Source organism: Arachis ipaensis, chromosome B6 (assembly GCF_059453495.1).
Source record: "Arachis ipaensis isolate K30076 ecotype BB chromosome B6, ASM5945349v1, whole genome shotgun sequence".
NCBI lineage: Eukaryota > Viridiplantae > Streptophyta > Magnoliopsida > Fabales > Fabaceae > Arachis > Arachis ipaensis.
Genome location: NC_142441.1, coordinates 14,308,538 through 14,367,159, shown reverse-complemented (window position 1 = coordinate 14,367,159; position 58,622 = coordinate 14,308,538). Strand labels below are relative to the sequence as shown.

At 35.9% G+C, this 58,622-nt stretch overlaps 3 protein-coding genes across 3 annotated transcripts; 2 read left to right on the top strand and 1 right to left on the bottom strand.

The window, feature by feature from the left end:
• Positions 1 to 9,886: 9,886 nt before the first annotated feature.
• Positions 9,887 to 12,769, top strand: LOC107645893 (protein FAR1-RELATED SEQUENCE 5-like). Its single transcript, XM_021104043.2, has 3 exons — positions 9,887 to 12,178; positions 12,445 to 12,627; positions 12,710 to 12,769. Exons 1-3 carry the CDS (start codon positions 9,887 to 9,889, stop codon positions 12,767 to 12,769), a joined length of 2,535 nt encoding a protein of 844 aa, XP_020959702.2.
• Positions 12,770 to 14,027: 1,258 nt separating this feature from the next.
• LOC148554678 (uncharacterized) lies at positions 14,028 to 19,627 on the bottom strand. Its single transcript, XM_088490434.1, has 15 exons — positions 19,552 to 19,627; positions 19,356 to 19,429; positions 19,076 to 19,268; positions 18,004 to 18,026; positions 17,624 to 17,791; positions 17,106 to 17,369; positions 16,857 to 16,991; positions 16,409 to 16,506; positions 16,138 to 16,297; positions 15,969 to 16,058; positions 15,731 to 15,865; positions 15,522 to 15,643; positions 14,783 to 14,852; positions 14,605 to 14,691; positions 14,028 to 14,075 (listed from the first exon to the last, which is right to left on the bottom strand). Exons 1-15 carry the CDS (start codon positions 19,625 to 19,627, stop codon positions 14,028 to 14,030), a joined length of 1,743 nt encoding a protein of 580 aa, XP_088346560.1.
• Positions 19,628 to 29,030: 9,403 nt separating this feature from the next.
• AXR4 (alpha/beta-Hydrolases superfamily protein) lies at positions 29,031 to 33,273 on the top strand. Its single transcript, XM_016350031.3, has 3 exons — positions 29,031 to 29,932; positions 30,552 to 30,959; positions 32,697 to 33,273. Exons 1-3 carry the CDS (start codon positions 29,141 to 29,143, stop codon positions 32,952 to 32,954), a joined length of 1,458 nt encoding a protein of 485 aa, XP_016205517.1. The 5' UTR covers positions 29,031 to 29,140; the 3' UTR covers positions 32,955 to 33,273.
• Positions 33,274 to 58,622: the final 25,349 nt, after the last annotated feature.

Below are 58,622 nucleotides of genomic sequence, written 5' to 3'. Positions count from 1 at the left end.
AACCTCTCATTTCTAGAAATATATGGGTGGGTATGATATTTACCCCCGATCCAGTATCCACCAAAGTCCTTCTGACCTTCATGACTTCTACCACTGCTTCCACGTATAATGGTTTATTATGGTAGAACTCCCCATTGAATGAGTCAGGGTCCCGAAACACCAGGGCGTTTGCATGGGCCTTTGCTAATCTTGTGAGCGGAGCGTTGACGCCCCCAAAACTTTTTTCATGCTTCTGAATGACTCCTATTAGAGCTCTAGCCACCTCTTTCTGAATGTGGGGTTCCAAGCCAAGTTAGTTGAACATGATTCTACAACCTCGAGACTTCAAAAGACCTCTTGTCAACGTGTCTTCATCCAAGGACTCCTCCATGGTGACCATCTCTTCTGCTTCATCTATGATCTCTGTCAGCATTACCGCTCCTTCAACGCCTATCATTCCAACATCATGTTGAGGAAAAGGAGTGCTTTTTACACCTTCTTGGTTTTGTTCTCCATTTAGGAGTATCTTCTCTTCCTTCACTTGCCTATGAAACATCGTCCTCACCAAATAACAATCAGTCAACCCATGGCTCTTATTTCGGTGCACCATGCAATATCTTGGATCTCTCAAGTCTTCAGGTGTTGGTGGCTCTCTATCTGTTCTGGGATTTAATGTTCCATCCTCAAACCATCCATTTACGACAACCATGGCCTGAGCTCTGGAGAGAGGTAGCGGGGGTGGAGGACTGTTTCTCTTAGCACCCCTAGAATATAGGAACTCCTTCTTCCCCTGCCATCAGTGGCACACAACTCCAGAGGGGAAACTTCTTTAGATCTCCTTCTATTGTGCTTCATCGCCTCGACTATGTCAGATGCTCTCTTTAAGAGCTCAGAGAAAGTGTTTATGTTGCTCATAGTAAGATAAATTTGGGATCCATCTTCCACATTTCTAATACACCCGTACACCAATTGTGGCTCTGGGAGAGTGTCTATACAAAGTAAAGCTTGATCTCTGTATCTCTTGATGAATGCTACCAATCGTTCTCCTTGTCTCTATTTCACTTTCCCCAGGTCCATGATGTGCATAGAGGGTTCCTCTTCTAGTAACTTGTTGCAGAACTCTGTCACTAATTGCTCCCAGGTGTTGATGCTATTGGCTTTCAACTTGCAATACCACGTGAACGACCTTCCTGTCAGTGATTTTGAGAACTCCTTGATCTTGAGCTCCTGGTGGTTCCTGAACACTCCAAGGTCATCCAGGAATGACAGGATGTGTTCTTTGGCACTTTCGGCACCATCAAATTTATGAAAGGTTGGCTTGGGTACCCCTTAGGATAGGGTTTTGCCAAAATATGATGCCCGAATGGTGGACTTATCTCCCAAGTGGGTTCACTTGCTTCTCCCTTGCCTTTTAGAATATGCGCCAACTCCCTACGAGTGATCAGGGTGTTCTCGTCTTCCTCCATAATCTCCTGATTCGCGAATGGAGGCGGTGAGGGGGTTCTATACCTGGTTTGATCCCAAGCCATCATTTCTGTGATCAAAGCTTGCATCTTTATTTGGTTGTCTATCATATATATAGTTGTACACATGAGCAGGGATGGTTACATGAGTGTGCATGTCAGCGGTACCTCCAGCATGGGGTGTGAAGAAATTCGCGTAGGCATGAGCTCCTCCTCCTCCTCCTCCTGCACCCAGATTCTGCTGCTCCATGTGTTCTTCTTCTTGGTTGTACCCGTCCTCATCTTGAGGTGATCCCAAGCTGAGGTTGAGGTTCCGAGGGGTTATTGAACGTCGCTTAGGTGGTTGATTCTGCCCAGGATGAGTATTGCTAGATTCACCCATCACATCGAAGTGTTCCTCCCCAGTGGAGTCGCCAAGTGATTCGAGTGAGTTTTGTGAAAAATAGATTAAGTGAAAAATAATGGTTAAGATGAGAGATTCAGGGTGATTCGGGTGGTTTCGTGAAAAATAGATTAAGTGAAAAATAATAGTTAAGATGAGAGATTAGGGGTAAGTAAACTTGTGAGAAAGACACTTCTATTAATGGCAAATAAGCAATACAAGAACTAATAGTGAGGAAGAGAGGTGGAGAACAAGTGTTGAGACCTCTACTAATGTCACAAGAGGATGAATGAACTTTGTTTAAAGTGGACAGGAATGGTTTACAGAGAAGAGAAGCTCTCAGAAGAGGATGAAGGTGAAGGTGAAAAAGTGAAAGTGAAGGTGAAGGTGAAAGTAAAGGGTGAAAAGGGTTTCAAGGTCTGTGAAGAAGATGATCAAGGTGAAAGTGAAAAGTGAGAGTGAAGGATGAAGGTGAAGGTGAAAAGTGAAGTCTGGTTGAAGGTGAGGGTGAAAGTTGAAGTCTGGTTGAAGGTGAGGGTGAAAGTTGAAGTGCTTTACAGAGGTGGCTTGAGGTCCTTTTTATAGTGTAAAACCATGATGAAGAGGACACCCTTTGGCCAATGGTTTTAGTCTGACATTTGGTTCACTGCTCTTTCCAAAATATCTTTAGGTACCCTGTCACCTCAAGTCTTGTCAACTGAAAAGGTAGGAAGTTGATTCCCACACGTTAAACTAAAGCTCCTGACATGTGACATTAGTGAAGGGACATCTAGTTTGGTTTTCTTTCAACTAGATGACACCTTTACACTCCAAATCCAACCAATCCACTTCCACCAATATAGTTCCCACTGAAGAGAAATTCAACTCCTCAAGGTGTTCTTTTGGGTTCCATCCTTTTAGCCCAATACCTTTAGGAGGAACTTAACTCTTTTTTGACCATGTTTGTAGGTCATTATAAAAATAATTATGTACAAAAAAGGTTTATATTTTTAGTACACAATCACAGGGTAAGTATACTTGTGAGGAAAACACTTCTATTAATGACGAATAAGCAATACAGGAACTAATAATGAGGAATAGAGGTGGAGAACAAGTGCTGAGACCTCCATTAATGTCACAAGAGGATGAATGAGCTTTATTTAAAGTGGATAGGAGTTGGTTAATGGTTGTTGAGTGTTCTGGTGGAACAGCCAAATGCTAGTTTTTACTCGTGAGGGTGATAAATGGAAATGATGAACAATGAGAGAAAATTTGGGGAGAGAAAAAGATGAGTTTTTTAGCTTCTCAGCTTCAGAAGTGAAAAAGAAGGTCAATGTGCTTTAAAGAGGTGGCTTAAGGTCCTTTTATAGTGTAAAACCATTTTGAAAAGGAAATCTATTGTCCAATGGTTTTAGTATGATATTTGGTTTACTCCTTTTATCCTAAATATCTTTAGGTATTCCTGTCACCTCAAGTCTTTTCAACTGGAAAGGTAAGAAGTTGATTTCCACAAGTTAAACTAAAGCTCATGACATGTGACATTAGTGAAGGGACATCTAGTTTAGTTTTCTTTTAACTAGATGACACCTTTACCCTCCAAATCCAACCAATCCACTTCCACCAATATAGTTCCCACTGAAGAGAAATTCAACTCCTCAAGGTGCTCTTTTGGATTCCATCCTTTTACCCAATACCTTTAGGAGGAACTTGACTCCTTTTTGACCATGTTTTTAGGTCATTATAAAAATTATTTATGTACAAAAAAGGTTTATATTTTTAGTATACAATCAATAAGAAAAGAAAAGATGAAGAAATTTTATTGATTATTGATTAATTGAATTGAATTATGAAGGTAAAACTAAATATATATAGAACATTGCTTACGAAAGATAAAAGTAAAGATAAGATAAGATAAGATAAGATAATAAAGACTAAAATTGTAACCGAATTTATGTATTCTGTTAGGCTGAATTTGTGGGCCACAAGACTTCTTTATTGTTGTCATGGGCTAAGGTGAAAGAGTAGTTTAATACGCCCCAAGCTGGTGGATGGAAGATGTCAATAATCCACAGCTTGGATAAGTTCCGATGAAATTGTTGAGGAAGACGCGTCTGATGTGGTGACGTAGAGGGAGATGCGTGCGGCGGAGCTAGAGCTGCCAATGGCAAAAATATAAAGGGAGATGTTATGCTTGAAGGAGAGAGAGCAAGCAGCGATCTTCAAAAAAAAAAGAAAAGAAAAGCGCGTAGAGCGCGATAAGATTGATCTTCAGAGGGCATGTATGGCGCAATAAGAGTGGTATTCTGTTGAGTTAAGAAATTAACTAATTTTAATTTATGATGACAAACATTATTTTATTGGGTTAATCACCCAATTAGTTTTGATCAATTTTGATTAAGTGATGTAGGCCAAAATCAAAAGAAACAGCAGCCCAAATGCAAGGAAACAAAAACATTGTTGGTGGGTTTTCTAATCAATGAAGTCCATAGAAAATAATGCAAAAAGAATATTTGGGTTGGGTGAATCATATCCAACTCAAGTCCAAGAAGCCTCCACCAAGCTGAAGCTTTCCAAAGCTGTTGTTCACATGCTTGTTTCGAACAAAATAAAAAAGAACGTGAAAGAGAGCTTCGTTCTTCTTGTTCTTTCATCAGAAAAGAAAGAGAGAGAAAGGTAAATCACAAAAAGCTAATGTCTAATCACCCTAATCAAAGCAAGCTAAGCTAAGTCAGAGATAAAAGTGATTTATTTCCATTTGCATGCAATTTACTTTCTTTACTTCTTCCCCAAATCTCTGCAATTCTAATTTGGGATAAATAGAGAAAGTATTCTCTGTTAATCACTGCTGTAAATCAAAGGCTAAAATTATTTCTTGGGGACAAACACTCGCTCAAGGGTTTAGATTTGGGTTTACCATTGAAATATTTCTCTCTGCTGATCTGAGGTCTTCGGTCAAGCAATATGACCTGTGTTGAAATCCCTAATTTGGGGGTTAATTGAAAAAAGTGAAATGACAAGTTTAGGAAGCACACAACTCAAGGAGTTGATTCAGAAGAAATCAAAACAGCAATTTTGAAGGAGGTACAAATAAGAAAATTTTCATTTTTCTTAAGTAAGGAGAGAGAACCAGATTTTTAGTTTGTTCTGAAGAGTTTCTCTATGAAGAGTTCATCAACTTTGGACAGTGTTTTCTAGTAAAAGAAATATTCCGCCAAGATGAAGAACTTAATCAGAGTCAACTGAATCCGGTTCAACTTATAGCAATAGAGGTTGTTAATGCATCAATCTCCTTCATGTTTTACAGTTTGTAGTTCATTTTCAATGTATATCTTTCTGTGATTTCTTGAGAGGTAAAAGGCTAAATGTGAGAATCCAAGAAAAAGCCTATGAGTGATAAAAGGTTGAATGACACACTTGAGAGAAAAACCTAGAGTGATTTCAGATTTCTTTAGGTTGTTTAATATGTCTTGTATCTTGTACTTGTGAGGTGCCTCTTTCTAAGTTGGATTAGTACTTAGAGTGAAGAGTTAGGTATTAGCATAACCAAGTCAAGTTAGTTGAGAACTTGAGAGAAAAGGACTGGGTGAATCCTATGAATTGGTGTGTGTGATATTTTAACTATATTGAAAATTCCACCACAACATGTAGGTTGCATTGCACAAGGCAACTGAACCAGGATACATGCTTGTGTCATTCTTCTTCTCTTACTCTAAGTTCTGTTTTCTGTTATTTATGAGACAAAACAAAATTATCTCATAAAGTTTCTGCTGCACAGTTCAAACAGATTCTAAGTAAAAGTTTGTAATTAAAGGCTAAGGTCATTAAAGTAAAAGAAGGTCATAGATTCAATCCCCATTCTCTACGCCTTCTATAACCTTCATCTTTAGAGGGCGCGTAGAGCGCGATAAAAAAAAGAGAGCGTGTGGAGCTTAATAAGAGTGCAGATGGAACTGCTAAAACAGAATACAGACATGACTACTGCAGACGGAACTACCGGAAGAAAGCGTAGATGAACTGCTGGAAGAAGGCGCAGACAGGCCATAGTGACTATTCCATGAATGATAGTTGTTTCTTGTTAGAACAGGGGTAACCAAGACTGATGTTGGATTTTTTTTATTTTTTATTTTTACTTGGATGGATGTAATAGAGATTGGTTGGATCCTGAGCTAAATTAGAAGATTGATTATTCATTGTGGGAGGAGGTTAGAAAAGAAGCAGGGTGATTTCTCATCTAAAAGATGATAGCTGATGTATCCTCTTCAAAGAGGATACCAAGGCTCTGATACTATGATAAAATTATGAAAGAATAAGAAAAAAAAAGATGAAGAACTTTTATTGATTATTGATTGATTGAATTGAATTGAATTATGAAGGTAAAACTAAATATATATAGAGCATTGCCTACGAAAGATAAAAGTAAAGATAAGATAAGAAGATAACATAAAGATAAGATAAGATAAAATAATAAAGACTAAAATTGAAACTGAATTTATGTATTATGTTTGACTGAATTTATGAATCACGAGACTTCTTTATTATTGTCATGACTAAATTAAAATAATAATTTAATAGAAAGTATTTAACAAGGAAGGATCCTTCAATAGTAGATCTCACAGCGATCTTATATAACACAACTACAATAAAAAAAAGGGTCATCCTATGGTGCTGAAAACAAGTTTTTTCTGCTGGTGCTGAAATTGAGTGGCATGGTGAAGGAGGGACGCGTGGTACTGCTGCCTCTAAAGTACCGACAATTTCTGCGCTAAGGTTGATAGTGATGTGTGATGAAAATTGGGATTAAAGGATAATAATCTCCTGTTAATGATATTAGTTATGTTATTGGGCCTATTTTTGAAGACCCAGTTTATATTTGATCCAATTGTTTTTGTTATGGTAATGGGACAAAAATGATGTAAACGCTGCCGTTTTTCACTCACAACACCTGCATTCTCTGATGTTACTCAATTGTGCAAGCCCTAGGTTCTCATCGATCTCTTCTCCGTGTCTCACACAAACAGTTCAGGGAGGAGGGCTGCATCTCAAGTCTCAATGTCATCGAGCTCGATCTGAAGCCATTGCCTGGTGCCCCCGCCGTCGCTGTTCCTCCCGACAGCCACCGCGTCATGGTCGCTCACTTCGCCTTCATCGCGTAGCAGTCGTCGCAGCATTCGAAGCATTCGTTGCGCAACCCACGAAGCCTCCATTGCGTAGCAGGCTCGCAACCTTCGAAGCCACCTTCTGTGGAAGTCAGTCACCATCGGAAGTTCGTGGAGGCAGCTTGGAGATTTGAGCAGCCCCTTCCATCGCGAACTCATTCGTGGAAATTGCAGCCACCGCCACCAGTGCTTGCTGTCGCGCTTTGTGTTCCCGTCGGCGCCAGCCCTGATCGAGCCTTCCACTGCAGCCGCTGGCTCTATCGCTGCCAGGTCTGCATTCTTCCCTGTCTTCCACTAATCGTAAGTATAAATGTAATTTGTTGTAATAATAATTGTTGAAGCATGAGTAATTGTTAGTGTTAAACGTTGCCATTGGTTGTTTGAAGCTGATTGCGTGAAGCATTGGCGTAGTTCTTATAGTTTACTGTTGGAACCTTGATAGTTGATTAGTTGTTGGGAGCTAATAGTTGTTGTTGAGGCACTTAGTAGTTGTTGGATTGTATTTTAATTGGATTTTGCTTAAGAGTCATGCTTAGCATTCTTAGTTCGAAACACTTTTAGGCTCGCGTGTGAAACACTTTTAGTTAAATTGATGTATAATGGTTGATGATTCAGGTGCAAATGAACAACCATTTTCATTCTGATTTACTAGTTTTTATTAACATTTCAATCAATGTTGAATTTATTTGTTTTGATTCATTTACTTTTCCAATTCAGTGTTGAATTCATTTAGAGCTTTGACTTTCTATCAGATGGTTCGCAAGTACTTTTGATTCCCTTCTTAACTTGGACATTGATATCCAAAGCAGTTGTAGCCTTGCCTAATTCTAATATACCTTTATATCCATCTTCGATTTCCTGTTTCAAAAATCTGTTCACACTTAATATCTATTGTTATTTAGTTTTATAATAAGGGCCTTCCAACTATTTGAAGACTGTCTTCACAATTTATGATTTAAACTTTAAGGTGTTTGCTTTACAAGATTTTGGCATTTGCACTCATGGTTGGCCTTTTCCGTGTCCTTTCAGAGCATCCGAATTTAATTACTTGCTGGTTTTTTAGTCTTCATTTCTAAGAGGTTCAAATTTTACACTCTTTTAACCAATTAAAAAATAAATAAAACTCCTTTTCTCGAAATTAAAAAAGTGAAAAAAAATTTTCAATTTCCCAAAGATTTTACCCTCTCTTTCAGTAAGTCTTACATTTTTCCCATGCTCTCCCTAAATACAATGTTGTGGAAAATTTCTCCCAAAAAATTATCATTTTTCCTTTTGGACCGAGAAATAAAATTAAAATTTGGTGGATAATAATAATAATAACAACTTGTTGCTTAATGGCAGAGGAAACAAAGAGGGATAAAAGGAAGCTAGAAGCAACGACACGTGCTGGGAGCTGGTGGTTTTCTGTATAGCCAAAGATATGGGGGCAGTCCAAGGTTGATGGTTCCGGCGAGAATGTGAGAAGCTGCAAGGGAGGTCGCACCCTAGGAAGCATATTAGGCAGTAATCGGTAAGTATATAGGACAGAAAACGATAGTTTGGTATGCATCTTTAAATTATTTTAATTTTCTGGGGTAACATGGTGATATTTACTCTATTTTGGGGTGGTGAAAATTCACTAGAAGGTTAAAGGGTGAAGTTTGTTTCGAATTTGATACATGTATAAATGAAGTTGTTAGCAGAGCTGAATCAGAGCTTATGAAACAGTATATTCTGCTGGATCTATTGAGCTGTGTCGTTCATATTTGTGCAAGATAGTTTAAAAATAAATCATGGAAGTATAAAATTGTTAAACGTAGTTGTTTCTGCCGTTGTTTTTGATATAGTGATCGTGCTGATTTTAGTAATAATTACGAATGCATGACTTAGATGGTTTGTTGTTCGTTGCGGAATGTTGTATAGTAGGCAGTTAGTTTGGGTACATGAGTCTAGTTAGTAGGATTGAAATTACGGAAATTTAAATTCTGCAAAGCAGTTTTTATAGGAGTTGGAAACGGAGAATATATTGTGTTTGTTTTTCTGCTTTAATTTTTTTTAAATTTCTGTAATTTCTAGTCATTGGAAACTTCACTATTCCTCTCTCTCACAATGGAGAGGTCAAGCTTCCATCACTCTCTAGCATGTTCACCTAGCTTGTTTAATTTAATCTAATCATGTAATCATGTATAAATGTTAATGTAATCCCGTAAAAAAATTATGTTGCTACACATGTGAATGCATAGCGTGTGCATATTTTTATACATGCTTCTATGCTATCCTCTTAAGTAGTGGTGATAGTTTGTCACATACATATATGTACCTATGATTGCACGCATATATAGTACATGCTTATGAATTTTACAAGGGTTTTTGTTATTATAGTATTCTCATCTTAGTTTTCACGCATGTTGATCTATTTGGATGGAAGAGCATAGTGATTTTCAGGGTTGTGTTGATGTGTACAAGTTATAAGCGGAGGATGCGTTGAAATTGAAATTTTAGTTGAATTGAATAATGAAAATACCAGTATGTGTAAATTTGTATCCATCGACACAGACTTAGAAAAATTAAAAAAAAATAAGATTCATAGAATTAAAGTAAGCCTCAATTAATTAAGGAAGAACTTGATCTAAGTTTATGAGGAACTTGCTTCCAATATATTCTATTTTATGAGCCGCCTTAAGTTTAAATCATTTGAATTCTGTTTGTTTGTTTCCTTCTGTTTGTTTACTTTTTATCTAGTTAATAAATTCTGCAGAATATATTTTCGGTTTTGTTATTGCAACAGTAAAAAACTAGAGAACCATGTTAGTTGGTGCAGTTAGTGTGTTTTATTTGATGTTGTAAAAAACGATGTGTAGTTGATGTTAATGGATTTTGAGTATGTTGACTTTGGCATTTCAATTGAACAAATAAAGTTGATTTGTGCCAATGGTGTTGTTGTGCGGATGGAGCCTAAAGTAGATGATGGAGTTAACCAAGGTGGTGGAATTCAAGAGGATCGTAGCGGCGGAACACAGTACGAAACAAACGAGACACCGATTGGAGACGGTAGAAGTGATAGTTGTGATGAATGGGTAGAGGGAGAAGCCACTGAATATCGAGACGTGCTAATGCTGACTGAAGCCGATATGATTAGGAAGGTGTTCTACACGGACGAAGCCGCGTATGAGTTTTACAAGAGATACGGCAAATGCCACGGGTTCGGTATTCGCAAGGGTGATTCGGGAAAGGATGATAATGGCAAGGTGATTAGGAGGAGGTTTTTTTGCAACAAAGCAGGGCTGAGGCAGCGCAAACATTACGAGAGGCTTGACAGGAAGAAGGACCATAGATCGGAGATGCGCACAAACTGTGACGCAAAGCTTTCAATCTTATGGGATGATGTCAGCGAAATTTGGAGGGTTAGAAAAGTTATACTAGATCACAACCATGATTTAACTCCTATGAGGATGGTTCATATGATCAACAGCTTTAGAGACATGGATTGTTCAGCTAAGGCACAGATTAATGGCATGCAGGGACATGGTATTTCCACGTCGAAGATCCTAGGTTATATGGCAGGGCAAGCCGGGGGGTATTCTCTGCTGGGTTTCACAAAAAAGGATGCCTATAACTACATCGAGAAGACCAAGCGGGAGAAGATTGTTGATGGAGACGCTAGCGCCGCAATAATTTATTTAGAGGGAAAAGCAGTGTCGGATCCGATGTGCATGGCTAGGTACAATTTGACGGACAACAATATGTTAGCGAACTTGTTTTGGGCTGATGGTGGGAGCCGGGTTGATTACCAACACTTTGGTGATGTGCTTTCCTTTGATTCGACTTACAAGAAAAACAAATACAGGAGACCTTTGGTTATCTTTTCTGGCTCGAACAATCATAAGAAAACAAGCATATTTGGGTTTGGTTTAGTGTTGGATGAAAGCATTGGGTCATACACGTGGTTGCTTGAAAATTTCTTGGAGGTAATGTGCAACAAAAAGCCATCGGTGATTGTGACAGACGGTTGTGACTCAATGAGGGCAGCAATCAGGGAAGTGTTTCCGGAGGCCACACATAGGCTGTGTGCTTGGCATGTGGAGAAGAACGTGACTTCGAATGTGAAGGATGAAGGCTTAAGACAACTTTTCACTAGGTGGCTGTACTCAAATATGAAGATAGAAGAGTTTGAGGCAGAGTGGGACGCAGCTGTGGTTGAATACCGACTTCACGATAGTTACTGGGATAAGGAAACCTATGATAAGTGGAAAATGTGGGCAAATGCGTACCTGAAAGACAAATTCTACGCCGGGTTCCGCACTACTTCTCAATGTGAAGGGATTAATGCGAATATCAAAAAGTTTCTTAATTCAAGGCACAGTCTTCTTGAGTTGGTGCAGAATGTTGAGTTGATGGTACGAGAGTATCGGAATAACGAGTTAGAAGCCCACTTCAAGTCCATTAATGGCAAGCCAGTGATCACGACTTGCTTGGACCCGCTCGAGCGGTTTGCTGCCGATGTTTACACACGAGAGTTATTCTTGGACGTGAGGAGGGAAATTGTAGGTGTCGGTGCGGTTAACTTCGTCGCAAAGGTTCGCCGATCCACGACTATGGTGTACACAGTTGAAGACTATGGCATTCCGGGTAGGCCATTAACGTTACTCTATGATAGGGTTGTGAATAGGCTACAATGTCCTTGCCAATTTTGGTTGCGAAGCGGTTACCCGTGTCGACACATGTTTTTCGTTTTGAAGCATGAGCATACGAGGGAAATTCCATCAAGGTTGGTGCTGACTAGGTGGCGTAAGGACGCTAAATCATTGGAGAACTATGGTGAAGGAAGAGCTAATGAGTGCAGTGAACGGGGGTTTCTATTACGTCAGGGTGCACTGCACTCAACATCGCAGTGGTTTTCATTCGTAGCTGCACGTAGCCCGGGTTTGTTTAACACAGCGATGAGTGGCATACGAGCTTTATGCAAACAAATCGAGGCTGCATGCGATCAGAAGGGTCCGTCGGCAAAGGGAAGAGATACTCCCACTGTGAAGGATCCCGTGGTGGTAAAGACCAAAGGGGCTCTCCGGATTAAGAAAATGAGTGGTAGGAAGAGGCGTTGTAGCATGTGTCGGAAAGCAGGACACGCGAAGCGACACTGCACCGGCAAGCGGGGATTGAATGTGGAGGCAGACCCACAGGAGGATGGGAAGACAGCAGACTTGGGATCGGAAGGTTCCTCACCAACAGAAAATGCAAAGGTTTCTTTATCACAGTTACTAGGAATCCTAAGTAGTATATGTTAGTGCTAATAGGGTTTAGGGTGTTCCTTTTACGTTTTTCCGTGGATGTTATAACAACCGTGTTAGGTGACGTTTGAATATCACGTAATGTAACGGTTAGCAAGGGGCATCCTTGAAGTATTTGTGTCAAAATTTATTTTATAATTGTATATATTTGCTGAAGTCACTGCTGCCATGGTTTTAGGTTTATTTGGATTCACCAATGACATGTTTCTTTATGTTAGGGTCGATGTGACACATTGAAAGTGCTCTCACCTAAAGCGGGAGAAGCCTTTGCCGAGTCGGATGTGGAAGAATCTGGGTTCCGGCCAAAAGAGGGGGGTCAGAGTGGGCATATCCGTACCGAAGGTTGGGATTCTGTCCTCCCATTGTGCTATAACGACGACAACTGTGTGAAGATTGAAGAGGTATGATTGGCCACTTTGGAATAGTTAAATTTGTTTTGTTAGCTATGTGCAAGTAACTGACATGTACATGTCGCCAATGCAGCTGATGCATGACATAATCAGGGTTACCGAGAGGCTATCAAGTAATCGGAGACAAGTTTGAGACTAACCAAGCAATGAATGGATGGTTAGGTATCGGGCAACATGTAATGTTATGTTACATTTTGTTCAATTTGCTTGTATTAGACAACGAAGCTACGCCAGTTGGATTTAATCGTCCGTGGTTATATTTGGTATACAGTGGATGAATGATGATAACTTGTATCCTCCATGTGGAGTGACTATCTTGTTGGTACCTAAAAAGGCCTCGAACCCATCGGGAACAAGCCTTTATTTTCCCCTTCAAAATATTGCAGTGAATGACCTATTTCAGTTATGTGACACGGTACTTGATGCTGAAAATGTTCTCCGTCTCTTGAATTATTTGTATCTTATTTAGTTGCATTGGCCAAGTCTTCATGTGGTGCCAAATTTGTGTCTGTTCTCCTATATTCAGTGTCTACAATTTAAGTTTAATTTCCTTGTTCTATTCATTCTAATCCCATGAAAGTTGTTGCAGCAGACACAGAGAAAGAGAATGATAGCGCTGTTTGTTGTGCTGTGCAATGTTCATCTATAGGTTGAGATTTGTTAACTGGTTCGAAAATTCTTTTTAAGTTTTTACTATATAAAATTAGAGAACAAAAGAATTTACTTTGGAGGCAGGACTTAGAAAATCTTTTGACATGCATGTAATTTGTTTTCCCATACACCATACAAGTGATAACAGCATCTGAGAGGAGTAACTCGATCAGGAAAACTAGCCACGCAACGGCCCCGAAAAAAATTGGACGTGGGGAAAAGAATCTCCATAAGCGTTAATGTGCCACATGAAAAATAAGCTATTCAACATGGATTATTGCCATTCTAGTGAGCCCTAGTGATATAATGCATGAAAACAAGTGGAACATGTAGTTAATATAAGCATGATATTAGTGACTTTCAAGAAGCTACTTGACATACGTAATCCAACCAATATGCCAGAACAAGAGAAGATAATCAGGTTTTTGTATGTAATCAGAAAAAGTAATCCAACCAATATGCCAGAATAAGAGAAGATAATCATTTTGTATGTGCACTCTTGAGAAGCCTCCACGTTTTACTATTTTCCTTTTAGTAGAACCACAATAATCAAACACATAAACAACTAGAACATGGTTTTCATGGTTTAGTGCAGCTCAATATAGGAAAATAAACCAATAGAAGCAAACTCAGAAATTTAAGACAGTTTGGATGAGCAAATGGAAACGGACCAAGAAAATGCAAATAAATTTGGAAGAAGCTTAGTCAAGCAAGTTCCCGTCAAAAACGGGGAAAAACATTCAAAAGAAAATGTAGTAGAGAGGGTCAAAAGACATAATATTCTCAGCCTGAATACGATAATAAAGTTAGGCATGAATATTAACACAGGTGACAAGGTTAAGTGTTTGTAAATGAGTCTCCCTTGTTTGTTGCATTCATCATCATCTGTTTGAAGACTAAATACATGAATGTCCCCAAACAAAGAAAGAGGGAATCAAATTTCAGGGGTACAATTAACTCCTTCAGCCGCCATCCAAATCTGGGTAACACATACCGTTGTTGACCCCTAACAAGTGTTCCTAAGTAGTACTAATGTAAGGTAAACTATTACATGCAAGAAATTCCTAAAGGAGTTGAGTAAGGCGAAATGCGTCCGGTAGAGTAAGGCAACCCAAAAAGCAATCAAAAGAAGGTCAATGGCAGCTACAACTATATTCCAAAAAAAATTACCAATACCACCACAGGAGGTGACGGTGGCAACTACTCAAGCCCTCAGATTGAGGGGCTCAAGGGACCCGTAGGGGAGTTGGCCTTCTTCCCTTGTCTCTTTCCCTTCTTGTAAGATGCCCTGTTTGACCTATCCCAATACCCCCTTACCTTTTCTGCCACTTCCTCAGCAATAGGGTTGTGACTGCCCATGACAAGGTCTATGGCCAATGCCATGCGGGTGCTGTCGTTAACCTCCTAAAGCAATAATTACCGCATAAAATTAGGCAACGAAGGACAACAACAGGATCAATCAACAAGAACATACAACCCATGACATAACCCTTACCTCCAACTCATAGGATGCCCACAGATGGGTGAGGATCATCCATTGAGATACCCAAACTCCACAGTCCATCCTATTTCAGATATAGTAAATTTTGTCACCAAACTAGAGTTACTGTTGTTTTAAATCATGTTTCAGCATGAGAAAGTGGTATGCTATGTTAATCACTAAACTAAACCTGTCTGTACACGATGAATTCCAGAATCTGAAGTAAATAGATCAGTGCATCTATCAAATGACTACCACAAATTAAATTAGTTACTACTTAAATGGTTCAGGTCGTACATGAAGTGTTAAAACAAAATCTAAAAAATGAGCATTATTCTTGGTTATAAAACCAATTTAATGTACAAACTTTCATTACTAAATAATAATTTTCATAATGTAGATCTATACAATATATAATTGGCTGTTGCATTTTATTTGAATGCTAGAATTTTTAATTAAAATATAAAATATTTATTAAAAATTTGACTAATTTTATATTTATTAATATTAATTATTAAACAAACAAAACTTAGTAGTGCCTATTAATCCACTAATTAATATAAATTCTTTAGCAAACTGGATGGGGAAACAACATGCACCAGGCTGCTACCAAGTTGAGAATAATTTTGGGGTTGTTTATAGAATTTAATTCCTGTTTCACCCCCAAATGGATACGGCATAAAAACAGAATTCTAACTAAAATCATATCACCAAAATTCTATATAGTCGTGCCTTAACATGATTTGCAACTTACGAGTCCTCAGCTTGCTGGGAGATCAATGGCTCAAAGACCTTAAAGCTGGACACCTTCTTAGAGGTGATATTTTGCTTTTCGTAGCAACTCTTGTCATCAAGCATGTGCTCAATAAACCTATCCTACATGTGGTAATCTGTAACTGTTAATGTACCATAAATGAAGTCGAAAATGGTGCAGAAAGCACATAAGTTGCGGATATGACTCACCACGGCCAGCATTTGGTTGATCCTTCCTTCTCGTTCTGAGGTACGCTTAAGGGAGTCAAGGTACACCAGTTTCTCCTCCCACATGTCGACTATCATCAAGTACCAATGACAGCCACTATGAAGGGGAACATATATCTAGTATTTAAAAGTTAATGAAACAACGAGATGTACAGTCAAGGAACAACCTCGCAAGCGAATTCAGCAACACAGAAAAAATTTATTCGTCGAAAGGGGGTACCTTTAGGAGGTTGTCCGCCAGCCCCATATATTTGGCTTTTATGTAATCCAGCGTAGATTTGCAATGAAAAGTTGGGTTCAACGCAATTTGCTGTCACCAATAGGAACGAGGCATTGAGTACATGTTTTCCGTTAGGGATTAATGTTTCAGGAAATGAATGAGAACTTACCGAAAAGGTTGTCGGAAGCCACCATCGATGACGGTCCTTCCCCGCTGTTAACATCCCAACTACGAGGTTGATTACATCATCCACCACCTCTTCTCCGGGTCTCAGTGTCCACAATGCCTCTCTGTTGCCGACACAATGGTCGTTTTGGACAAGCAGCTCGCTACAAATGAGGGAAACATGTTAAGCATATAGTAGAATAGTTTCAGTTAAAAAGGATGAAAAGAGTTGAGCAACAAATTTTGCAACTGTTCATAGAGGTTGCTGGCTGCACCTTTGTTCTAAGTCTTGAGCAAACACATATGCAGCCACAGCAAGCTCATGGCAAAAAAATTGCATCCCCGGAGGGGGCCAGAAACAGATATTCATGCACTGCACGGCCAGTAAAAAAAATCATTCGTTCCTAGTTCATTCCAACTTTGTCATCGTAATATCAGTCTACGCAGTTAAGCATAGAATATCGCACACACGGAATATATCAAATTCTTTTTTTAGGGCTATCACACCCTACTCGGCACAACATAATCACATTCAAGCAACAACAAAGATAGTTGTTTATCATGAAAAGAAACACTTCGATGCAAATCGTTGTCGGTAAAATAGTAATAATGTTTTCATGACGAGGAGCAGTCAATGCTGGAAAGCTGTGCCGGTTTAAAAAAAAAATTTACATGGCATAATATTACTATAACAAGTTACTAGGGATGCTTGATACATATTACCGTGGGCATATCTTGTGACGTCATCTGCCAACCGGTGTGTGTGTAGAACGTGAAGGGAGATCCGAGTCCTCGCTGCCGTATGTTCCTCAACTCTCCAAATTTAGAGTCTTCTTCCTCATGGAACTCAAGCTTTCTCTGGAACATTGGCTAGAAAAATGCGTCAGGTACAAAACTAGGTCCACATACTAGAAAACCAAGGGCTTCTCAAAGGAATAGAGGAAATCGGAACTGAGAACATATAATGCTTACCTTCGGTGCACCAAGTTCACCCTCCTTCTTTACGTGTTTGGAAACACCTTTCCGACCAGCTTGACCAACCCCTAGCTTCTGGGCTCCGTACTGCACAGCAGCCTTTGAGTTCTTCATAGTTTTTGGCTCGGCACCGAAGCGGGTTCTCGAGTCTTTGTACTCGTAACCAACGAAAGCCACACTTGGTGCATGACCAGCTCCACCAGTTTGTTCAGCGGGACCTGGTCCAGAAATAACCACGTTACCTTTGCCGATGCTGTCTCCCTGTGTGATGCAATCCGTGAGAAACCCTATGACTCGATTGTGTTCGGCAAGAAGGTCTGTGATTTACTGGATCTGCTTCGTCTGGCCGCGTAGAATGGTCAGCATGGTCTCATCACGACGGACTAGATTCTGTACATCGAACAAGGACATGAGAACGAGGAATCCATCAAGACATGTTATCACACCAACAAAATGAGAGAAACCATGCAACACGGTATATTCTTAGCACATTCAGCTACTAAGTTCGGACTTACGGTTCTCGCTGTCATGAAATCCGCCTTGATGTGGTTGTCCACACCACTGACGGGCTCTTCTGTCGGCATCGAATGCTGCTGCGAATCATGCGATGGAGGGTGCAAACCTTGTTTGTCAGTGCTCTCCATGCTTTGCTTCCTCAATGGCAAATCTTTGCACTGTTGACACTGTTAGGCGGGAGTAGATAAAATTAACGTTCCCCATCACGCATGCCGGGGAAGCTTCCTATTTATAGAGCAACCCCATCTTAAGTAGCACACACGTGTGGGCACGTGACTAACTTAGTTACCGTAAACAATAATTTAATAATAATCTCAGCATTTGTAAGTTTTTAATTTCGTACATAGAAAAATGTAAGTGGGCCCAACAGTTATGTCACCCATGATGGCCTACTATGATATCCTGCAAGTGTAAAAGTAAAACGATTAACAAACACATTAACAATATATTATTGCACGGCCCGTTTGCATATCATAGCCCATAACACAAAAAAAAAAGCCCAACCCAGACTCCGCAGGAAACAACCATCAAGCAGATTTTATAAAGTCATGTTTGTAGTTATATTACTCATATTCAACGATGGAACGACTGAAGGCATCTTGTTTTGGGAATGCCAAAAGATTAAGCAAACAACGCCAGTCTCAACCAGGTTCACAAAAAATCAAACTGAAAAACCCAAAAATCAAACTGCCTAATTGAAACTCGTTCTATTATAAGCTGCTTCCAAAAATTTCATGTTAAGCAACACAGGAAAAATGGCACCGTATTCAATAAGCATTCTAATCAAACTGAGAGAAGAAAGGTGATAGGACTAGTCATTGGAAATGTACGCCGCACTCAACGCCTCGATTACTTTGGCCTACCTCTTAGGGGTTAAATAACTGATGGACCATGCTTTTATCGTGGAAAAAGGGACCTCTTATCATCCAAATACACGAAGGATCCAATCTTTACCCTAATGTGTCTACTATCCCATTCACTAGGGAACTGATAGTACAAGCTATTTAAAAAACTTGAAATAGAGAGCAACAGAGCCACTTAAGTGAAACAAGAAGGGAAAAGTCATTAAGGTAAAACGTCTTATCATATATTCAGCTCAGCTTTGAATTCCAATGATGAAATGACAAATATATAAAATTTCAAAAGAAATGAACAGAGGGTCATCCCCAAATTTACACCAGCATAGCTTAATCATATTCAGAATTTAAAGATGACTTACACAACACACCCAACCTCAAAATGGAACAGCACACAACCTCAATTAGGTCAACTGAAACGTACTTAAGAACATAAAACAAAGCAGCCAAATCTAATCCATAGTAAACTAACCTAAGCTAAGCCCAACGATTACTCATCGAAGATCTCGTGGAACTTTTGCAGCTCAGACCGCATCCGTACGTTCTCTTCCTAGAGCTCCCAAATCCTGTGATACGGAGGGGTAGACATCTGACCTTCCAGTTCCTCAACGCGCCGCTGCAAAGCTCCCACCTTTCTGAAGTTATAATCAGAAATTTTCCTTCCGGTCATTGTCAAAACCTTGTCCAGCATTTGAAAGGCAGCATCTTGCCTTGCTTTCGCCTCATCCTCCGAGAAACAGCCGTCCACTACCCAGTTGAGACCATGTTCCGCAGACTGAAGCACAACCTAGTAACCATGGAAATGCTCGCCGTTTTGAGAGTACGACTCACGCCTGGTGAAGACTGGGTAATCAAGACGTAACTGACAACAAACCCGAATAAGATACACTTCCATGTCTTCCGTGATAATGAAATCAGTCCCCAATGTATCTGCTTCACCTGCCTTACCTGAAATGCCACAAAAGGTACAGTAGTGCATCACTCAGAAACATGGAGAACGGACATGCAACTTACCAAAACCAATGAACATCCATAGCCTAATCAAAGTGTTACCAAGGGCACGAATCTACCTTTGAGTGATGCTTCGTGATTTGAACGAACCCCGCCTGCTTCCAACCGTTTGCGATGAGAAGCACGTACATGCATTGTATGCAGTTGAGTCGCTAAAGAGCTACCACCCACAATCGCCGAGCTTCCTAGCAGCCCCAACCATGGCGGTGACGGTGGAGGGGGCGGTGATGGGGTTCTGGTGGGGGTGGGGATGGGGGTGGGGGTGGCGGTGCCAACAACACACCGCCAGCACGGAGCCAACTCTCTGCCTCATCAAAATTGGCGAATCCCTTGAACTCACAGTCCCTGAAACCATTCACTTGACGCTTACAATCTGTCCACGTCGTGTATATCCCAGGAATTCGTCCTTGTCGTACAGCATAAAGACGGTGCCTTCCTGACTCCATCCTCTTGTTAACGTTTTTGGAGCTTGCCTCCAGACCAGGTTCGAATAGGAAAGAATGACCTTTATACGAATGAGACTCCCCTGGCATCACCTGAAACAAGTTCCACCAAATTTATTATAAAAACAAGTTTTTCATTATGTAAATATTTATTATTAAATTTCTTATCTTTCTATATCTAACAAGGCATATGAAGAGGCTAGCCCACAGGATCATGGATCAGACCTGTTAGGTTTTGTAGACCAAAATTTATTTGAATAGTAATAATTTTGCTTCAGTGGATGTAGCTCACTTTAATAAATAAAACCTAAGCAACTCCCAAGTAGAGACTTTTTGATGTACAGTAAAAAAGAAAAAAGACTGTGCGACGCAATTATAAACTAAATTGACCATCTAATTTCTTTACTCCAAATTAGTTAAATTTTTTTAACACATGTTCCAGATTTAAGTATGTATTTCTACAAAAATATGTTACAGATTTAATTTTCATATAATTTGTTACAAACATCTTTAAGAAAACGAAACGTTATTGTTCATAAAATTTTGTAATTTTTGTGGAGTACAGGGATGAATTCAGAAATTTTAATAAGAAGGGGACGAATTTTATTTAATTTGTTTCATTTCATAAGATTGATTAACATATATTTATCATAGTTATTTTTTTAAAAGATATATCAACATATATATGTATTTATAATTATAGTTTTTTTCACAATTTTAATTTTACTATAACATTTACGTAAAAGAAATATATCCATAGTAATAGTACATCATAGAACTATAAACTACGAATAATTTACAACGTGCTCAGTTACAAATGATCACATATCTTATTAATTAAAATTAATTTTTTTAAAAAATTTAAAAAATTTGGAAAATAAATTATGAAATAATAATTATTTAAAACACACACTACTCTCGTAGAATACAAGATACAGAATATCTTTGGAAATATTTTTATTTTACCAACACAATTTTAGAAGAAAATGGAATATTTTTTATAACAAAATAAACTCTAAAATACATAATGTAACTATTAAAATACACCTACGTAAGTAATTATTAATTTAATAATATAAAAGTTAAATATATTGACATGAAAAAATTATTTTTTAAAGTAAACATAAAAATTATAACGTAAAAACTAATTTCAAATGCAATAAAGACTTAAGGACCTGATATTAAATTAGTTAAGTATAAAATATTGGTGAATTACAAACTGAAGAAAAAAATCCATCACGTATTGAAATATAATACATATAAAGTTATTAAATTATGTAAATTTTTTTTTAAACACGTATTTCAAATATAAGTATACTTTTTTAAAATTTTGGGAGCGAAACGACTACTCAGCCCCATCTTGCTTCGTCCCTGGTGGAGTACATATTTTTCTTCAAATTTTTTTGGTTAACAAACTAATAACACGTTTTACAAACCTCAGGAAACTACATACTCGTAAACAAATTAACAACATTCAAAGATAACAATGTCTCATTTTTTTGGAATACAGTTCTACAAATTCGCATAACATTCAATCTCTGAGGCATGTTCTGAAAACTATGTATAATGACCGTTCGTGTTGTTGGTGTGATCTCAAATTATTAAAATGCATTTATCTTTAGGGTAAAATTCTGGGGCATTTCAGTCGGCGTTTGAATAATTTGGGGCCATTTTGAAAGTCGCTTTCCACGAATTATAATTTTATAAAAATTTTCGTTAACAGATTTTTGATATTTTACTACTAATTTTTCGATATTTATAAATATTATTTTAACATTAAATAAAAAATTTTACTCAGATTAATTTTCAATATCAATATATATTAATCGTTATACATATTAACAGGGGAAAGATTCTTTTACTTAATGTTAAAATAATGTATATTGCTATCGAAAAATTAATAGAAAATATAAAAATGATTCTTAACAAAAAATTTTTTAAAATTACAATTTAATAATTAAAAATTTTTTGACGCGGAGGTATCTTACAAAAAGTTCATTTCATTATTAATTTTTTTAAAAATATTTTGGTAAAAATACAGTTTAATCAATAAAAGAATAATTTATTAAAGAGTATTTTGGTTAGCGAAATTGAATGATAAAAAAGAAAATTTTTTATTACTACGTTTTTTTCAAAGAAATAATTTATTTTTTTATGCTAAAATGAATAAACTTAGTGCTAGTTAACACAAAATAATTAAAATGAATTAAATAGGATATTTTTTTAAATTTATGAGAGAGGGGAATGTATGTTCATAAAAAAAAGGGGAGGGGAGTGTCATTTTAGCATCTCGTAGGGGAGGGGAGTGAAATTTTCTCTATATGTTTTCATATTTTACGATCACATTGTTATAAACAAATAATTTTTTTTACAATAAACTTGGCAACTAAAATCAACCATTATTATATTTTTGTATTAACATATTTGTAGTTTAATTTTTTCGCAACGTATATTTATATTTAAGTATGTATTATATATTAGTGGCAAAAATACAAAATAAAAATAATAAGTAGTTTACAAATAAATTTTAATTTATATCTTTTCATAATATTTTAATAATATCAAACTATATATTAAATAATATGGTACAAGAGTAAGATATATTTTGTTATATTTGCGCTGGAATACATATTTTTAATTTTTTTTTGTAACAAAATAGTTATTATTTTTAGATTTCAATAATTTCTTAATTAGTATACATCCGTTACACTCTTAACTACTTTATGTATTTGTTGGAAAACAACACTATTGAAGGTAATGTAATGTAATTATCCATACTAAAGAATAAGTGAGTATATAACTTGTTACGATGGGTAATCGGAGATTAGTGGGATGGAATCTTTGTTCATGACCCAGTCGTCTGAACGAGGAAGCTCTTTAAATAGGTTCGCGTCAGGATGCCTCCTACCGACTTGTGTCCGCGCGAGAGAATGGGGGGTGGTACCTGCAGAGGCACTCCAATGCCTAACTCCGCAAGAGTCTAACCAAGTTTAGCGAATATTGCAATTTAGAGATACCTAAGGGGTGTCACTGTATTTATAGTGGTGAACCAATAACCACCGTTGGAGTAGCTCCACTTTTTAAGGAGGATAACCGTCTCTTTATCTGAGAGAAGCTGAGATATGGCTCCTGGAAGTGGGTTGAGAGATTTTATGGGCAGTTACTTATTTGAATAAGTGTTATCTGCCAGGTAACCTTCGTTCCCAACTTCCTTAGGGTGGACTCTGTGTCGAACATGTAATTCACGAGGAGATCTATTTCCAATTCTCTACCGTCTCTCTCCCCTTGGTGACCGTCATTGCTGCAGGCATATGATGGACGCTAAGACGACCTGAAGTGAACACGGAGTACAATTGCGTGTTTCAGTCGCCCAACTCAGTTCTCGTCACCCACGGCAAAAAGTGTATAAATATTTAATATTTTCTCCTAAACCTGCAGCCGACGTTATTTATTTATTTTCTTCTTTAACCATATAATTTTTCATACATTAGGATCATATTGTTATAAACATATAATTCTTTTACAACGAACTTGGCAACTATAATCAAGCATCATTATGTTTTTCTGTTAATATATTTGTAGTTTAATTTATTCGCAATGTATTTTTATATCTCCGTATGTATATTGTACAAGGTTGCGAAAATCGAACCGATCAATAAACCGATAGAATGACCAGTTCAATGATTTATTAGTCTAACCGTGGTTCATCTGGGATCCAAACAGTTTACTTATATATACGATAAAATTATAAAAAAGTACGCAGTCCTTTTTAATATTTAAATTCAATAAATTTTCAACTAAATAAACTTTCTAGACACTACATATAACAAAATAAAACTTCAGTCATAAAAAAGGAGTGCCGATAGTAACGCTCGAACTGTGCTTTCAGCTCGACAGAGAAGCCAAGAAGGTGCTGCTACTGTTGGTGGTAGCGGCACTGGAACTCAAAGGGGTGGTGGCGGCGTGGAACTCAGAGGGAGACACAACGGGGTATACCCCCTTTGTATCAGAGAAAGGGGGTAGTTGGGCTGTTATATGGGGGGTATTTTTTTTTTCTAAAAAACCGTCAAAAAACCAACTGATTTTACCAATTCACCGGATAAACCTCGGTTCGAACCGGTCACTTGAATCATAAACCAAGAAAGAAAGCCTTTCGAAGAATAGATAAAACCACAAATTTTTATAACCGTAATTGAATACGTGAATCGGTCAGAAAACGGTCGGTCGAAACGAACCGTGATCCGACCGGTTTCTGGAGAAGGCAACTAAACGTCGTCATTTTTCACTCACTAAAACTTCAGTCTGTGATATTACTCCACCGCGCAAGCCCTGGCCCCTAATCGATCTCCTCTTCGTCTCTCACACACACCGACACACAGTCCAGGGAGGAGGCCTGCTTCTCAAGTCTCAATCTCATTGAGCTCGCCGTCGTCGTTCCTTCCGAAGAAAGGAAGATGACTACTAGACAAAGAAAAGAAATTGAAAGTTGAAAACACAGAAATTAGAGTTTCTAAGAAAATAAAGAAGTGACGACACAAAAATTAAATTCTATCAGCTTAAATAAGAGTCAAATTTACAGAAAACTAAAAAACGTAAATTTGAAACTTCGTCCGATTGAATGATATTTATTTCCAGCGGAGTCATTTAAAGATTGGGGCGACTACACATTTTCAACGGAGGTGCCCTATCACAGTATTATTAAAACGGGACCGAATCGGCCGGTTCGACTAAAGTCGTGAGCCATGCTTGCTCCATACCATAAATAATATATGAAATTATTCTTTTCAAATATCTTTAAAATATATAACTATTAATTTATTGACATAGAATTATCGGTTAAGTTCCTAATACATACTTGAGCTAGCTCGTGAGCTCTACGCAGCTCCGGAGCTTTCGATGGGTCGAGCTTCAGCTTAACAATTCGGCATCATTGTTAACGAGTCGAGCTGTGAGCCAAACTCAATTTCTGTGGGTCGAGCTTAAACTTGATCAACCTCGACTCACAAACGCTCACTACCAACCCTACCGGTGTTAAACAACAAAAAGAACAATTTAAAAGGAGTTCACCATTTTCTTTCTAGATCTAGCTGGCACTTAACACCCACCATTATTCTCAAACTATTATTTATTCTTAAAACAAAGTAAACAATATTTCATTATTACCAAACTGAAAATTAAATAATATCCCATTTAAATTTTTACACCAATGCTTTAATGCAAATATCAAAATTTAAAATTTGATAACTTCAATTATATCTATTTAAATAAATTCATACAAAATTTATTTTTAAAAATTTTTTAATTTAAACATAATTTTTCAATTTAACATAGACTTTCAACAGTTATATTTAAACTCAAAATACTACTATTTAAAAATATTAATTTATTTCATTTAAAATTAAAATTTATTAAACTTGAAAAATTAAATATCTAAATAAATTTTTCAGAAAAATACAAGTTATTAATTTTCTTTAATGTATAGAACAAAATTTTAAAACAAAATAACATGAACACTATAGACCAGTAAGAAGCACATTTTCCCTTTGTACCCTAAATTTTTAACTTCGGACATGTCTTCTCTTTTTTCTTTTTTAAATATTATAACTATTATTATTGTTATTATCTATTTTCTTGGGTTTTATATTTTAATTCTTTATTATTACCTAACAGTATTTTCACTATCCAATTTCATTTGTATGCCCAAAAAATTTTTTCATGGTCCAAAACGTTAAACAACAAACGAATTTCAATGGCAAAAATTATGTTCACGGTTTTTGGCTTCAATAAGGTAACCTCCAAGAATTGCTGGGTCCTCAAAAATAGGCCCCATTAATTAACTCCCATGTTTACATGACATTATTATCATTTAACTACATTTTGGGCTTACATCATCAACTGAACACCAGCAGCTTTGTGGCAGCAACTGTCGGCACTTTGGAGGCAACAAGAGCACGTGTCCTCCACTTCAAGGTGCCACATACTTTCAGCACCAGAAGAAAAAAAATTCTTTCAGCACCCTAGCAACGGCCTAAAAAAAAGGAACCTTGATTGAATGAAAAGTTCCCGTGGCATTAGGAAGAACACAACATTTGAATCCTGATCCTCTACATAAAGAAGGACATCAAAAAGGTAAGGACCACAGTAAATGAAAAAAGAATGGTAAAGTGTCCAAAATTTAAACTAAGACATCATGAAGGAAGATTTGGCATAATTAAAAAATTGAATTATCAACTACAATGGTAGAAGTTTTCCATCATCTATAAACTTCAATTCCATTCAAATCTGTTCTGATAACTATAATTCCATTTAAATTTTCACTCCAACACACTTTAATTAATTAAATCCACAAAGTGAAATAAGACACAAGCATATCACTTGTTTTACAAAGAAGCAAGACAAATTTTCAAAATGCCTAATATACATAACTCTTATTTTTGAAACAAAACAACTCACCTGCAAGATTCTAACTCTACTCAATTTCAATTTTTAAGAGTTGTTTCAATAGATTCTCTTCTATCACCTGTAACCAACAGAAGAAACATATTCAAAAAAACCTATACGAAAATAGGGCAAATAAAAACGAAACAGAAAAATGATGGAGGAAAAATCAAAGATGATAACAGCAGTCATAGAGAGCGAGAAATATGGAGAGAGACACAGACAGAGGCTGACAACAACCAGTTCTAGGACTTGCTGCTTCTGCCACCAGCGACAACGAGCGCAGGGAAGGCATCTAAGCGTGATTGAGTGCGAGATGGTGACGACTGATGATGACCTTGAGTGCGAGACCAGAGACCGAGAGAGAGACCGGACGAGAGAAGGAGAGAGCTTGAGATTGCGAGGGCCAGTGAACAAGAGATGACAGAGCTCGAGCTTCAGTTACAAAGGGAGGAGAAGGAGACGTTGAGGGGTAGGCGCGCCTAACCATTATTCAAAATAACAACCCATCTCTTAGATTAAAAATGACAATGCAGCTCTTAATTATTAATTTCGTTTGATTTTTTGACTCTTTTGTTAAATTTTTTGTCTAGAATTAATAAATTTTGTCTACGTATCACGTTAGCTAATAACGTATCAAAAAACCATTTTAAGAGACAAAACATCCCTTATTATGTTAGCAGTATGCTGCAATAAAGTAGGACAAGTAAATCCATAAAAAAAAATTTTTACAAGACACGTAAACTCCTGATTACTTATAAACATAGACATATAAACCCATAATGAACCATAAAATAGGATAAGTATCTCTAAATTTCAATAAGTTATTGTATCTGTTGCACTGGTTGCTGGTCTTAGTTGGTGATAGCCTCAGTTTCTTGCTCCTCTTTCTCCTTCTTTTTCTCTATAAAGTCCTTATATGAGTGCAGTAAAAGCTACCTGATCAAGTTCAATCCCTTCGATCATTCTTTTCTTAATCTTTAATGCAAATTCCATATCCTCATCTTTGCAGTATCCATCTATTAGTGTTGTGAATATGATCTTGTCAAGTTTTAAACCTCTCTCATTCATCTTGATTACAAGCTTCTTAACTTTTTTTTTTCAAATTGCGGATCTTACAAATGTCATTGATTAACGTATTGTACGTAATCAAGTTTGGTTTAAGACCCTGATTGATCATTACTTAAAAATTTCTCAAGGTCAAATCAATTTTTCATATTTGTATGTCTGTCAATCAAAGTGGTATAAATAACACTATTCGAGATCAACTAAGGCCAGCAGGAACCAACTAAAGCCAACAACCAGTGCAGCACATAAAATAACTTGTTGAAATTTAGGAATGCTTGTCCTATTTTATGGTTCATTATGAATTTATGTGTCGACATTTATAATTAGTTAGGGGTTCAAGTGTCTCATAAAAATTTTCGTAAGGGTTTACTTGTTCTACTTTACTGCAGCATATTGCTGACATGACATGGTATGTTTTGTCCTTTGGAAAGGTTCCTTAATATGTCATCAGCTAACGTGACACATAGACAAAATTCGTTAACTTTAGATGAAAAATTTAACAGAGGATCAAAAAGTTTTATGGAATTAATGGTTAGGGACAACATTGTTATTTTTTAATCGAAGAGGGGCGAATTGTTATTTTGAGTAATGATTAGGGGGATGGGATGGGGTTTTACTATTTTTTTTTCACTGATTAATTTTTAACTTTTGACGAACGATATTGTTTTTTACAGACCTAAATGGATTGAGTGATCTATGTGTCTAGGACTCTAGGTTTTAAGAAAATCTGGTATTTAACAAACTTAGGTTGGTTGAGTGGTTAGCTCGCTCGTCTTGGCCAGTGACAGACCTTTAAATAGAACTCAAATTCGCGATAAATTAATCTTGGCCTGTCGGATTAGGAGATACCATAAACAACAAAAAAAAAAAAAAATAAAGAAAACCAAAAATTTAAATGTATATTCAAAATTTTAGGAATTTAAATATTTTTGGGACAAAAAACTAGAGATCTAATTATTTTTTCTCAAAATATTTAAACATGATCCGATGCAAATTATGTAAATTGATTGGATCGAACCAATTTTGTTATGGTTAATTAAGATTAAATTATTAAATGGTTTAATAAATATGTCCAATTAAATTGTGACAGCTAAGTATTTTTTTTTAAAAAAAAGGTATTTTGGTTGTCTTCATCTTAGTATCTCTTTAATAATAATTTAGGGTAAACCACCAAAAATACATCTACTCGAATTTTGTTATTGACAAAAATGCACAACATTAAATATATATTTAAAAAAATACTTTAGAAATTAAATTTTGATGCAGCTTTTTACAAATATGATTAAAAAAATGAGATTTTTTATCTTTAAAATTTAATAATTTTTTGTTAAGTATATATTTATTTCGTGATTTTTTTTGTTGACAACTAATATTATTTTAAAAAAATCACACAAAAATATATATATTTAGTAAAAAATTATCAAATTTTAAGAATAATAATATCTTATTTTTTTAATTATACTTACAAAAAATAGTATCAAAATTTAATTTCTAAAATATTTTTAAAAAATATATATTTATTACCGGATATTTTTGTGGTGTTTTAAATTGTTTAAGACCATTTTTGGTAGTTTATCCAATAATTTAATAGAATAATTAAGCTTAAAATTTCTCTCTCGCAGTCTCACCTGAGCATCTCTTCAAGGCTAGAAACTTTGACTCTGTTCAAACACAAAAGCTTCCACCACCTTTGATTTTCATGGCGATCATAAAAGAAGAAGAAGAAACAGAGCCACAACCACAATCATCGAAGAAGAAGATCCCACCACCCAAACCCCGCAAACCCAAATCACAACCCCAATCTCAATCTTCCCCATTCTCTTTCTTCTTCTACTTTACTCTTTCTCTCTCCCTCATCATCCTCTACTTCCTCTTCTTCTCTTCTTCTCTCTCCTCCCAAGACACCAAATCATGGTTCCTCAGCTTACCCACCTCCGTCCGCCACCACTACTCCAATGGCCGCACCGTCAAGGTCCAACCACTTCCCAACCACTCCCCCATTGAACTCTTCACCATCCAAGAACCTGAACCTTTACCTTCCACCGTTTCCGAGAACATCCTCATCGTTCACGGTTTCGGACTCAGCTCATATTCTTACCGCCATGTTTTACACTCTCTTGCCTCAAAGGGAGTTCGCGCGCTTGCAATTGATCTACCGGGAAATGGGTTCTCGGATAAGTCAATGGAAGTTACCGTTGAAGGGATCAATGGGGTTCTAGGGAGGTTTTGGTATGTGTACAGTGAAATCAAGGAAAAGGGAGTGTTTTGGGCGTTTGATCAGATGGTAGAAACTGGTCAGATTCCATATGAAGAGATTCTAGCTCGCATGTCAAAGAGGAAAGTGTCTAAGCCTATTGATTTAGGGCCTCAAGAGATGGGTAAGGTTTTGGGGCAAGTCATTGATTCTTTGGGTCTTTCTCCTGTTCACTTGCTTCTGCATGATTCAGCTTTGGGATTCACTGCTCCTTGGATCTCTGAGAATTCTCACTTGGTAAGGAGCTATCATGATGCACTAAGTATTATGCTTCTGCTTTCATATATCTCAAGGATTGAATAGCTACTATGTTACAAGTTTTCTTATGTGAAAAATTTGTTTTTTTTTTTCCCTCAATTTACATTATCACTTGTTAAAGATTTTACTATGCAATAATGAAATTGTATTTAATATATAAGTATAGCATAAAAAATGGGTGGGAGACAATAGAAAATCAGCACAAATTTAACTCATTTTGCATTCGTTAATTACGGCTAGAATTAGTTGAATAATATAAGGTAATAAGTGTAATTATGGATGTTAGATACATGAAACTATGGATTTAAATAAGGTAACTTTAGGTTATGGTCTCGAGAAATGTTTGGAAAACAATAAAAACCAGCCTAAATCAGTCCCAAGTTGCCTTATTTTTTACATTCATTCATTATTTTTGAAACAAATACATAATATTAGATGTAATAAATATGTAACTTTGGAATTACATATTATATGTATGAAATTATAGATGTTAAGTTAAATACGGTAACTTTGAATTATTTCCCTAGCATTACCGTTATCTCCCTAGCATAACTGTTCAAGCATATCTAATAATCCTACTCATATTGGAGATTCACAGGTAAGGAGTGTGACCCTTGTTGACCCTGTATCCTCAACTTCAGGAGCTCTCCCTATTTGTGTTCTGGAATACCCTGTGGTTAGAGAAGTGGTTTTGGGGTTCTCCTTGGCCTTTGCAAAGATAGTGAACATGTGCTGTTCCAAGAGGATTAGAGTTGCGGATGCGGATGCACAGAGGTTGCTGTTGAAGGGCAGGGATGGAGAAAAGGCAGTTGTCGCTATTGGGAAGAAGCTAAATTATAGCTTTGATATCGCAGAATGGGGTGGTTCAGAGAACCTGAAAGCTGTGCCAATGCAAGTGTTGTGGTCTTCTGGTTGGTCTAAGGAATGGAGTGATGAGGGTAATCGAGTCGCTCGTGCTCTTCCACGGGCGAAGTTTGTCACACATTCTGGAGGACGGTGGCCTCAGGTGAGCACAAAATGATTGATTGATTGATTAATCGATTGCCTTTAAAATAATGATATTGCCTACCTTATTTCCGCATGCTATCATGCTCGTGCACAATGTTTGTGTTACGATGCTACTTTCTAATCAGGTTGGAATAGAAACTCTGAAAGGCTATGCAATTCTGTTTTTGTTTGTGGAAGTTGTATTCTTTCTAGTTAGGGAAATGGATCCTCTCCAGTTTTTTTAACACTTGAGAGAATAAAGTGTGATCTCTCATCTTTAATTCTATAAGTGGGACCAAAAATAAAGAGGAGAGAGAGAGCAATGAAAGGTGAGATTAAATACATCCAGTTTTTTTTCCACTAGAGAGGACCCACTCCCTACCTGAGTTAGCTGGTTGCAGCAATGGCACTTGAATTTTAAATTGGAAACCGTAATTTCAATACTAGAGTGTGGAGTGTGGTGAGTGTGACATGCTCTATTCATCTAAGGATCTCTGGAGTCTCAAACTTGTTATAGTTTGATTGAACTTTCTAATTTTAAATTAATCAACTATCAAGTTGAACTTTTCAAAGTTCCCAACCCTTTATTGATATAGTAAAGAAGCAATGCTTATATTCTGAGCTGGTTTCTTATGTTTTAATAACTTAAAAGGGTTTTTTCTTATCTCATTAGGTTCCATTTTAGTTAAACATTCTCATTGTAGACATGATACATGATAGGGCTAAGTCACTTCATCGATGTCCCCACCTAATAAGATAAGGCTTTGTTGTTGTTGTTTAATTAAATAGTCTCCCAAATGAAGAACTTATTCTATTACTACAACTTTCGCACATGCAAATTGCAATAATTTTTCTTTCATGTATTTGCATGGTATTTTCTTTTCAGTTATATGCATGTTTCCTTTCATAGTTTCTTGTTCTTTGAGAGGTTTTGATTGGATTTGCAAATGGATAGAAACTGCAGGGTGCATATAGGTTCTATGCCCGTTTTCTATCTGGTAGGTTTTTATGACAGATTAGGTAGTACTAGTAGTGCTTCTTTCATTATCCTATTCCCCATTTATTGCATTGAAGAACAACATTAGTTGTTTCAAGAGTTCAAACAAAGGATCAAAACTGGTAACTCAGGAAAAATACCAAAGATTAGGTAGCATTTGATTTTAGAGGCTAGAACTAAGACTGGTGAACCGGGACTCGGTGTATTGTGTTTGGTGGCCAAAGACTGAAACTAAATTTTAGTCTCGAGACACAAAATTTCAATCCTTCAGTACCTCAAGAAAGTGGAGACAAAGGGGATTGAATTTTTTTTAGACGAAGATTGAAACTTTAATAACATTTCTTTTAAAAAATACCCTCATTTAACTTTTCAATTTCAGAATCTACTCCTCAATTTCCATATTTATCTTAAACTAAATATAATACTAAGACATAACTCAGTTTAGTACATTTTACATTAAATACAATACAGAGGCTTAATTTATTCTCTATCTCTCAGTCTCGGTATCCCAGTTTCAATCTCTCAGTTTTAGTCTCCCTTCCAAACGCAGCTTTAGAGATGCTATGCTATACTTTGTTATGGTTTGTGGGATGAGGAAGAAATAATGAACATTGTTTTTGGATTTGCCAAAAGAATTTTAATTAAAGGAAAGCTCATATGGTCTTTGCCGTACTATTTATTATATGTATTGTATGTTGATGCTCTTTTCCTTTTTAACTATCGAAAATTAATTTGAAACTAATGCAATTGTGATCTTAGGAGGATGCGCCGGATGAGATAGCTGAAAAGATTTCTGAGTTTATCTCGTCACTACCAAAGTCTGTGAGGAAAGTTGAGGAAGAACCCATCCCAGAACACATACAAAAGATGTTTGACGAAGCAAAAAGTGGTGATCATGATCATATACACCATCACCATCATCACCACGATCATGATCACCATATCGATGCTCACGTCCATGGAGCCGAATATATGGACGCATATGGGCTTGGTGAGGGGCATCATCATGGTTTGTGAAAAGCTTGATGTCTGAATTGTGCTGCAAATATTAACACTAGCGGATGAAACTCTACTCCACATTCACATGGTGTATGTTATTCTTTTTAACTGTTTACCGTTTCGAAATCTCTGAAAGGGTGAGAAGATTTTGGATGATTATACATGATGAGAAAGATGATCTTCTAACTAAAATACTAGCTGCTTCATGTAGTAGATGTTTCTCATACGCTGTGTTATTTTTTGGAGCCACCTTTTGTGTTGGGTTTTTGAGACATGTTTCGGAGGATATTTGGTGAGATAACACAGTATGGTTAATGCAATTGAGATATTTTAGTAATTTACTTGCTTTTGTTTGCCAATTGATTATATAAATATCATGTGTATCATTGTATACAAGTTTGGTTGAAGATACCACCCATGGTTGGAGTATAATCTATTCTTAATATATAAATATAAAAGTAGAAGAATATATAAAAGTAGATGGATAAGTTTATTCATATTATTTTTAAGACATTTTTTTTCTTCTACTAATGTCATGTTAGCAATGTCGTTTACTTGGTAAAATTTTAGAATCAATCACTCAATTTTTATCAAATCAACAATTATTTTCAAATCAGCAAAAAAATAAAATGTACAAAAAATATACAAGTAATAGAAATATATGCAAATTAGGCTGCAAAATTACTAAAGACAATAATTAGAAATTAATAGTATCTAACCAAATTTGTAACCTACAAGAATCAATGTCTATATTTATTATATTTTACCGTTAACAATACAATAAATTTATAACCCCAATAATTAATTTATTAATTTCTATAAATAACTCATTAAATGTAATAAACATTCATATTACAAATGTCATAATAATCTATTAATCATAATAAATTTTACGTTACAAATATTCAAATTCCATACTATTTGAACTACTTATATAAGTCTCTCATAACTATTTCTTCAAATAATATCAAATTTAGCACAAGAAATTTATTTTCGCACTACACATCTCAAACTTACTCAATGGAGCATCATTCTTTGGACAATATCTCTAAACAAACAGCCAATTGGTTTATCAAAGTTCGCGTAGTTCGTCTATGGAAAACATTAACACTCACAAATGAAGAAGAGTTTCTTTGCTTAGAAATGATTATATTAGATGAAAAGGTACAAAACAAATATATTTATTGTATTTTCAAATTGAACATTTTCCAACACTATTTTAAATTTGCAACACCTGAGACATTGTCTGACAGAGTGGGTCAAAGAAGTATATTAACAGGTAATTTCACTTTATACTATTTCAATTATTCTTATTAAAAATAACTTATTTTAAAAAAAATCTACACATTTTTGTTCTTTTTATTTGTAGATATCATTGGAAAACTACATGCACATCAAGAGATTAAGGAGAAAAAACCCATACAAATTCAAGACACATCTTCGAAAGAAGAATATACATGCAAAGATGGAGCAAAGATGGAACAAACAACACAATAGAAAATGCATACAACTTAACAATTCATAAAGAAATATCTTCATAAGAGTCTACGACAGAAAGAAGAAAGCAACAACTCTAACAATAACCAATAAAGAAAAAGGAGGACGAGCGCCACATAAGAAGACTAAGTCCATCAACTAAAACAAATAGAAAAATTAAACTACCAAATAAAAATGTCACTTTGTACAACTCCAACTTCCAAATTTTTTGTACTACAAATTATTTTAAACAAAACACCTTTTAAATTTAACTTTAATTTACACACATTTAATTTAATTCTATAAAATATAGACATTTTTAATATTTATTATATACTATCATTAATTTATCGTCCCGGATCGTGCAATTTCATTCTAGTTTTCTCTTAATTGGCGATCTTAGCATATGAGTCTTATATATGGAGTAACTGATATTGGAAAGTAGAAACATATTTGATTTTTTTTTCTAACAAAGAATAGAAAAACAAAGAAAACAGCAAACCTTTTAGTTGAAAGTTTTTTTAAATCCTCTTGAATTAGCCTTCTAATATTCTCAACAGGAGTACTATATTCCTTGTAAGGCTCTTTACGTCTTGTAGCTTCTTTGGCTAAGGAGTTAGCAAGCAAAACACAGCACCGAATTAAGAGAAGTACATCAGTCTCTAATCAACATATATTGAATTTTTTTTTAATATCTTTATTCAAGACATGAACAAAGACATTTGTAGTTTGTATAAGAATAACCTTGAGACAATTTGTTTTACAAATAACATCACAAAAACCCAGTTTCTAAACCTGAGTCAAACCCCGCTAAATAGCAAAAAGCTTCTCTCTAAGAGTTGAACTAGATGAAAGAGAACCAGCATAACATTTCACGCACTCGCTAACCGAGTTTATGATGATACAACTCAAACCCGCTGAACTAATATTTCCCATAAAATTGGCATCACAGTTTTTGAACTTATTCACTGGCGGAACTATCCAATCAATTAACAAAAAAAAAGGGGCACCAACTTCTCGGACATGAACTGATTTGTTGAAATCTTGACAAGAATTATATATAAGAATTTGAAGCTTAGTTAGAGACCAAAGTTGATCAGAATTGAAAATGTCATTGTTGCGGTTTCGCCAAATCCACCACACAAGCAGATAAGAATAGAAAATCATTCTTCTTAACATTTAAAGCAAACCAATCCTGCAAGTTATAATTTGAGAAAAAAGATTGAGAAGGAAAGTCGATCCTATGCCACATATTTTTAGTCATACCGCATTCACGCAAACAATGAAAAACAGACTCCACTCGATTGTAGCAACGAGGACAAATATCAGAATTAGCAAGATCTCTTTTAACTCGGAGAGACACTGTAGGCAAAGCCTCATGAAAAATGTATAAAAGTTAGGATGTACCTAGATCCAACCAGCTTGTGGTTCACATTAAGCAATAGGATTGTATCTGCGCTGCTCAACTCACACATTATCAAGAATAGAAGAATAACACTTCTCTAAACACCACTTGCCATCCCTCCAAATATCTTGCACCTTGAAATCCGAATCATTAATATGAACATAAGGAACATTAACTGCCAAAGGACCCTCTGGTTTTCATTTGTCAAACCAGAAAGATTGGTCCAACAGTCCAATACACCAAGAATACCTTTTTTTAAGCCATCTACTAGCTTTCTCAATACTACGCCAAGTATAAGATGGATTATAGACAGAAGGAAGCTCCCAAAGTAAAGTATTAGATAAATACTTATAGGGACGGATCCAGAAATATTATCATGGGGACTAATAACATATATAATATTAAAAAATTATGCAAAAAATCATATAATGTAAAATGTATTACAAAAATATACCGATAGAGAATATATTTTAAAATACAAAAAATATGTATGTACTTTTTATTAACGAAATGGCCGATTCTTCGTATCATAAAATTCATCGATAATAGAATCTGTATCAAATTTTTTGACAATTTTCTTTTCAATATAATTAAAAGACAATTAGCAAGAAATTCATCTTTCATTTTGCTTTTGAGTTATTCTTCACAACATTCATAGTTGAAAAAGATCTCTCAGTTGTAGTAGTTGAAACATAGAGAATTAATACCAAATGAATCAAGAATGACGCTTACAAGAAGAAACAAAAATCCACTTTATGGATTTGAAAAATTTTATTTAATTTAAAAATATTAGTAATGATATCTTTTCAGACTTTTTTAATATTCTTACTTACTTTTTAGATATTAGAAATCATTAATATTTAGGTTAGATTGGACTTTTATTTATATTAGACTAAATACTAAATAAATTTTTTAAGAAATTAAATCATACTTAATAACTTATTACTATTAATCTTTTTTTAAAAAAACTGAGGAGGGGGGCGAAGCCTCCACTCGCTCCCGTATGTCCATCCCTGAAAACTTAGCTATCATCATTTGAACTCAGGGTTTCTCTTTGCTATATAAAATATGTCAAACCAGTTTTTCCAAGAGAGCAATGTTAACACATCGAGCATCCTTGACACCATAACCACCGTACCTCTTGGGAGTAACAACAATTTTTCAGTTAACCAACTAAGTCCTCTCCCCTCAGTATTCCCCTTCCACAAGAATTGACGCATCATAGAATTCATCTTGTTGCAGACATAATCAGGAAAGAAAGTAATCTGTATATGGTAAACAGGAATAGATGAAGCAATAGAATTAATGAGACAAAATATGTCTGCCTTGTTAAGAAGCTTACCTTTTCATCTGGCTAGTCTAGACCGAATCTTGTCCAAAATTCCTTGAAAAGAAGCTTTATTAACCCTCTCATGATTCAAGTTTATTCCCAAATATTTTTTTAAATTTTGAGTGAAACGAATAGATGAAATGCTAGTAAATAAGTCTTTTCTTCTGTTTGAAATACTTCTAGAGCAAAGAGCCTTCGATTTATCTACACTCTCCTTCAATCTTGAGGCCTTGCTAAAGAGATGAAGCACATTCATGATAAGTTGAACGTGGAATTTTGTTGCTTTGCAAAAAAAAAAAAAAAAAAAGCAGATCATTAGCAAACATAAGGTGAGAAATCTGAGACCCTCCTCTAGACACCGCAACCAGCTCTCACAAACCATCTTCCACCTTTTTATTAATAAGACAAGCTAGTTACTCCATACAAAGAATAAATAAATAGGGGGACATAGGATCCCTTGCCTAAGACCTCTACAAGGGAAAAATCCTTCAAGCTTGGAGCTATTCCACATAATAGATAAAAAGGATAATCAAATACAAAACATAATAAGGCAGATAGTAGCAGTAGAAAAACCAAAAAGTTGTAAAGTTTGCTCTATGAATCTCCAGTCAACTCTGTCATAAGTCTTTTTAAGATCAATTTTAAAGACTAGAGTGTCTTTCTTGGACTTGGTACCTTTCATAAAATACAAGACCTTTTGAGCAACTATAATATTATCTGTAGTACCTCTACCTAGAATAAAGCCACCTTGCAACAGGCCAACAATATCAGTTAAAAAGGGATGCAGTCTATTAACCAAAATCTTGGTAATAATCTTATAAACCACGTTACATAAACTGATAGGTTTAAACTCCTTCAAACTAGTTGGAGCATTAACCTTTGGAATTAAAACAATTAGTGTTTTAAAAATTGTAGAATCAATGGTAGCACCAAAAAAAGCACTATTAACCAAAGCTCAAACATCTTTTTTCACTATACTCTAATATTCCTTGAAAAAGATAGCTTAAAATCCATCAGGTCCTGGAGCCTTAAGTGGACTCATACTGAACAAAACTGACTTCATCTCTTCAAACCTTACTGGAGCTATCAAAGCCTCACATGCTTCATGAGGGAGAGAAAGCAATGGATACTCACCCATGCCGTCCATCACTACATTTTTTTGTGAAACAAAAAAAATTTGAAAGAACGCCATTGCTTCTTTTTTAAAGATATCCACCTCCATTACACAAGTTCCATCATTGATAAATAGGCCATGAATTTTTTTTGTATTTTCTTCTTACAAGTGTTTGTGTGTGAAAAAATTGTGCTTTTATCACCCAAAAGAACCTACTTTTTCCTTGATTTCTGAGTCTACAACATCTCTTCTTGAAGCAGGATAACATTATATTCATTAAGACACTCTTTCTCCTTTGCTCTGAGAGATAGACTATCTAAATGCTCAAGTTGTTTTTGAATGTCATCAATCTTCTTTTCCAAGTTTTGCTTCCACACAAAGTTGTTGCTAAAGGTCTTTCTGTTGAACTCCAACAAAGTCTTTTGCACTTTAATCAAACAATCAGTTATTCGAGGCATTTTCCTACTCTATGCCTGTTGTACCACTGTCTTGTAATTAGGATGAGTACTCCATGCTTGTTGAAATATGAAAGATCTATTCCCTTTTGGCTGTACCAAACCAAAGCATCCAAGAAGAATGAGACAGTAATTTGAATGAAGTCTAGATAAAATTTTCAAATAAGCTTCTAGAAAGGAATATCTCCAAGAAACGTCTAAAATTGGCCTATCAAGTTTTTTGGCAATATTGTAGCATCCATGAGTTTTCCTATACCAAGTAAAATTTATAGTTGTACAAGGTAAGTCAAGAAGACCACAAGCATCTAACGTATCAGCAAAGACACTGGAATGGATTTCATAAAAAAATTCTGCATGTTACTTCTTCTGAATACAAAATTTTATTGAAATCTCCTATCAAGACCGAAGGACATTGACGACCAAAACTTAGAGAAACAAGATGCTCCCAAAGCAGAGTACGATGAGAATATTATGGACTCTCATACACCGTGCTATATAACCACTTTTTACCACCCAACTGAACTTCAACAGTAAGATATTGACGAAAGGAATTCACAATACTGCAACTTACATTACTAACAGACAAGAGAAACCAAATTCCTCCTTTATGGCCACAAGCCTTAATAATACCCACATCATAAAATTCCAACTTCTCCAAAAAATACTTTAAATTAGAAAAAGGGGCATGAGTCTCAACTAAAATAACCAACAAAGGATGATATCTCTTAACAAGTTTTTTATAGTGAACCCTAGCTATTTTATTAGAGGCTTCACTCACATTCCAAGCTAAGATGTTGAAATTTGTACTATCCATAATAACCATGAAAAATAAAAGAGAGAAACTAAGTACCCGTTAATAGGTAGCGGTAGTGACATCCCTAGAAGTTCCATGAACATCTTGATTGGCTTCGACTCCTTTCTCGCCAGGTGCACTTACCTGAACTTCCTACTCCACTATATTGGGTGAGCTTTACAGCGATGGAGGTCTTATCCTCTTGTACTTATTCTGTTGCGAGGGAGTTTCAGTAACATTACGAGGCTTGATTTGCACACCAACACTCTGAGGGAGCATTATTTTTTTGGATCCAGGAGAGGATGGTTCATTATTTTCTCTTAGTTTTGAGCTTGTGTTCGAAAGAATTGGGCCTTTTTTTTGTACTGGATCTTTGCCCATTTTGCCTTTTTTTTTTTCGGTGGACCACTTCCCATCCTGCCTCATCTGTATGCGGAGATACGTTATCCATTTTGCATGCTGATTTTTCTTCTCAGGATCTGTTGAATTCAGTTTCTCATTATTTGCGCCAGGATTTGCCAAATTCAAAAATATTTGGCAAGTTGTCCGATTTTTCGCAATTCAAATTTCTGGTGCTGGAGCACCCTGTTGTGGTGCTACTTCTCAGCTGCCATTACTAATGATGGACCAATCTTGATTTCATAGTTTCTCCCTTTTGAGCACTCTTCTGTAATATGCCCATAGCAATCACAGAGCCCACAAACCAAATATAAAATTTCATACTCAACATTATATTCAATTTCATCCACTATAATCCTTCGCAAGGTAAACCCAAATCGATCTGAACATAAGCACGAGCGTATTTACCCCTCTCTGCTTATTTTGTTACAAAATCGATCTTAATGGAGTTACCTATAGCCGAAGCTATCTTATTTATGGCTTTTTCATGATAATACATGATAGGTAACCCTGCAATCTCAACCCATACCCTGGTAGATCCAAAAGATCCTTCACCTGCACTAAAAGAAGGACTTCATGGTTTGACCGCTACATAGACCGTTCACCATCCACGGTCTTCCTAGCAAAATCCTGTCTCTTTCTTCTAGCGTATCAAATTTTGCCAAAAAGTAGTCATATCCCACGTCAATAAGTTCATAGCCATACTTCAATCGCCAAACACTGTTGAACTTGTATGACAAGGTGGTATAGCTTAGATTCTTGTCCAGAACTTTAAGAACTCTAGTGTCCTTGTAGAGTTGAGCAAGAGTCACTTACGCCTCCTCCGCGAAGGAGAAAGATCTTCCTATTTTTCTTTGACTGATGCCAATTGATCTAGATCCAATGCTCCCAGTATAGCCGACGTAGAAGCGCCCACAACTTTGTCGCGAAATGAAACCCTATCCTGTGTTGGAACCTCCTTGACATCCAAAGTAACCCCTCCCCACCTTTTCCTTTATTTCTGCCTCTGGCCATGCCGGAAATCTCACCTTGAGCCACCCTCGAACCTTCTTTCCCGCTAGCACAGTCACTCATATTCGTCTTACTCTCAGTGTACTCTCGCAACATATTTTTTTTTTGTGACTGAAATAAACTAAAAAAAAGGATCTTCTTAAATAGAGGGACAATCCTTTTTAAGACTACTCTTAAACTCCTCCCAAGGTGAAGGAAGCTCCACATGAGAAAGTTGTAACTTTATCGCCATCTTTGCCATAGTATCTACCACCGTATTTGCATCTCTCATAATCAAACGAAAGTCCGCCAATTCCAATGCATGATATCTCTTATTTTGAGCACCAATGGATCAATAAACCCAAAACCATCTTGGTGATTAGTAACAAGATTAAATGCTTCCACACAATCCGTCTCACAAATAACATCTCATTGACCCACATCCCAAGCTAAGAGATATCCTCTCCAAATAGCAAACAATTCCCTTTGAAGAACACTATTACTCTCAATCATTCCTAAACACCCCCCTTTGCCAACTCCCATTACAATCTCTAATAACACAAGCAAAACCAACACTATCACCCGAACCAAAATAACTAGCATCACAATTAATCTTGAAAGTACCAATGGATGGAGGATTCCAAAAACCATTTAGAGTAGAGGGAAGGGACAAATGTTGTAATTCAAAAATATTCCTAAGCTCCTTTTCTGAAGTTAATGCCAGACAAATCACTTTTTTCGGAAGCCAAGTTTCATGAGGATTAAAGATGTCATTATTCCTTGCTCGCCATATCCACCAAAGTCCCGAAAAGAACTTGAACGGATGCTTTCTGCTATGATACAAGAACCAGTTCTTCAAATCCAAAGGATGATAGGAAATATCCAACCTGTGCCATACAAACTGAGCTTTTGGCAATCCCGAATACAATGTAAAACCGATTCCTGGTTAGAAAGACACCTTGGGCACCTATTGACAAACCCCAATTTGACGGCTTATTTTGTATTGATTTTTGGGGATTTTATCACCTTTTACCCATATTTATTCAAGAAATAGCATGGTTTTGTATATTCTCCTTTAATTGTGCTTGAATGTGAAAACATGCTTTTTAGGACTCAAAATAGCTAAATTTAATTCACCTTGATTCTATTAGATGCCTTGATATGTTTGTTAAGTGATTTCAGATTTAGGAGGCAAAGATTGGATCAAGGGAATGAAGGAAAAGCATGTAAAGTTGGAGAACTCATGAAGAAATGAGGGAATCAAGAAGCTGTCAAGCCTGACCTCTTGGCACTTAAATGACTATAACTTGAGCTACAGAGGTCCAAATGATGCGGTTCCAGTTGCGTTGGAAAGCTAACATCCGGGGCTTCGAAACGATACAAGATTTGCCATAGTTGCATCGCGCATAGGGGCGCGCACGCGCACGGTACGCGGACGCGCCGATGGTGGCACATGACCCACTTAATGCAAAACGTGGCCAGCGATTTTAGAAGCCTTGTGGGCCCAATCCAACTCATTTCTGATGCTATTTAAGCCAAGGATTGAAAGGGAATCAACAGACTTTTGCATACTTTTCATACTTTAGATGTTAGTTATCATTAGTTTAGTTTTAGTTTAGTTTAGTTTTGAGAGTTAGTTTCTAGAGAGAGAAGCTCTCACTTCTCTCTAGAATTAGGATTAGGTTTAGTTCAATAATCTTAGATCTAGATTTTAATTCATGCTTTCATCTCCTTCTATCTCTCAATTATTTGTTGCTACATTCATCTTCTTCTATTCTTTTATTGTAATTTCCTTTATGTTGTTCTTATATTTTGTTGGAGATCTAGTATTGTTCCTTCTACTTTCTTCCAATTCAATAAGAGGTAATTCATAATAATTGTTCTTCTTTGCTTTTCTATTGTTGATCTCTTGCCTTTGTAGTTGTAGATTCCTTTAATTCTTGCAATTAATAATGTTTACTTCTATTGCACTCTATGTGTTTGTTGAAATGCCTCTTTTAGTTTTAGTGTAGATTTTGTTCCTCTTGGCCTAGGTAGAGTAATTAGTGACACTTGAGTTATCTAATTCCTTTGTTGATTGATAATTGGAGAGATTGCTAATTGGTTTGGAGTGCACTAAAGCTAGTCTTTCCTTGGGAGTTGGCTAGGACTTGTGGCTCAAGTCAATTCATCCACTTGACTTTCCTTTAATTAGTAAGGGTTAACTAAGTGGTAGCAATGAACAATTCTCATCACAATTGAGAAGGATAACTAGGATAGGACTTCTAATTTTCATACCTTTCCAAGAGCCTTTTATAGTTGTTAGTTTATTTTCATTGCCATTTACTTTTCATGCTTCTTATCCAAAACCCCAAAATAACTCATAACCAATAACAAGACACTTTATTGTAATTCCTAGGGAGAACGACCCGAGGTCCAATACTTCGGTTTATAAATTTTAGGGGTTTGTACTAGTGACAAACAACTTTTTGTATGAAAGGATTAGTGATTGGTTTAGAAACTATACTTGCAACGAGAATTCATTTGTGAAATTCTAAACCATCAAAAATCTGATCGTCAAAATGGACCACTTATTTTTCCTTCTTGTGTGCATTATTCTCTTTCTATGATTGTAATCTTTGATTTGTTTGATTCTTTATGTCCATTATTTTGTGTATTCATGCATTTATGTGATTGAGGCCATCATTTCATTTAGCTCACTTACCCAAATAGCCTACCTTTTATCTTCCATTGTTAGCCAAATTTGAGCCTACGATTAACCCACTTGTTCTTAATTTAGCACATTACAAGCCTTAAAGCGAAAAAACAATGAATGTCCTTTATTTAGATCTTTGATTAGCTTAGGCTAGAGTGTGTGTATCATTCAAGTGTGGGAACCTTGGGACATTGGGTGAATAAAAGGGTAGTTTTGTATTATTATTGTAAATATTGGGAATTGGGTACATGCTCATGTATTGATTAAATGTATAGACCTTATGCATTGGTACTCTTGTATATAGTTTGAAAGAAAGAAAAAAATGAGAAAAACAAAAAAAAATATATGAAAAGTATAGAAAAAAATGGAAAAAGAAAGAAAACGAAAAAGAAAGAAATAAAAAGGGGACAAAATGCCCCAAGGTGAAGCTCGATAAGATCAATGCATATGAGTTGTGAAATGAAAAGAAAATGCATGAGTATGTGAAAAAGTGAGAAAATGGGTAGTTAGGTTAGAACTTAATTGTATAGGATGTCATAGGTTAGGTGGGAAGTTTAAGCTTATCAAAGATTCAAAATTTCAAGCTCACTTGACCAAATATGCATCCTACCTTGACCCTAGCCCCATTACAACCAATGAAAAGACCTCATGATACTTGTATGCATGCATGAAATAAATGTTGATTGTTAGAAGAAAAACAAATCTTGGAAAGCATGAAATAGAGGAGAATTGAGTGAATCAACCCTAAACACTTGAGCGAATAGAGTGCAAACACATCCGGTGAGGGTTCGATGCTCAATTACATGTTTTCACCTATGATCATCATTCTTCATGCAAGTTTGTAAAAATATTTAATAACTCAATTCAATTGTGGATTAGACTTGCTAGTCCTTAGCCCTTGTGCATATATGTTTCTTGGGAATTGATTTATTTTGACCAAGCACTTGCATTCATTTAGATAGTTGCATATAGGTAGATTGCATTTAGTTAGTTTCCATTGAATAAATGCCATACCCTTACTTCATTCTTGGTTTAAGTGTGGGGAGGTTGACAAACCCCAATTTGACGGCTTGTTTTGTATTGATTTTTGGGGATTTTATCACCTTTTACCCATATTTATTTAAGAAATAGCATGGTTTTGTATATTCTCCTTTAATTGTGCTTGAATGTGAAAACATGCTTTTTAGGACTCAAAATAGCTAAATTTAATTCACCTTGATTCTATTAGATGCCTTGATATGTTTGTTAAGTGATTTCAGATTTAGGAGGCAAAGATTGGATCAAGGGAATGAAGGAAAAGCATGTAAAGTTGGAGAACTCATGAAGAAATGAGGGAATCAAGAAGCTGTCAAGCCTGACCTCTTGGCACTTAAATGACTATAACTTGAGCTACAAAGGTCCAAATGATGCGGTTCCAGTTGCGTTGGAAAGCTAACATCCGGGGCTTCGAAACGATATAAGATTTGCCATAGTTGCATCGCGCATAGGGGCGCGCACGTGCACGGTACGCGGACGCGCCGATGGTGGCACATGACCCACTTAATGCAAAACGTGGCCAGCGATTTTAGAAGCCTTGTGGGCCCAATCCAACTCATTTCTGATGCTATTTAAGCCAAGGATTGAAAGGGAATCAACAGACTTTTGCATACTTTTCATACTTTAGATGTTAGTTATCATTAGTTTAGTTTTAGTTTAGTTTAGTTTTGAGAGTTAGTTTCTAGAGAGAGAAGCTCTCACTTCTCTCTAGAATTAGGATTAGGTTTAGTTCAATAATCTTAGATCTAGATTTTAATTCATGCTTTCATCTCCTTCTATCTCTCAATTCTTTGTTGCTACATTCATCTTCTTCTATTCTTTTATTGTAATTTCCTTTATGTTGTTCTTATATTTTGTTGGAGATCTAGTATTGTTCCTTCTACTTTCTTCCAATTCAATAAGAGGTAATTCATAATAATTGTTCTTCTTTGCTTTTCTATTGTTGATCTCTTGCCTTTGTAGTTGTAGATTCCTTTAATTCTTGCAATTAATAATGTTTACTTCTATTGCACTCTATGTGTTTGTTGAAATGCCTCTTTTAGTTTTAGTGTAGATTTTGTTCCTCTTGGCCTAGGTAGAGTAATTAGTGACACTTGAGTTATCTAATTCCTTTGTTGATTGATAATTGGAGAGATTGCTAATTGGTTTGGAGTGCACTAAAGCTAGTCTTTCCTTGGGAGTTGGCTAGGACTTGTGGCTCAAGTCAATTCATCCACTTGACTTTCCTTTAATTAGTAAGGGTTAACTAAGTGGTAGCAATGAACAATTCTCATCACAATTGAGAAGGATAACTAGGATAGGACTTCTAATTTTCATACCTTGCCAAGAGCCTTTTATAGTTGTTAGTTTATTTTCATTGCCATTTACTTTTCATGCTTCTTATCCAAAACCCCAAAATAACTCATAACCAATAACAAGACACTTTATTGTAATTCCTAGGGAGAACGACCCGAGGTCCAATACTTCGGTTTATAAATTTTAGGGGTTTGTACTAGTGACAAACAACTTTTTGTATGAAAGAATTAGTGATTGGTTTAGAAACTATACTTGCAACGAGAATTCATTTGTGAAATTCTAAACCATCAAAAATCCGATCGTCACCTATCTGATGACGACATCCCTCTTCTAAAGCGAAAACTTGCAGTAGGAAGAGCCTCCTTAAGACACAACCAAGCCAAAAACTTATGCTTTTTCGGAACAAAATGACGCCAAAGTCAAAGCCAATTCTCTCGCTCTTCCCAACCAAAAAGCTTCTTACACAACCACAAGTAACCATTGCGTGAGTCATAGACTTTTACAGCAGACCCAAACCAATACCAACCCACTTCCGGACCTGCTTGCACATCTGGATTGTAAGAGAGAATATTACCTTTAAGATTTTGAGATAAAGGAGAATAAAGAGTATCTAAATGCCACCTACCAACTGACCAAATATCCTGTATCCGGAGATTCGAATGAGAAATGTGAACATAATCCATCTCGTTAGATAACCGTCCTTCTCTCCTCTAGCTAGAAAACCAAAAATTCTGGTTCAAATTTTCAATACACCAAGTAAACCCATCCTTCAACACTTCCCAAACCTTGCAGAGACTCCTCCAAATGGGAGAGCCCTTGTTTTTAGGACAACTAAAACAGTTATATAGAGATGATCGGTATTTAGCATCCAACAATTGGACCCATAACTTGTTTGGCTGCTGGAAAAAGTCCAAATTAGCTTCCCAAGAAGAGCAATATTCACACAATAAGGATCTCTAATCTCCAACCCTCCATATTTTTTTGGAGTAACCAGTACCTTCCAACTAACAAGATTCAATCCTCTTCTATCAACTTGTCATTTCCAAAGAAAATTTCTCATCATAGACTCCAATACTAATGATTCCTTTGAGAAAAATAGAGACCTGCATCTGGTACGTGGGAATAGCAGCTGCAACAGAATTAACCAGCAGAGTCTACCAGCTCGATTGAGTAAACTCCCTTTCCAGCTTGCTAGTCTACTTCGAATCTTATCCAGGACACCATTGAAAGCTGAACGGGTCACCCTAGAATGGCTAAGGGTAACCCCAAGATACTTGCCCAAGTCCTAGACAAATCTGATAGAGGATACCCTAGCAAAAACTTCTTTCCTTGTTGCAGAGACATTCTTGGAACAAAGTGCTTTAGACTTCTCCACATTAATCTTCATCCCAGATGCTTTGCAAAAAGCCTCTAAAACCAACATCACATTTTGCACTTGTCTCTTTGTAGCTTTGCAGAATAGAAGCAAGTCATCCACAAATATTAAGTGGGATATCTTTGGTCCCCCTCTAGAAACAGCAACTGGCTCCCACAACCCCAAATTAACCTAATGACTAATAAAGCATGCCAATCGCTCCATATACAACACAAAAAGATAGGGTGATATAGAGTCTCCTTGTCTAAGACCCCGGCTAAGAGTAAAGCCATTCAGACGATTCCCATTCTAAAGAATAGATAAGGAGGAAGCAGTGACACAATTCATAATCAAATTAATTGTAGGAATAAGAAAACCAAAGCTCTTAAGGGTATGAGCTAAAAACCTCCAGTCAACTCTGTCATAAGCTTTCTCTAGATCAATCTTAAACGCTAGTGTGCCTTTCTTTGATTTAGTCTTCTTCATAAAGTGGAGGACTTCTTGAGCAATAATGATGTTGTCAGGAGTTTCTCGTCCCGGAATAAATTCTCCTTGAAGCGGGCCAATAATCTTCGCAAGATGAGGATGGAGCCTATTAACAAGGACCTTCTTGATGATCTTGTAAACATTGCAAAGACTAATTGGCCTGAAATCTTTCATAGATACTGGTGATTCAATCTTTGGAATAAGAACCAGTAAAGTCTCCATCATTCTCGGATCAAGAGTAACACCAGAGAATACCTGCTTCACCATCTTCCAAACATCAAGACCAATGATCTCCCAATATTCTTTGAAGAAGAAAGCTTGAAACCCATCAAGATCCGGAGCTTTAAAGGAGTTCATGTGAAAAACAGCTATTCTGACTTCCTCCATAGTAACTGGTGCCGTAAGATTATTGCAAGCTTCCTCATTCAGAGAAGGAAGAGGCACATCACCAAGGCAACCCAAATCAACATCATCCAAATGACAGAATAAGCTTTTATAGAAAGACTCTGCTTCTTGACTCAGAACCTCTGGATTAGTTTTCCACACTCCATCCTTGAGAAAAAGGCCATGAATTTTATTATGCTTTCTTCGTACAAGAGTTTGAATATGAAAGAATCTTGTATTCCTATCCCCGAACCTTACCCACTGCTCTCTGGACTTTTGGAACCATAGGAGCTCTTCTTGCACTAGAGTATTATTATAATCATCAAGCAACTGTTGCTCTTTCTGACGCAAATAAATGCTATCCACCACTTCCAAACACTTTTGTAAATAATTAATCTGCTGCTCTAATTCACATTTCTTAACAAAAATGTTACCAAATACCTTCGAGTTAAACTCTAGTGAATTCTTCTGTACTTCCGAAAGCTTGCCATAAATCCCTCTATTATCAGACCACCATGACTGATTCATAATATCCCTATACCCTTGATGAGTAGCCCAAGCAGCAACAAAATGGAAAGGTCGATTCTCTTTCACAACATATTTGATTTGCGTTCTCATTTTTAGTTTTTTGTGTTTTCAAAATTTTATGAAAATAAATAAAAAATATTAAAAATAATAAAATTGTTTTTTTTTTCTTTTATAAAATCTCTTAAAAAATAAAAAATAATAAAAACAAAACACAAAATAAAAATGCAAACAAACATATTTTTATGCTTTCTCTATTATTTAAGTACTCAAATATCTCTGATAAAGAAGATAGATATGGTTTTAGAATATTATAAGAAAAAATTGTAAAAAAAATAACTTGCAATAATTTTTTTATTTCTGGTTTTCATTATTTAAATTTAAAAGTTTTAAAAATAAAATATTGTAAATAAAAACGAAAAAAATATTTTGTTTTGTAAACTCTAGCATAAAATTGAACCCATATTAAAGGATCACAATAGCAGTTGCGATTCTTCTGGTGTTACTATGGACGACAAAGGTAAACGGGCCAGAAATAAAGTGACAAATAGTCGATAGTTTAAACTTTGGAGTATAAGAATTTTGGTGTCAAAATGAGCAGGCATATAAATAAATTATAAATTTATTTAAAGGTGAACACTCACATGTAATTTTATGTGAAGTTAAAAGTTAAAAATCATTAAAAAATAATTTAATTAAATATATTAATTATTTATTTTTAATTAAAAATTTTACATAAAAATAACTCATGAATTTCTATCTTATTTGAATTATAGAGCTAATTGAGGTGGGTACTTATAAGTGGTTTAGGAGTAAATAATTGTAGTAGGGAGCATGATGTCGTTTGAGTCGTACTCTCAAAATGGCACCCGAGTCTAGTGGTATGGCTTTTGGGCTTTTGGGCCTAAGTCGGGAAAGGCATTACTTAAGGCCTATATTGAGCCTTTTCTCTGAGGAGTGACCTATCAAGTAATAGATTGAAGAGCCTTGGATCCAGACCAAAAGAATAAAAGATCCTTGCACCATTAATTGTTAGAAAAGTATATGGAACCAATAAGTTACCTACCAAAAATTAAATAAAATCACATTAATTTATATTAACTATTAATTTTAAATTTTTTAAATTCAAAATTTAAAAAATTCAAAGTTGATTAAGTAAACCTAATTAAAACCTATAAAAACCTTCCTCTTCTCTCTCACATTAACTTATCCATCTCCAACAATCACACACACAGACCTCTCTCTCTCACCAATGCTGCTGGAAGTACCGGCGACTTCCATGCTCTCCGCGATACCCTCAACAAGCGCATCCAAAACAACTGCTTCAACATGAAATCCACCTCCCGTTTGTTATTCTTGTTTTTTTTTGGGTTAATTTTCAATCTCTTTTTCAATGTTTTTTCTTCTGTTTCTTTTTTTTTTTTTCCGAAGGGAATAGCAGTACTACATCAGAAAATAGAAGCCTATATTCCATACAAGATCCATAGAACTAGTTTTTATTATTATTAAGCGGCAGCAACTGCCCCTATGGTATGAAAGGAGTAGCCTCGTGCCTTGTTTGGATAGCCAGATTGTATTTACTCCTTATTCCTTAAAGCTTTCATGGAAGAAGAAATGTTCCTTTTCTTCTCTTTCGCTTCGTCTCAATTACAGAAATATAAAAAAAACATTCATTTAATATGAAAAAAAAAATATCCTAATACTTAACAAAAGAAATATTCAGTTATATTTTAGCAAAAATAATTAAATATCTATAAAATTAAAAAAAAAATTATAAAATTCTTAAAGAAATAGAGACATTCATATTTGTAATACAAAAAAATTCGAAAAATATATAAAAGAACATTTATTTAGTATAAAAAATAAATATTCTAATACTTTACAGAAGAAACATCCATATATATTAACTCGTTGAGATTTTGAATTCATCTAAAGATATTTAGTTAGTTTTTGACTAATAGCCTTTTAGTTCCTAGCATTGTTCTTAATTGTTGGACCCCATAGAAATAGGGGAATTAGCGTTGTAGCAGCAAACCACGTTGTCCCTGTGTGTACCAGTTTCTGTTGATGAATTAGTAATTAATGCAAGTGTGTAACCACTTTCCACCTTAATACACCATGTCCAAAACAGGTCACCATTCCATTATTGTATGTGCACTTGCCATTACTAGTAATCATATACGATAGAGAATTAATATGGTGGTATATATATGTCCAATGCCCTGGCCAATAAGAAAAGCTATGCCAGCTAGTACTAATGTTTTCACGCTCACTGAAACAATTATTTTATTTTATATAAGTAAACGCTAATTAAATCCAAGCAAAAGGAAAGCTGATGAAATGTGAAATCATATTTGAAAAGTTTGGCATGCATTAAATTCCATATATCCAAATTTTTGTAATAGAACTTCCGCGAAAATTCGATGTGGATATTGTTGCGTACAAAAATAATATTTGAGAATATAATTAAATGAGAATATTATATTATTAGTTAATGTGTATGTTATATTATTAGTTAACGGATATGTTATGTTATTAGTTAATAGGTTTGTTATTTAGATTAATAAAATCATAAAATTGTCAAATTATAACATTAAATACGTACATTAAAAATAATAAATGTCTAAATCGTTATTTCATACAATATAAATAAAGAAAAAAGAAAAACTTGTCAGGTGACTTCTTCTTAATATACTATCACCTAAAACACTGCAGACTTAAGTATCGAAATGTTTTGAAGGTTACCCTCCCGGCCTAGTTCCAACGTTGTCAGATTAGAATTTTCGAATCTCATTAGCTCGTCACCCAGCAAAAGGTACGAACATTTGGCGCTGTTTATGGAAATCCTACGCTGTTGATTCCATGGCTGACCACAAAATACAATTAGTAATTAACCTAAACACTCTTTTCAAGGAACAACAAAATCAAGATGATGGACATGAAATTAATATCACCCCACTTACTAATCAAGAACTACAAGTTCTTCTAGGATTCAAAAATCGTGAGGTTTAGAACACTAGAGTTCGTCATTTCACTGGTTTGCTGGAAGGTGATTTCAAAAGACATTTGACTTCCAAGGATGTGAAGTTTATGGAGAAAATTCATCATATCGCCTTGGAATTTATGCGAGATGAAGAAGTTTCGAAGGTGGTTTCGACTAAAAAGAAAAACTCAGCTTTGTCATCTAATGAGGCTAGAAGTTCGGGCCAATCCTCAACCCCAATGTCATCAACACCATAAGTTGAGAAGGAAAAATCCAACTTTGTCATCTAATGAGGCCAAAAGTTCGGGACAAACCTCAACACCAAGGTCGTTAAGACCACAAGTTGGGAAGGAAGACAATAAATATTATCCTAAAGGATTCAACAGCTTACAATGTGATCTGAAAAGGAAGACAATAAATGACCTGTGAGCATTTATATGAGAAAAGTTCTATGATGAAGTCCTGACATCTGAAGGTTGTGTAGCCACTATCCGAGGAGATCGGGTAGCTGCTGTTTATACCAACAAAGTTATATGATGAAGTCCTGACCTCTGAAGGTCATGAAGCCACTATTTGAGAAGATCAAGTAGTTGTTGTTTATACCAACAAAGTTATGTGATGAAGTACTTACCTCTGAAGGTCATGTAGTCACTATTTGAAAAGAATGAGTAGCTGCTTTAAAGTGCAATAAAACAAGTTTGACCTTAAAGGATAAAGTCAAAAATTTTACTGGAATATTTTTGGTGGACTTGGACTCCCGAGTTCAAGAGAAGTTGAGACCAGAACCCAATGAAAATTTGGAGAACCTAGTCCGATATTGCTACTCAGGAGTTTCGATCATCGTATGGATCTTGACCTTATTGATGAAATAAGGTCAGCAACTAATTTAGCTGAACAAGCATTAAAGCAAAGGATTGCAAAGAGATATAACACCAAAGTAAAGCCCAAAAACTTCCAACTGGGAGACCTAGCTAGTATTGAGACAGACTGATGTAAGTACCTCGAAAACTCAAGGAAAGCTGGCCTCCAATTGGAAGGGACCCTTTAGGGTGGAAGAAAAGCTCAGGAAGGATACATACAAGTTAAAGAATCTTGTGGTACCAAAGTCCCGAACGTGTGGAATGTTGTTCATCTCAAGAGGTACTACTCTTAAGAAGTATCAATGAAAGAATAAGGTACTCTCTTCCTATTAATTTAGATTTTTAACGAGGCCCCACTATGCTTTTTCACTATGTTTTCAATTATAATTCTCATTAAGTTGTATTTGAATTCAGTATTTGATTTCACTACAAGAAAAATATTGAGTAACGTCAGATTTATCGTCGGAATTTTTTTGTCCGACGGTAATTACCGTCGGATTCTATGATGGTTTACCTGTTCGAAAAACCATTTGGTTATCGACAAATTTTTCTGACGATAATGTTGGCACCAAGATATGTTGTTTCCCGCACTATTACCATCGGATTATTCCCTCGATAAATCCGACGATAATGTCAATTTTTTAAATTTTGAAATAAATGGTCAAATTTTTTTTTTATTTTATTTTTCACATAATTAATGGTCAATTCATAAATAATGAAAACCTATTATTTAAAACAAATAATACAATGTTAAAATAAATTAAAAGTCAAGTACATCAAATAAATACAATGAAATAATAAAACGAAAAACTAATAACTAAGATCCAAGTAGTTCTCGTCGTCGTCCTCGGTCCCGTGGCCCTAAATAGGCGGCGCAGAAGGTAGTGATGTTTGTGTGCTACCAGCAGGGATGATGCCTCTGAGTCTGGTACACCTCCATCTGAGCCTCCATCTGCTGAAGCCTTTCTAGCTGCTCCCTCCACTCCAGCCTAACTTCATCTGTGTCCGTCACTCGTGTGAGGATATCCTGATACTTCTCCCGATAATCATTTAGCTCCTGAGCCTGCTGGTGAAGGCTGTGTTGGAGCTCCTGCACCTGCAACTTCAAATCCACGCATTTCTCAGGCTCGACGAATCGACTGGTGGTAGAGCCTGACAACGGCCTCAACGTGGAGGTGAAAATGCTGCTGGCGAACAACGACCCCATCCGTATACGTGGTTCTTGTACGACATTAAAGCGGAATCGTGCCAAACCGCATCGGGATCGACGACTGAAGCAGCAGAGCCGTCGGCGGCATCCTTCCCGCTTTGTTGAGATTGATGAGTATGGCCTCTAGTCTCTGTATGTAGGACTCCTGTGTAATACAGTACGACAGTTATACAGTTAATCTCTAATAATTTTATACCAAAAGATCATGTGTATGTTTATTCACATAATGGTCCTGAGACTGCTGATCAGCAAATCTCTCTTTGTTCTCCTTCAGCGTGTGGGTGTACTTGAATGTCTTTGCCAATGTTGCGTCGTGATCCAACGATTTCGACTACACATGTTGCATTGAAACAATATGATTAGGATGCCTAGTAGAAGATATGTAAAAGAATATAACTAAGTTATTAACAAAATTAAAGACATTACATACCAGCTTGGCCTTAGTCTTCATGAAGGTCGCTGAGCTGACGGTATACTTGGACGACCTGGGCGATGCCCTGTTAGCTCTATTGGTGAGACGCCAATGCTTGAACCCTCATCAGTCTCCCAATGAACTAATAGAGCCTTCTTTATTTTTGGTCGGAGCCAAGTCATCAGGTGGTCCCGCCCTTCATGAACATCCTCCAACATCTGCTGTAGCCGCTGACCCATTCGGTGGTCGTATATCTTCCTGATGGTAAGATCGTGCTCAACGTCCCATATAATTAAAGTGCAGCTGTAGAAAGAAACTTTTAAAATTAGTTAATCAAAATAGAAGATATAAACTAGCTTAAAAGGTTTGAAACTAAAAGAAAGAATTAATTATCGTCCATTTCTGAAACCATCACTCTTTGGTATTAGAGGGGATCCTTTTGTAGCTGGGATAGAAATGGTCATACATCAGCTTGATAACAAGGCTTCCATCACTGGAGGCGACGTCGTCATGGAAGCGAGCTACTGAGCGGTAGGAGGCGGCATTGTTGCCTTAGACGGAGGAACGTAGTTGGGTTAGAGACCATGATGAATGGCTGGTCCGCTAAACCCACAACCTGTGACGTCATCGGGGTAGTTGGAGTATAGGGAGAGGATCCAGAATTTTCGTGGGTACCGGAAGAAACCCTCCCTCTACCACGACCACGACTACAACCACAACTAGCAGCCTAATCCGCAACATCTCTATCTGTCATCATGTCTGCAAAGATCAAAACCAGTCATAACACAGTGAATCAACATATTTCAAACAATTTCAAACAACTCGAGCAACAATATTAAGCAATTTAGTTCAATAATCAAAACACTTTTCAAAGTTCAAATTCACAATCATAATAAGAAAAACCAATTCAACAATCAACAAAACCTCAACATATTCATAATAAGAAAAACCATTGCATATTCATATTCACAAAATAATTCAATATTTTAACCACTACCATATTCTAATCAGCATCATAACCAATCAACAACAAAATTAACAGCAATAACATCAAATCTGCCTTTTTTTTAACCCCCACTTTTCATCAAATCCATGGACACTCCATGCCAAGACACTCCGATCCAACGAAAATCAATGCATCCAAATTGACACCTATCATCCCAAGATATAAAGGTTGTCTACAATAGAACTACGGAGAAGATAATGAAAATTGTGATACTGAAATTAAATCAAATATTAAAATCTCTCAGAACTACAACTATACAGTTTTCAGATTCCCTCATAAACTCAAATTCAGCCATTTTCAAACACGTATAAAAACGCAGTCTCCATACTCATCATATACATTATCTAACCAGGTTTTCATAGGAAAAAGAAAAAAAATTAAATAGAAAACAAAGATTTTTTTTCACTCTAAAAACAAAATATGTTAGGATAATGTTTCATTCAATATATAGTTTATATACATGTGAATATAATCTATTAAAAGAAAAATAGTTGGATATAAACAACCAGACATAAACACCCATCTCCACTTTCATCAAACAAAAGAAAAGGTTAAAGTAGTTTTCTTTTTCAAATATGCATCCGTAATAAGCAGCATATGCTTCAATATAACTTAATTTCTCAATCATTTTGGATCTGTTAAAATGGACAGCTTGACAATTTTTCAATTTCCAACAAAACATTTTGATCTAATATAGAGATTTCAATTAACAAAACAAAGTAGAATCTAATCAAATTTCAACGTGCATTAGCATTAAGCAGACAAGCCTCTATTTTAATATTCGCATTTGAATCTGTTACCTGTTGTTGCAGAGGTAGAATCGGTTCAAGAAGGTGAACGACGCACGACAGCGTACAAGCAGCATAACCACTAAGGCACGGATGAGCTTCCACGAGCATCAACAACCACCCACAAAGACGTAGGAGTGGCAAAGGGAGACACAATGAGACACGAACAGGAAGGAAAGTCGAGCAGAGACGTGAGAAGGGAGACAGGTGAAGCAGGGCAGCGGCGGTGCTGGCTTTGTGGTGCGGCACGGCGGTTCAGAGAACGGAGCAGGTTAACGGTAAATTGACAAGGAGAGAAGAGGGAGAAGAAGAAAAACAGAGGGATCTCAGCAGTGGGTGGGCTGACGGCGACAGAGAGGGGGCTATCATAGTAGCGGTGTTAGCAGCGGCAGATGGTGGTTTTGGGGAGAGGGAAGGAAATGGTTTAGTATGTGTGTGTGAGAGAGAAAGAGAGAGAGAGAGAATCTCGAATGAGAGGAAAGAGGGTTCGTGATTGGGATTTACGGCCCAATTACCGTCGAATTTACCCTCGGTTAACCATTGCAGGTCACCAAAACGCAACGTTTCACTAATTAACTTTACTGTTAGAAAAATCCGATGGTAAAGAACGCGCCATTTTATTTTTGTTTCCCTCCAAATATTACTGGCGGAAACCGAAATCCACTGCTAATTACTTAACCTTACGAATTCGACGTCATTATCGCCGGTAAATCTGACAGTAGATCCGCCGCTACTCTGCAATGCTAAATCCGACGATAAATTCGATGGTACTCAGTGTTTTTTTTGTTGTGTTTTATAACAATTTCATCATGCTAATTTATTTGAAAGCTTTAATGTCATTATTTCGAACGTTGTTGCATAATTCAAAATGCGATGATATCAAAAAAATGGTACAATAAATTAAAGCGCAATTATAACGAATGCAATAAGTCTATTAGATTTGGCCTAGATAAAGAAACAATCAAAGGCAATTAAGTTTATAAAATAAACTTGCCTCGTACAGAACGAACAAGTTCAAAACATTACGCACAAAAGTGTTTAAATACAAAATACTAAGAACGAAAAGTGTTTTAATCTCAAAGCACTAAGTTCAAAACACAAAAAAGTAAAAATAACTGAGTTCAATGAATTTATAAAATTTTTACAAAAAGCAAACTAAATCATTCCAATGATTTCTCTATTCTTGAAAGCACCAATCCTCGAAGGGTGGTGTTCTGTTCTTGTAAGAATGTGAGAGAAATATTGAGGCTCTGAATCTAAGTTGTAAAGTTCTTAAGCTTCTTCTCTCTATTCACATACTCAGATTGGGATTTAAGATATCTTTCTCAGCATTTCTGACATAAGTAGCTAAGCAAAAGAGTATCCTCTAAACTCAGAAAAGAGTATCTGCAAGAGGCAACTAAGCCAATCCCAACTCGGTTTCTTCGGTCATTAAGTATTTATCGACGAACACGACAGGCTGAAACTTCTTCGAAAAAATACAGCCAAAAGAGGTTGGGATCTTGAGACGTCCCCACTAGTTGAGATCGGAATGTTGGGAGATGAAGTCAACCTCCTCTTCATACAAGGACCGCTTTTAGAATAAACTCGGCTTGTCCAACAAACTCGGCTACTCTTGACTAAGTTGAAAAGTCAAGAGACTCGAGTTGAGGCACTATTCTAGACAATAATAAAACCCATTAAATGCTTGTTAAATAAGGCCATTAAATCATAAGCTCGTTAAATTGGAAACTATTTTGGACAAGAATAAAATCTATTAAATGCTCATTAAGCGAGGTCATGAAGTCATTATTTCGTTAACATGATATCGATTCAACGGTAATCACTAAAAGCGTTGTTATACTAATATCGAAAAAATAATAACATGTAATGGCGCAATTATAAATTTAAAGGCAGTAAAGTTTAAATAAACTTAGTCTAAATAATTTCAAAATATATAAGAGTTGTTCGAGAAAACGGAACAAGAATTTGTCCACAAAACAAACTAAAGCATTGAGTACAAAAATTTTATTTGGGTTTGGTCCATCAAACTTGGGTGACAAAGTCGCTAAGTTAAGAAATCCGAGTTGGAGTATTGTTCTGGACAAGAATAATATTCGAGATTATGATTAAATGAGAATACTACATTACTAGTTAACGTGTATATTCAGTTACTAATTAATAAGTATGTTACGCTCGCTACAAGAAAAAGCAATATTTGTTACAAAAAATCAGAATTTTGAAACAAAAGGAATTTGTAACAAAAAAGGGGTCGTTGCAGTATGTCCAGTTACAAAAAATTTTTGTAACAAAAAATGGAACTATTACAATTCAAAGTAATATTTTGTAACAAATTTTTTTTATACAAAAACCGAAATTCGTTACGAAAGTGATAACAAATTTTGATCTTCAAAATATTTTTTCCTATCATAAAATTTTGTTACAAAATATAATTTGATTTTGTAACATTTTTTTCTTTAGTTACAAAAGCACAATATTTATTTTGTAACAAATTTTTTTTAATACAAATTGCATACATAATTTATCAAATTAATTTTTTAATTAACTAATTTATTAACTACTTCACTAAGCAAGTCAACATTTATATAATATATAAAAACATAGATAATTCAAACATGCTTCATTTAACTAAAATTATTTTAAAACAAAATAACATTAGTGACTACATTGATGAGTTCTACAAGTTATAT

Coding starts and splice junctions, on each gene's coding strand:
- LOC107645893 (XM_021104043.2), top strand. CDS start 9,887: ATGGAGCCTAAAGTAGATGATGGAGTTAACCAAGGTGGTGGAATTCAA. Junction 12,179..12,444: donor CACCAACAGAAAATGCAAAG/GTTTCTTTATCA, acceptor TCTTTATGTTAG/GGTCGATGTGACACATTGAA. Junction 12,628..12,709: donor ACTGTGTGAAGATTGAAGAG/GTATGATTGGCC, acceptor TCGCCAATGCAG/CTGATGCATGACATAATCAG.
- LOC148554678 (XM_088490434.1), bottom strand. CDS start 19,627: ATGCATGTACGTGCTTCTCATCGCAAACGGTTGGAAGCAGGCGGGGTT. Junction 17,370..17,623: donor ATTTCATGACAGCGAGAACC/GTAAGTCCGAAC, acceptor TGCATCACACAG/GGAGACAGCATCGGCAAAGG. Junction 16,059..16,137: donor GGCTTCCGACAACCTTTTCG/GTAAGTTCTCAT, acceptor TATTGGTGACAG/CAAATTGCGTTGAACCCAAC.
- AXR4 (XM_016350031.3), top strand. CDS start 29,141: ATGGCGATCATAAAAGAAGAAGAAGAAACAGAGCCACAACCACAATCA. Junction 29,933..30,551: donor TCTCTGAGAATTCTCACTTG/GTAAGGAGCTAT, acceptor GGAGATTCACAG/GTAAGGAGTGTGACCCTTGT. Junction 30,960..32,696: donor CTGGAGGACGGTGGCCTCAG/GTGAGCACAAAA, acceptor TTGTGATCTTAG/GAGGATGCGCCGGATGAGAT.